Below are 72,089 nucleotides of genomic sequence, written 5' to 3' on the forward strand. Positions count from 1 at the left end.
AATGAATTAACTAATGTTCAAAGTAGTAATTTGGTAATTGTGCATAGGGAAATTGAGCGGGCTGCAAATAATGGTGTAGGCAGTGAAACAATTAGTGAACAGGGAAGCATTATCGATCGATCGGTCGGCAACAGCTTGCCTCAGAAATTCGAAATGACAGGACACAATCTTGCAAATACTGTAGATTCAGGTTTTGGATTCTCACCGTTTTTTCAAATAAGTCAAGACACATTTTCTGCTTGTCAAACTGTGAATGTTGCCGGTGGAAATGCACTGCCAAATAGCATTGAGGAACATGTTTCAGACACCAGTGCATTGTTATTACAATTAATCCAAAAAATGAGACAAAAGCTTCAAAAGTGAGACACAATGGAACAAAATCTTCGAAAGTTAGACATAATCGAACAAAATTTTCACAAGTTAGACACCACGCTTGAACAAACACGTGAAGATTTAACTACTGTGTTACATAACATTTGCCCGCATCTCGTGGTCGTGCGGTAGCGTTCTCGCTTCCCACGCCCGGGTTCCCGGGTTCGATTCCCGGCGGGGTCAGGGATTTTCTCTGCCTCGTGATGGCTGGGTGTTGTGTGCTGTCCTTAGGTTAGTTAGGTTTAAGTAGTTCTGAGTTCTAGGGGACTTATGACCATAGCAGTTGAGTCCCATAGTGCTCAGAGCCATTTGAACCATTTTACATAACATCGAATCGAAATGTCAAAAAGTCTGTAATGACGTAAAAATACAAATTTGTGAGCATTTCCAACCCATTTTTTCGCGGCATGAAACTGCATTACAGAATCACGAAGCAGCCATAAAAGAAAATGAAAATCACGAGACCTTGTGGGCTAAAATTGACTCAGTTGCATCTACCAATTCGGTTACGAAACTTGCAAAAACTCAGGAAAACTTAAAGGGCACAGTAGATACTCTGAAAATTGGTTCAGAAAGACATATGGAGGAAATTAGTTCATTATCAGAGAAAGTAGTATAACTTTCAGATCAGCTAAATAATTTATCTATGAAGGTAGAGGATAATCTGATTGACACAAGGCCAGTAGTGTTTAATGACACAGAACAGTAAGAATAAATTAGGAAATTCAAACAAAATCAGAATCAAATTAATACGCAACACCAAAGAGAAATCCGGGAGGTACAAGATTAGTTGACACACCCAATACAAGAATTACATATTTCAGAGGACACTCACACTCCAATACGGGAAGAGGGACATAGAAATACGGAACAGCCACAAATCACCTCAGTCGCAATTCTGCGATGAAAGAAATAATAACTGGACACGACAAGGCTATGCTTACAACGCAAATTGTGAACAAAACAGCCACCACCCATATGACAACCACTGGCAGAGCAATAGTTACAGAGGAAGATCGTATTTCCGTAGTAATGAATATGACAGAGACAATCATAGAAACAGACAATATGGCAACCAGAACTATTATTATCACGGAAGAAAGAATAACTTCAGACGCAACGGTCCACCGTGCAGTAATAATTCAGGGAGAAATTCTCCACCACTCAACCAACAAGAAAGAAACTACAGGAACAACCGACATGACGGCAGACGATATAATCATAACGACAGACCTGAATTTCATCAGAACTGGCGGGTTTCAAACAGGGCTGGGCCCTCTCAGCAAGGTGAATTTGTAGAAGTTAGGTCTCCTAATCCCAATAACGATGCACGCCAACAATGAGATAGCAGACAATGACTTGCACCGCAGGCAACCACGTGTGCCGGCTGCCTCAGAGAAAAATAACATAGACGCTAACCTTGAGAAAAATTTGAGCATTCTTTACTGATGTACCATATACCACATGATAAATCCGTTGAAGCTGGAGCTCTGCATACTAGGACGAGTAAAGGCTTGCACCACATTTCACATGTAAAACCGTTTATTGAAAGATAATCTGCTTTTTAACTTTGTTTTTGCCATAAAACTTTCACTTCACATTACTAGTATGCTTTGTCACACTTAGAAACTGTTAACATGCAACAATGTTTTAAAGTTAACTACCCAGTCAAGAACCTGGGCAACTTATTTAGACAGTAATTACGAATGCATTGTTATAGTGAACAGACGACACAGTGTTGTTGTGTGTGTGTACATTCTTGCTTGTTAGTTGCACGATTACGTAACGACTATAAGGCTTACATACTTAGAACATATACCAGTACTGCTAATGACATTGTAATGTAAAATTTTGGTTTACTTGAATATACATTATGGATTTAAAGTACTTTCTGAGAGATACCAGATGACACAGTAGTTAGTTTATTTGACAGCTACACGATTATATCACGACGCTACTAATGCGTAACACAATTTACATTGTTGTTTTTGCGGTGTATCTGTTTTATATCTGCACTGTTTTTCTGAATTCTTCTGGAAAGTAAAACATGTTTTAGTAGTAACTTTTGTGGTACAGCTACAATGAGACACCTTTCCCATAGGACAACAATTCGTTACAGTGTAGTACTTTCTTGATCACGGTACTGTACGTAATAACTACGATACCTATATGCATAGCATTTCGCTTTTCTTTATTACAAGGTAAGTACATTGACTTCCATAGAACTTTGCTTACGGACGACGATAATTACGACACTTGGCACATTTTTTACCCTTAAATAATGACAGAGATTATGTTACAAGACGCACAGTTTAGCGCTGCAGTACATGTATTTGGGCGATTAATTTTGTACTTAAAACATTTATTTTTAAAGTTTTTTGAATTACAGAGTTACAAAGGTTTTCGTGATACATTTCATTCCATTGCTGTAATCTGTAACATCTGAGGGTATAATTACATTAATCCTCAGGGGGGTACATGCTTACTTTGTGTACCATGTGTTTGGCAGGCATAAGGAGCCCTAGCTAATATGGTATTTGCTTATACAACTTTACACATTGGTACCATATTTCTCTAACACATAAATTACACAGCTATCTGATCATTTAACTGAGCGAGACAAACATTTGTCTTACTACATCAGTGACACATCTTTACATAATTACACAGTTGGATAACTACACACTTATGAAATTGTATTTTGTCTGTACTTTGTGAACCCTTCATATTTTTTTGGAACCATTGTGATACTATGAGACCTTTGAATGACTTATTTGTTATGGGATCATGATTTTTAAAGTACATTTTAGGTAGATGACACTATTTAAATGAGCAGAGAGTCTTTTTTAGGTTTTAAATGTATTGCAGAAAGCTACTGCGTTTTTGAGATTTGACTGAGGTAGTATGATGTTATTATTACGACAACGATGTGTATTAAGCTGCTGAGGTATGTTTATGATCAAAAAGCTGATGCTATATGAGGAATTTGATTATGCTATGTATCTGTTATGATGAAATATTGAAGAAGTGTCGACGAATATGTATATGTGTAATAAGGTAAGGAATAATGAATAGAAGTTACGGACTCTGGTTTGTGGAAAAGGATGTTGGAAACCAAGAATAGTACTTTAAGAGTTATGACTTGTGTGTCCATGCGTGAATGTATCACAACACTGCTATTCATAAGATTTCGTTTCTACGCATTTCTACTGTAATTTTTCCATCTGTGAATTTTTTTTAAAATGAGACTGTCACTGTAACGCAAACTGCTGTCATAAATATTGCGGTAAGAAAGCTAAGTGACCTTGACATAATGCGTTGTGGGTATCCAGCTGTGCCAGCCGCCTGGAGAAACAGCCATTAGGTATAAAAAAAAGAAAGGGGTCATTATCCTTGCTACTGACATTTCTTTGTAGAAAGCATCGCAAATACGACACGCTCAAACTTGAAAACATATGATTACACTGTGGAGCTCTTAATTTATGATATTTACTAAAATGCCTAATGAAATGATGAGAAACATTTTACATCTATTGTCTTTCTAGTTGAGAGATTGCTCATTTTGTTTACATCTACATTTATACTCCGCAAGCCACCCAACGGTGTGTGGCGGAGGGAATATCTAGTTATCTAATATCTAGTTTCTAGCTGCACTGCAGCATTGGTTAAAATAAAATTTAACAGATGTACTAATATAGTTATTTTATGCCTACAAATCCAGTAAATAATAATTTAATGATCTACTTTCAAGAAAACAAGGGAACATAAATAGACATTTCGCTTCACAAGAATTGCATAAATAATTTTTTTACAAATTGGTAACGTGCTAGAGTAAGTTCTCGTGATGCATCGCTCTAGTGTTAAGATGTGACATAGGTATTAAACATGGCCATTTTTACTGTAATATATTTTCTGCTTGAGCTTTGTTATGTTTAGGTGTAAGTTATTGCATTTGCTGCTGCTGTTTGCCAGGCATAGTTCTACTGAATTTTACATTATATTAAGCTAGTTTTACTACTGATTTATTTTACTTGTTGCTGTTCATTGCCTCATATTAGTTGTATTTGTTTTGCTAATTTATATATATTGCTGCTTGCTTTGCTAATTTGCATATTTTGTTATTGCTGTATGTGTTAATTGTTTTGTACTGCTGCATTGCGTCATCCCTTAGTTTAGTATCTGAGCTCAGTAGATTTAAGTTAGCTTAAGAGGGGGTAGACTATATAAGAGAGTGAGTTGTGAGGAATTGGAAGAAATCCATTGACAAGGTAAAAAAAAATTGAAATAAGAGGAAACATCTATGAAATAAAGTTTTGGTTTGGACTGCAGTACCAAATGTCACACTGAAAACAAACCCTGACCTGTCCTTTGTGTTATTCCACTTTGTGTCTGTGTACCTCGTGTATTTGTGTTCTTCCTGTCTTTATGTGTCTATCTGATAAGACTTACCTTGTAGAATTTTTCTAATACTCAGCTACATTCACTATGATGAGGAATACTGTTATCCTCAAACATAATTTGCATTTATAATATGTTATTTACTTTGTAAAGATGTTTAGACATTATTTAGTCTGTTTTGTTTTAATGCTCACGTGTGAAGTTGATGAGTCGAAAGTTATTCTGACCTTTTATGTATTTACTTACGTCATAATTCCTGTAACACTGATGTATATGTTATTTCGATTCTTTTGTAAAGCCCGCATTACCACAAATTATATCTGTATTGTTATGTTCTTTAATGATGTATTTTCTACCATTGTAATTGTATTCTTATGTTGTAAATTTATAATTGTATAGACACCAGTTCTTCAAAGTAAGTTACATTACACTGCACACATTTCTGTTGGTCATAGTATATGCACAATAGATGAGAAGTTGGGAGTGTAGTGTTTGCACGTGCGTTGATAATTGAGCAAGGGATTGGTTAATAGCATTGCTGGTTCTAAGGACAATTCCAAAAACTTTGTGAGTGCACAAGTAGTGGTTTATGGACTTGCGATATTGTCTGCAAGACTCTTCGATGGTGATTGTGCACCTGCACAGTCGCAACAGATGGCTGCTGGCTGTCTCTACAAGGACTGCAGTGGGTCTGCATCTCTGGTAGCCCACCAATACCACAATCTCTACCTGGACTACAGTGGGTCTACTCTGTGATGACCTACCTACCGACATTCTTCAAAACTTCGACTGACTCTGCTATGGGTTTCCTCTGTTGTGGCCCATTACCTGTCTGCATGTCAAGAGTCAGCACTGTCTTTCCTTTGGAAGGACAACACTACTTTTTCAAGACTGCATGGAGATCCACTGCTTCTGTGTGCATTTTTTTTACTAATGAGACAGTGTGAAACAAATTGTAATTACTATTGTGACAAATGATCAGGACTGTCTTTACGGACTGTAAGAAAATTTTAGTTTTTGACCAACAGTGTATCAATAAGTGTGTGCATTTGATACCTTTGTTATTGTAATTATGAAAATTTTTTTCAAATTTATATTGGCCACTGCCCAAAACAATTTATCAATTTTTGTGGGCAGCATGGGGGCTATGTAAGTAGGCTGTTTAGGTTTTTTTATTGGTAACGCCACGTAGCGCTCTGTATGAAAATCACTGGCTGTGCAGTGTGCAGTCTGTGGCTGGTTTGCATTGTTGTTTGCTAGTGTAGTGTTGGGCAGCTGGATGTGAACAGCTGAACAGCGCGTAGCGTTGCGCAGTTGGAGGTGAGCCGTCAGCAGAGGTGCATGTGGGGAGAGAGATGGTGGAGTTTTGAGAGCGGATTATCTGGACAGAGACAGTAAATTTGCAAGACCGGATGTCATGAGATATATATATATATATATATATATATATATATAATGACTTTGGAACACTATTAAGGTGAATACACTGTTTGTTCTCTATCAAAATCTTTCATTTGCTAACTATGCCTGTCAGTAGTTAGTGCCTTCAGTAGTTTGAATCTTTTATTTAGCTGGCAGTAGTGGCACTCGCTGTATTGCAGTAGTTCGAGTAACGAAGATTTTTGTGAGGTAAGTGATTCATGAAAGGTATAGGTTATTGTTAGTCAGGGCCATTCTTTTGTAGATGTTTAGACATTATTTATTCTGTTTTGTTTTAACGCTCACGTGTGAAGTTTATGTTTCTGACTTTTTATGTATTTAATTATGTCATAATTCCTGTAACACTGATCTATGTGTTATTTCGATTCTTTTGTAAAGCCCTCATTACCACAAATGTTCTGTATTGTTATGTTCTTTAATGATGTATTTTCTACCTTTGTAATTGTATTCTTATGTTGTAAATTTATAATTGTATAGACACCAGTTCTTCAAAGTAAGTTACATTTCACTGCACACGTTTCTGTTGGTCATAGTATATGCACAATAGATGAGAAGTTGGGACTGTTAGTGTTAGCACGTGTGTTGATAATTGAGCAAGGGACTGATTAACAGTAGTGATGGTTCTAAGGACAATTCCAAAAACTTTGTGAGTGCTCAAGTAGTGGTTTATGGACTTGCGATATTGTCTGCAAGACTCTTCGATGGTGATTGTGCACCTGCACAGGCGCAACAGATGGCTGCTGGCCGTCTCTACAAGGACTGCAATTTGTCTGCACCTCTGGTAGCCCACCAATACCACAATCTCTACCAGGACTACAGTGGGTCAGTCAGATTGCGTTGCGCTAAAAATATTGTGTGTCAGTTTAGTGATGACCAGAATAAGCAAAGAGAGTAATGTCTGAGTACGTTCAGTTTTGCTCAGCTGTTTAAAAAGCAAATAACGTAACAGGTTTCCCAGCACAGTAATTCATAAATTTTTCTAAGGGGACGTTTCAACGTGATCGCTGGCAACAGTCGTCACGAGAATGTACGGTCGCAACAAGACCAGGCTCTTGGCCACGTGACGCCACCGAGAGGGAAGACCATCGCGTGCTGCAAATGGCTCTGGCGCATTGTACTGTACTGCACCTGCAACCGCAGTTGGCTCCACGAACTGTTTAAAATCGACTATGTCAATGACATCTCCGAGCCATAAGTTCTATAACGTGCATTTCACTGTCCTCAAACCACTACCGCTTTCGATTTGGGGATGTCGAGGCGGAGCCTATTGTAGGGAAGAGTGGAGGTTGGTGGTGTTTTCTGATTAAATCTGGATCTGTCTCAGTGCCAGTGATGGCCGTGTATTGCTTAGAAGGAAGTCAGTTGAGGGCCTGCAATCAGCCTGTCTGTGTGTCAGATACACGGGTCTACACGCCTGGAGTTACGGTACGGGGTGCGATTTCGTGTGACAGCAGGAGCACTCTCGTGTTTATCCCACTTATCCTGACTACTAATTTATACGTCAGTCTGGTGATTCGACCTGTTGTGCTGTCATTCACGAACAGCATTGCAGGGGGTGTTTTGCAACAGTATAACGCTCGCCCATATAACCGCTGTTGTAACACAACATGCTCTATAGAGTGTCGACATCTCGAATCGAGCACATATGGGACATCATAGGACAACTCCAACGTCATCCACAACCAGCATTAACTGTCCTGGTATTGACCGAGCAACCATTGCACAAACTGCCATACGGCACCTGCACAATACAATGCACGTACATCTGCATGCACATTCTGGCGCTTATATCGTTTGTTAATGTACCAGTGTTTCTCATTTGCAATTGCTAACCTCGCGCTTATATTTACTTGTGATCTTAACGTTAGTCACTTGAGTATGTTACCTAGTCAAACGTAATCCCGAAATTTCAATATCCTAAATTAATTATTTTTCAGTGCTGTAATTTTTTCCTGTCAGTGTATATGAGGCACAAAAGACTAAAGGTGTTGGCAAAAATCTCGAAAAGTTTTTGATCGAATAACTTCACGTTCTTGCACAATGCTTTAACCGCTTAACATAAAATCCCGAGTATACTCGTCTTTTTAATTCTGACGAAATAATAAAACGCCGAGTATACTCGGGCTTATCATTTCCGACTGGCACACGTTTTAAAAGGCCGAATTTACTCATTCAATCACACGTTTTGGCAGTTGCTTGATATTTTCGGTAGATGCCACTGTGGTGTGTTCCTCTGAAGTGTATATTTCTGGCAAGAGATGTCTCTGAATCAGGCAGTTGTACTAACGGTCACTCTACAATCTGTTGTTGCAGTTTGCCTAGTATTTCCTCACGTTTTATGAAAATGGAGAGCGAAGAAGAGTTTGGTATTGACTTTAGTGGGTCTGAGAGTTCTGAAGATAGCTATGAAGAGAGTTCGGAAGAAGGAAGCGATGAATCAGTTTCTTCTGAGTGTGACATTGCGAGCGCCAGAGTGTGGTACGAGAAGGATCCATCCAAGCCACTGCCACCTGCTCCACCACGTTTTCCTTTTACAGGTAAACCTCATATTAATTGTGAACCCTGTATTGAAGATGTCTTGCATTATTTTAGACAGGTCATTGATGACGGATACATGCAAATTTTGGTTACCAAGACCAACAAATATGCAACACAAACAAACGTTCTTGCATGGAAGCCAACAACAATTGATGAGATGTACATATTTGTTGCTGTAATATTGTTGCAAAGCATTGTGAATAAATCCACATATCAGATGTACCGGACAAAAAGAGCTACATTAGCCACACCAATTTTTAGAGACGTTCTACCATTCAAGAGGTTTGGCAATTTGAAGAAGAACTTACAACTTTCGGACAATGCAACATATAACGCAGAAAGCCATCCACAACCCTAACTGAATAAAGTGTGGCCTATTGTGAGCTACCTGTCGGCTAAATGTAGAAACAGCTGTGTTGCACAAGGAGATGTCACCGTAGGTGAAAGCCTGCTGTTGTATAAAGGGCGACTGGGATGGATCCAGTATTTGCCGCTCAAGAGAGCTAGGTTTGGCATAAAAACATTCATGTTGTGTGAGTCACAAACTGGATATGTTATTTATTTGGCAAGGGCACTACATTTAAGGGAGAATACAAGGATCTGCCAATGTCGTCACAAATTGTAATGACACTAATGCAACCCTTGCTAAATATGGGATACTGCTTGACTCTAAATAATTATTATAGTTCTCCCCAGCTTGCTGACCTGACCTTCTGCTAACAAAAAGAACAGATATGTATGTCACCGTGCGTCCTACAAGAAAAGAAATGCCGCCTTCTTTCCGGACCAAGAAACTGAAGATAGGGGAGGTTGCAGCGTTCCAGCGAGGTAAACTGACTGCACTGAAATGGGAAGATAAGAGAGACGTCTGCATGCTGTTCACTATCCACAATGCAGAAATACAAACACGGAAAGTAAGAAACAAATATATTGCCAAACCAGTGGCTGTATTTGCTTATAATGACACAAGAGGGGGGGGTGGATAAAGTTGATCAGCACATCGCAAAAAATCTATTGCCACGCAAGAGAGGTAAAAAGTATTACAAGAAGATATTTTTTTCATCTATTGTAATTAGCAGAATGGAATGCCTTTGTCCTATATAAAAAACATGGAGGAAATCTCACTGCCCTTGACTTCCGCGTGGCTGTCGCTGAACAGCTCATTGCCAAACATCAGGGGGAGGAATGTTCAGCCAAAGCAGCGGGCCGCCTGTCAGCAAAATCAACCCCAACGCGACTTGTTGGACGTCATTCTCCAGCTACGATTCCTCCGACCGAGAGGAAGCAGAATCGAATAAGAACGTGTAGGATGTACAGTAGTGTGCGTGATGCCAGAGGGAATAGACACAGAGGGAATCAAGATACATGTGTAAAGACTGTGGTGTAGCCTTGTGTATTGATCCTAGCTTCAGGGTATTTCACACAGCCACAAACAAATAAACAATGGCTCTAAATTTTAATGATTAGTGTTGCTGTTCACGTTTAGTGCTTCGATGCACAGAATTACTGTAATTTTAAAAAGAAAAAAAAAGGATAAGCCTATCACGACCATACTAGTGATTTTAAACCAGGAGCTATTTAGAGATGAAAATGTCCATTGTTAACCACCTAAAAAATAATTTCATTGTTACTGTCATTATTGTGCTTCACTGAATATTTCATTTTGGTAATAAAAAATTAGTTGAAAAAAGAACCATCATATTGTAAATAATACACATGTTAAGAGGTTAATAAGTTAGACGTAGGTTAGGTATTTTCTTAAACAAAACTGTGCAGGTTTTATATTGAGACAAACTGCGAGAAAAAAAATGCTGTGGTATGCTGTGCTGTTAAAACGTGTGGCTTAGTTTTCTTTCTCCCATCAATTTTAAATACGATATCGTTTCACTGAACCCTTACAGTAACAAGAAGGTGGCTAGGGAGGGGGGGAAGGGTGTACCTTGTGCCTTCCTTTTGTAAATATTGTAATTTACACTGATATTTTAAAATTCTGATAAAACAGTTATTGTTTTTATTACTTTCTTTAAGAAATTTTATAAACATTCAGTTTTTTTTTCAGCTGAACTTAACCCTTCAATTTAATTTTAATTGCAGTCGTCATGAAGTGTACCTCCTTAGTAGTAGATGTGATTTGACAAAGAACGTCTTATTCCTTAAATTATAACTTTTCGGCAGTATAGACCTCTGAGCACGGAAATTCTCTGTTTGGGTAGCAACAATAATCTCAACGATGATTCATTTCTATTTGGTTTGTGATTGTTTCTTTTTCCTTCTTATTCAGTGCCGCTTTGTCCAGTGTTAGTGACAACTGTGACTGAAAATGTACCGTCGCTCTCTTACTGAGAGAGAAGATGCTAAACATCTACTTCTTCTCCAACACACACCACGGACTCTAGAAGACATAGAACTTTTGCATAAGGAAAGTAAGGTTACAGGTGAGGCCTGCTCGAAGAATAGAGATTTTTAAATATTTTATCCACAGAGATAGGTAACTTTTAATTGAACAGGTGCAACTCAAAAACAGAAATTTTCTAGATTGCTTCAGACCTCTACTTTCGGTAAAGTTGCAGAGAACTGGTTCGATCTTCCATCTTATAGGGTATGTCATTTTCCTCGCCTTTTAATGCTACTTGAGGACGACACACACACCCATGCCCGAGGGAAGACTTGAGCCTCCGACGAGGGGAGCCGCGCGGACCGTGACAAGACGCCTGAGAGCGCACGGATACCCCGTGCGTCACTTTGTTACGATGTAAATATTTCTAGTGGTTTGATGTTCACAGTTTTTCAGATATGTTACATCTGACAGTTACACGCGTTTTACCATCTTCTCCCTCCTCCCCCCCCCCCCCCCAAACTACTATCTCCTTCCACTCTCTTTTCCTTCCCTCTCTCTGCCACTACCCCTCTCCTCTTTCACCCTATTCCTCACCGCCCCCATGCCCTGCCCTGGTTCCTTTTGCTGTTATTACTAGTATTTGCGCTACTTGCAGTTTAACGCAATTTGTTTTTACCACAATGACCTTTTAATAGATGCTCACTTATTATTTGTTGCAAGTTTATTAATTTTAAGTATGTCACAGATAAAAATGATCTACTTTTTAATCTCATGACTTTAATTTTAATCTTTGAAGCAAGTTTTGCGTGATAGAGTTTCATTCACTATCGCGCATCCTTCTTGGAGTCACGACCGACTGGGGTCGAGCCTAGGCTTGCTCTGCGCACCTACGTCGCGCATTCTGCGACAGCCAATGAGTGTTCTGTAATGTTCTGAGCGCTCTGCTCTGAATTCCGTAGCTAACGCGAGCATTAAACGTGATCGTAGTTGAGTTGTTTAGTGAATTTACGTTTCATTTGTTGCGAGTTGTTATCGCTGATGGTGGTGGTAACTGATAAATTCTGCATAAGCTAGCGAGAGATATAATCTGCAAGATATACGCTCCCTTCATGCGGAAGGCACGCGCATGCGCATACCGCAACTGTCGCTTGGAATCGTCCACCACGCCGAACCGATATCGTTCGTGGATGGGACTATAGTGCCCTCTGGTGCCAAAAGCTTTCCTTAGCGCAAGCGTTGCTTACGTGACGGTATTGCACTAACTGTACATTGGTGAGGAAATAAGTTACGGGAACAAACATTTGTTATAAAGGTGAGATTTTATATTTGACTGACGGGTTTCGTCTATATTTTAACTTTGTCAGAAAATGAATTCCACTAAGTCTGAATAAGTTTTTGTATTCATAACGAGATATGATTGTATGTGTATATAAACGTTATGAGAACAACCATTTGTCCGCCCGCCAGTGCTCGCCACCCGCCGGTGCTCGCTGCTACTGCCGCCGCCGCCGCCGCCCAGTGCTCGTCGCCCCCCCCCCCCTCCCCGTTTTAGTTCCTTTTATACTTCGGCGACTCCTGTCGCCCGTGGGCACTGCCTGCAATCATGGACATCCCAACTGCCACCATCATCTACACCTCCCCTTCACCTGCCCACACTGTAACATCATGGAGTGCTTCCTCTGGGATTAACCCGTCTCATCCACATCCCCTACTCACAGTCTCCTCCCCATCTATCTCCTCCTCATCAATGTATCCCCACCTGTATGTCACTCCTTCCCCTGCCCCTGGCCATGCTCCTGCTCCTGCTCCTGCTGCTGCTCCTGCCCCTACCCCTGCTCCCGCCCCCTCCCACACCTGTCGCTGAGACGACCCTTCCCCCTGTAACTACCCCTGCTTCCCCTGCCCGAGTCACCACCCGCCACGCCACAGTGGCCACCACAGAGCGCCCCACCCTCTCATCCGGTGCTACTGCCTCACAGGAGGCCCTGCCTCCCACCATCTCTGCATCCATCCAGTCCCTCATCCCTCCTCCCAGGCAAAACCCGCAAAAAAATCTTCCAAATGGCCCAGTGGCGACCTGTCCTCTACTCCCTCATCCAAAGAGCAGCTGCCCACCCCACCTTCCTCTGACCCTGCTATGTATACCATCCCACCTCCCTTCTCTCCAGCCCCCTCCCTGTATACCTTGCTCCTAGCAAACCCTGATCCTAAATTCCTGGATGCCAGCAACCTCACCCTTGAAATCCGGAAGTACATCCCCAGTGCACCCATCACCCAACTTATCCCTCACAGAGACTCTGTTCTCATAAAGTCTCCCTCTCCCTCTTTCCATACTGATCTCCTCTGCCACCTTCCCTGCATCACCTTAGGGCACCATGCATCCCTCACCCAATCCCTTACATCCTTCTCTCCTTGTCAGTTCCAACCCCCTCATTGTCCACTGAACCTCATCGCCATTATCACAAAACTCAGCTCTGTGGTCACAGAGGCTGAGGTGTTGGCAGAACTGAATGCCCACCCCGTCCTGAAGTCCGCTCGGCCCACCATATTTACAACTCCTCTGGCCCTATTTTCCTCATGCATATATTTAAAGTCCAACTCTTCCATCGACCACCTCCTCACGAAGGAAGCCCTGATTTTCAACCGCTGCCACCCTGTTGACCCATCCTGTTCCCCTCCTCAATCCTACCGCTGCCAGTGCTGTTTCCTGTACAAAGACCACCTCACCCAAAACTGCAAGAACTCCCCCCCACCTGCCCCCATTGTAAAGCCTCCTTAAACAGTGTCCCAACCTCGCCTCCCCCGTTCCTGCAACACCTGCAATGAATCTCAACCCCCCTATTCCTCCAAATGCAAAGCCAAACCCCCTCCCACTAACCCTGAACTCACTGTCCCCATTCGCCCCATCGACCCACCCATCCATCTGGTTCCTCACCATCGTCCTGCAGAACATCCACCCCTTCCAGCGCCCCCACACACTCCAGCAGATTTCCCTTGCCGCCCACTCTGTTTTCCACTTCAACACCTATGGCACCTACTCCCACAACCAGGCCAACCTTACCTTCACCCACCGTGACACCCTAGTTTAAGCTCATCTCTCCCCTTCCCGCATCCTTCCCACCTCCAACCTCCTGGCGAGTCAACAGTATCATCTCCCTGCAAACAAATACCTCTTCATGCGTACCCTCTCCCAGTACCAGGTTGACTCCTTCATCCCTTATGAGAGCTTCCTCCAACCCCACCATGTTGTCCATACCTCCCCCTATCTCCTTCACCGCACTGACAGTCCCCTTCCCGTAGCCTGAGGTGGGGTTGCTATAGGCCACCTCAAGCATCTCCCTGTCCGGCCACAACCCCTCCTCAATGACCTGACTGAGCACCTTCTCCTCAGCCTATTTTTTTCCCTCCCTCACAATCACCTGTGCCACTATCTATATCCACCGAATAGCTCCTCTCCCCTTTGATTTCATTTCCCATGTTGACCATACCTCCTCCACCTATGTGATCGCCGCTGACCTCAACATCCACACCCCTGACCCTGCCACCCTTTGGTGGTGGCATCAGTTCCTTGCCACCCTCCATGGTAACCTTGTTCCTCTCCCACAGCACAATTGTCCTGAAAGTAACTCCACCCCCAATGTTATCCTCGCTTCCCCCAACCTCCTTGGTCATATCACCATTGATGTCCTTGATCCTGTTGGTAGCGACCATCTCCCTGTCCTTCTCACCATCTCCTCTACCCATCCCACCCCTACAGCCACCCATCCAGCTGCCCCTCCAGAGTCTGTCCATGAATACTGCCTTGCCAATTGGGGTGCCTACCATGAATCCATTGCCTTACAGGTTGAAATTCACCCCCTCACCATTCACCAACCTGCTGACATCACCCAATCCTCTTCCTTCCTTCAGAAGACCATCACTGATGCTGTGGAAGCTCATGTCCCTAACAAACGCATCCACCCTCGCCAACCTACACTTCCTCCAGAGGCCGTCCTTCTTCTGCATGAATCCCGCAGGATTTACCGCTCTTTCCCCCACACCCGTGACTGGGATACACTCACCCACCACTGGCAATTACAGTGACACATCCAGAACCTCCTTACAGCAAAGAAACGCTGGGACTAGCGCCAGACATGCACATGCCTCAACTCCACCCTCCCTGTCAACACCTCCAAGTACTGGTCAGCCATCCCACCTTGCATTACCCCATCCTCCATGACAATCAACCCTTTCCTGACAAACTCAGTAAGGCCAACCATTTTGCTTCCCACCTCTCCACAGTCTTCTCAATTCCTGAAGATCCCCATTTTGATTACTCCCTCTTCCCCACCATCCTTGACCACCACTCGCCCCTAGTTTCCAGTACTTGGATCGGTTACCCCCCTGAGACATCAACACTCCTATCACCGCACTAGACATCACACTCGTCCTCCACTCCAAACGCAACACCACCCTTGGCCATGATGGCATCACCTACCGCCACCTCAAGGAATCCCCTCCATCCTTCCTGTCTGTCCTTGCTACCCTGCACATGTCCTCCCCTCCACTGGATTTTACCCTGACCTGTGGAAGACTTCCTGTGTTCTGCAGTTCCCTAAACCTAACAAACCTCCCTCTGATACCTCTTCCTATCGTCCCATCTGCCTCACCTCCATGTTCAGTAAGGTCTTCGAGGCCATCCTCTCTCACCATATTCACTGCCACCTTAACCAGCACCACCTCCTTCCCCTTACCCAATGTGACTTCCAGCCTTCCTTCTCCGCCGACGACCAGCTCCTCAACTTTACTAATCTTCTTTCCCTCCAACTTAACTCCTGTCGCTCCGCTATCTTGGTTTCCCTTGATCTCCAGAACGCCTATGACTATGTCTGGCACCGTGGGCTCCTCTTCAAACTCCAGACCTATGCTCTCCCCATCAACATCGTCCATCTTGTTGCGTCCTTCCTCTCCCATCGTCTCTCCTATGTGACTATCCACAATTCCAACTCCCGTACTTTCTATCCCTGTGCTGGCATGCCCCAAGGTTCTGTCCTTTCCCCTCTTCTCTATCTCCTGTACACTGCTGATATGTCCAAACCTCCCCCAACTGTTCATCTTCTCCAGTTTGCTGATGACACCGCCTTCCTAGCCCTTTATCCTACCCTTCAACGGTACCAATGTACCCTCCAAACCCTACCTTGACCAATTCACCGCTTGGTGCAACCAGTGGTTCCTCCGTATCAACTCCTCCAAGACCCAGGCCATCATCATAGGCTGCACCACCTGCTCCTTCCGCCTCCATGATTTCTACCTCACCATTTATGGCCGTCCTATCCACCTCACTCCTACCCTCAAACACCTTGGCCTCACCCTTGACCGCCACCTCACCTGGACTCTCCATCTCCTTACCATCCAAAACAAAGCTCACAACCGTCTCCACCTCCTGAAACTCCTGTCAGGCCATACATGGGGTCTGCACCCTTCCACTATCCTTCACACCTACAAATCCTTGATCCACCCCATCCTTTGTTATGCCAGTGTAGGTTGGATTTCCGGCCCTCCTTGGTTCTATAAAGCCCTCCAAATCCTTGAACGCCATGCACTCTGCCTCTCCTTCCACTACTGCCTTCCGTCACCCACATGCATCCTCTATGACCTCATCCCCTTCCCCCACCCTCTCTTTTTCCTTGAACACATCTGCATACTATATATTGTCCGCCGCTTTGATCCCCCTCACCCCCTTGTGTCTCCCTTCCTGTCCACCCCCAACCAGTAGCTGTGTCTCAGCCGTTGTGTCCCATCCTCTCTCCATCTCCACACCCTCCATCTCCTTTCCCAACGCAACTTCCACCATCTACCCCTCCCAGATGATGAACTTTGCCCTGATATCTACCCTTCCTACCAACTCTAACACCATCTTCCTGCCTCCTCCTCGGGGCTCACTCTCCTCCTCCTCCCTTCTCCTGAGCGGCTTCCCCCTCCTACTCCCCCTCCCTCTCTTGTGTTCCCTTTCAGTGTCTCTTCACTCCTTCCTGACGTCTTTTCCCTCTTTATCTCCTACCCCATGTGTGTCTCCTGCCTCATAGTGTAGCTGCTGACGCTCCTTCTCTCTTCATCCCGCTGCTTCCCCTGCTGTCCCTTGCTCTCTCCTCCTTTTCCATCCTCTCTGACCTTTCCCTCGGCAGGTCCCACCTGGCAGTTTTATTCTTCGTCGTGTGTGCTCCAAGTATGTTTTAAGTGTGTTGTTCTGGAGTGTTTTTTATACTGTGGCCGACTTTTAACCTGTGCATGTGCATTCAGTGTCTTCTTAGTGCTTTAAGAATCGCCAACTGTGTTTTTTAACTTTATGGTGACTTTTTTAACTGTCACCCATGAACGTCTCCATGTCAGTGTATTTTTACCTCCTTTACTCTGTTTTATGTGCCCCTTTTTTCGCCTTATATATGTAACATTTTATTCTTGTTTTAGTTGTCATGTCACTCGGCTGAAGAGCGGCGGATTGTGCCACTGCCAGCCCTCCCCTGCCCATATGGGGCATGGGAATGAAATCACAATAAAGAAAAAGAAAACCATTTGTTACGAATGTGGGATTTTATATTTGACTGACGGGTTTCGTCTATAATTTAACTTTGTCAGAAAATGGATTCCACTAAGTCTGAATAAGTTTTTGTATTCATAACGAGATATGATTGTACGTGTATATAAACGTTGAAACGAGGGTAAACGCGTTTCAATAAACTTTCCAATCTGCAATTGATAGACTGTTTACAATTTCTATAAGAAGGCAATAACTTACATTGTATTTGGAACAAACAGCACTGTCTTTTTGTTAAATGAAACAAGTTTACTATTCCTAGTCACTGTTTAAACAATGACTGGTAACAGTAAACTTATTTCATTCAATGTCAATAACAGTCTCGGTAAAGCCTAACCTAAGATGTTCGCTTTTAAACTGTCTTTTTGATTTTCTTGGACGAATAATGTTGAATCTGTCCAGTTACATTGCTTTACTGCTGAAATGTACTGATTTTTATGTGCTAAATATTGCAGAAATAGAAACCTTATTGTGTAAAATTACAACAACACAGATCAAAGCACATATTTTATAATGCAATAAAAATCTGCAGCAGCACTAGAAGACACGAAAAAATTTAACACTGTTTCTGTTGCAATTACACTAAACATCTACAGTGGTTATTACATTTCCTGAAGTCAGTCAACATATTTTGCCAAACAGACATGCAGATCTGCTATTAACTTGGTACTTACTCATACAAGTTCAGTTTTTTAGCTGGGATGTATTGTCTAATGCCAAGTAGGGGTTTCTTTTTGGCACTTTACAGGCAAAATTTTATCACACAAACTGGACAAACCTATAATGTTATCTAGCAACAGATTACATTTCCCAGTACCTCTCGGCTTCTTTGCAGTGCTTTGACAAATGCACGATTCGTTGATGTTATGACTTTTTCTTCCCCTCACTGTAGTAAGTTTGTCGGATGAAATATATAGCCTAACGTACTTATTTGTTTAATGAGCCTGTGTGGTCTAGTGTGTTAAGATCCAGAAAATCCTCTGGCTCCATCTTGCACAGAAGGAATCGGTTGTCCCTGAGGTAAGCAACGACTGGAATCCAGTTTTCTGGATGAAAGGAGACTTTCTTCCTCTTTGCAAGGGCAAAATCTCTATAACATGATAGGAAAATATCCCCTGTAACAGGGAATTTCCGTTCTATAGCAGTGAAATACTTACGGATGATGAGATTTTCGAATAACGTCGTAAAATTTTGAACATCTGTCACAAAATCAGCAGTGTTTAGGATTACACTGAAATGAAAATCATATGAGAAATAAGAATTACTAACAGTACTTTCCAGTGTTGCTGCTTTTCTCTGAATGGTGTCCTTACTTTTCTCTAAGGCAATATAGAAACAGTTTGAGACATTGTGCAAAAATGCAGTAAACGTTTGGGGTGCAAAAAAATGGTTCAAATGGCTCTAACCACTATGGGACTTAACATCTGAGGTCATCAGTCCGCTAAGCTTAGAACTACTTAAACCTAACCAACCCTTAGGACATCACACACACCCATGCCTGTGGCAGGATTAGAGCCTGCGACCATAGCAGCAGCGCTGTTCCGAACTGAAGCGCCTAGAACCGCTCGGTCACAACGGCCGGCCTTTGTGGTGCATGTTCTCCTCTTTCATCACTTCGAATGTGCCATATTTCTTCTCCATTTCAATCATAACGGATGTACCTAATATACACTACTGGCTATTAAAATTGCTACACCAAGAAGAAATGCAGGTGATAAACGGATATTCATTGGACAAATATATTATACTAGAACTGAATGTGCTTAGATTTTTCACGCAGTTTGGGTGCATAAGTCCTGAGAAATCAGTTCAAGACAAACAACCACCTCTGACCGTTATAACGGCCGTGATACGCCTGGGTATTGAGTCAAACAGAGCTTGGATGTCGTTTACAGGTACAGCAGCCCATGCAGCTTCAACACGATACCACAGTTCATCAAGAGTAGTGATTGGCATATTGTGACGGGCCAGTTGCTCGGCCACCATTGACCAGACGTTTTCAGTTGGTGAGAGATCTGGAGAATGTGCTGGCCAGTCCATCAGTCGAACATTTTCTGTATCCAGAAAGGCCCGTACAGGACCCGCAACATTCGGTCGTACATTATCCAGCTGAAATGTAGGATTTTGCAGGGATCGAATGAAGGGTAAAGCCACGGGTCGTAACACATCTGAAATGTAACGTCCACTGGACAAAGTGCCGTCAATGCGAACAAGAGATGCCGCCCGGGATTAGCCATGCGGTCTGGGGCGCTACAGTCATTTAATATGCGGCTGGTCCCGGCGGTGGTTCGAGTCCTCCCTCGGGCATGTTTGTCCTTAGGATAATTTAGGTTAAGTAGTGTGTAAGCTTAGGGACTGATGACCTTAGTAGTTAAGTCCCATAAGATTTCACACACATTTTTTTTCGAACAAGAGACGACAGAGACGTGTAAGCAACGTCACCTCATACCATCACGCCGGGTGATACGCTAGTATGGCGATGACAAATACACGCTTCCAATGTCGTCAAACACGGATGCGACCATCATGTTGCTATAAACAGAACCTGGATTCATCCGAAAAAATGACGTTTTGCCATTCGTGCACCCAGGTTCGTCGTTGAGTACACCATCGCTGGCGCTTCTGTCTGTGATGCAGCGTCAAGGGTAACCGCAGCCATGGTCTCCAAGCTGATAGTCCATGCTGCTGCAAATGTCGTCGAACTGTTCGTGCAGATGGTTGTTGTCTTGTAAACGTCTCCATGTGTGGACTCAGGGATCGTGACGTGGCTGCACGATCCGTAACAGCCATGCGGATAAGATGCCTCTCTTCTCGACTGCTAGTGATACGAGGCCGTTGGGATCCTGCATGGCGTTCCGTATTACCCTTCTGAACCCACCGATTCCATATTCTGCTAACAGTCATTGGATCTCGACCAACGCGAGCAGCAATGTCGCGAAACGATAACTCGCATTCGCGATAGGCTACAATCCGACCTTTATCAAAGTCGGAAACGAGATGGTACGTATTTCTCCTCCTTACACGAGGCATCACAACAACGTTTCACCAGGCAACGCCGGTCAACTGCTGTTTGTGTATGAGAAATCGGTTGGAAACTTTCCTCATGTCAGCACGTTGTAGGTGTCGCCACCGGCGCCAATCTTGTGTGAATGGTGTGAAAAGCTAATCATTTGCTTCTCACAGCATCTTCTTCCTGTCGGTTAAATTTGGCGCCTGTAGCACGTCATCTTCGTGGTGTAGAAATTGTAATGGCCAGTAGTGTATTCTTCGCTGCTCAACACAAGTTTCAGATGAGGACGACTTATTTTGATCCATTCGTAGCACGACTCTCCAGCGTCCGTCGCAGCGCCGCTTCACTGTCAGTTGCTGAGGTCTCGTCCACGCCACTCTATTTCTGTGCGTGGTGCGCCTTAGAGAACCGCGATTTGAGGCCGACCGAAGAACGATTCTACTGCTGCCAACTTGCATTTTGCGTAAGGTTCACGAAGGTGGGATGTGGTAAATTAGGCCTCTTACGGAAGATTTTAGACGGTCGTTTTTCCGTCGTTCTGCCTGCTATTGGAACAGGAAAGAAAACGACTCGGAGTGGTATTTAGTATCTTGCGCCATTCACCTTACGGTGGCTTGCAGAGTATGTATGTAGATGTAGAAACTGAACTTGTAGAACTTGTCCTTTTCACAAGAAACCATCGTAGCCCTTGCCATTAGGAATACGATCCATTGTCTTACCATTGTGGCACTTCACTCAATAATGCCGGATACGATGGCCACGACAGTATCACTGAGTGATCGCAATACGCAGGCTCCACGATCGATCCTTATGGACCACGAAATGCTGAACGAAGGCTGCGTCGTCCTTTGTCTAAGGAGACAAATTTTGGGGAATGGAGGTCCCACAGTGTAAACGTACAATCTTTCCTGTTAATTACTTTTAACACTGCTTTCTTTTTCTAGTTTTTTTCACTACGTTAAAATCGATGCCTTTTTAGTTCTAAGGTAATGAAAAAAGGAAAAGTAAAACAAAAAGAAAAAAGAAAAAAGTAAAACAAAATATTTTGAAGTTAATAGCAGCTGTGGGTGTTGTGCCTTCATTCACACTTCAGACTTCCGCCTCTAACCAGCCATGTACTAGAAGTTTATTATAATGTGTTTTCTAATTACAGTTTTAAATGGTTACATTCAATTTATGTGAGCTGCATTGTGTTTCAGGAAGTATAAAAATAACTCAAAAAGCTGGGTTCTTCGAAAAGGGTAAACTGTTCCAGAGTGAAACATGGTCATGAAGCACGGAACAAATAATCCCTTCAAATACAGAAGTGCAGCACTGGAGAAAATTGTGAAAATACTGTGCTTAATAGCCTGTGTGTTTCATTATTACTTTATTACACACCAATAATCAGTAAGTGAATTAAATTAGGAAGAAGTATTATCAAGAAAGAAAAGTTGAGAACATTTTGAAACAGAAGCTATTGGCAACCAATACAAATCTCCATTTTTAAGTTAGGCAAAGTTATTAAGACATTACATAAACTTAGTTACCCCCTCTAATGACGTCTTTGTCGACTGAACGTTAAACACTAATCTCTTCCTCCTCCTCCTAAACTAATTTCATTTGCAAGTATCAAGCGTTTCATGACGTAAGTCAATCTTCCGTTTCAAGGTAAAAGGAACACTATGGCTTAACCGTCCACATGCGATACACGAAGTTTTAAAAATATAGGGAATTTTACTCAACTTAATGCACCGTAGCAAGCATTAACAACATCCTTCAAATAGCTTAAATATATTAAAAAGTACTTAAAAATATATAACTCTTGATATCTACAAACGCCACATGAAACAGCCGCATGTCTCACAACAACAAAAGCTATGATCTGGTAGCCCTGTCCGACAATTTGAACAGCCCGCCAGAAGGCATGGACGTTGACGACAGGCAACGCCGCTAGGCACCGCCCCTACAACCTACGAGTACTGCTGTTGCCACACAGAGTTGTGCGCGGGCCGCACCTGCCGCGCCAGCCTATCGGTACTCACCCCGGGGGCCGTACAATGCCGGCAGCGCAAGTGGTCAGATGTCAGTCGTGTTCCGACTGCGCTCTTCCTCATCGCACACATCGTTGTTGGTTCTTGATCAGGCTACGTCTAGGCCCTCGATCTGGTTTACTCTTAGGACTTGTTTACTGCCGTATCCGTTCATGCCTGTTGTCCTCGTTGTTGCCCACAGCTGTCTTTCTGTGGGGTTTGGCGACGCCGTCGGCCGGTCCACCTGCGTCTCCCTATCATGCCGGATTCCAGTTACTAAAATTGTCGACGAGGAAAAAGGTTACAGGTGCATTGTGGACGCGAAACTCGTGCAGCTTGTGGAACAGCAACAGCAGTTCCAGCATCAAATGGACCTCAGAAGATTCAGCTGCTGTCGGACAGATAACAGGCACAAGATGGTAGAGCACTTGCCCGCGAAAGGCAAATGTCCCTACTTCGAGTCTCGGTCCGGCACACAGTTTTAATCTACCAGGAAGTTTCATATCAGCGCACACTCCGCTGCAGAACGAAAATCTCATTCAGAGAACAGGCACAAGGTTTACAACCTGTCCCGACTGTAGTCACCTCTCAGACAGAGTCCCGCCCACTCGCATTTCCTCCGTTTAACGATACGGGGAAGATCGGTACACGTATTTGCAGCAGCTGAAACACCATTTCGCAGCTTTTCGGGTTTCTAATCACTTTCTCCAACGGTCGCTCTTCCTTTCTGGGGCTTCCCCAGAGACATTTTTCTCAATAAGTTGGCCTCCCTCTCAAACCCGATTGCACTCACTTTCGAGGAAATGTATTCGTTGCTGTTCACAGTAGTTCCACGCGGTCACATCGCACCTCGAGTTTCATCAGTACCACAAGCAAGCGGGCCAGTCCTATCGATCATGGGTGACACATTTTCAAGGTGCAAAACCTCATATGCCAATTCCCTGATTCGTGACTTAGTGGTTCAGTTGGCTCCAGATCCAGAAGCAGCCCTGAGCTCGACAATCTCTCTTCGTATGACATACTGAACATCGCGCACTCTTTTGTGATCGCGCAGACTGCGAATGAACGTCTTACGACCCGCTTCCTGATCGCTGCGTTTCATCCAGCGCCGCGGGGTCGGAATTTTCACCAGTCTTCTGACCAACGGCGGCGTTGTGATTCGTCACTTTTGGAAGTGCCAATGGCCTCTGAGGAGCCAGTCCATCCGCGTCGGCACAACCAGCGGTGTCTGATTTCTTGACCTGACTGTTTTCTGATGCACCAACGGGCACTGCCCGGATCGTTTGGCGGGCTACACTCGTTGAGGCAAGGATGGACATCTCCGAACTGCCTGCAGTAAGCCGTCAGGTCAGTCTAACCCCACTCCTAACTTGCCTCATGGAATGGTACATGAGCTTTAGGCCATCTTCACCAGGGCAAACTTTGCACCCCCAGGTTGTCCATTGATCTCACGATTGCTCGCCAGCACTTTCGTTTCCAAGTCGACAGGGAAACGACGGTTTCCCTGGTCAATCTCCTGACTTACGCTCGTCTGGCTTCCCGGAGTTGTAACCGCCCTCTCGCAGGTTGGTTGCATATGGTGATAGCTCTATTCCGCTCAGAGGTCAGTTCACCACTAGGGCCACCTGCAATATGGTTAAACGGCCGCTAACGCTGTATGTTGTCACCAGTCATTCCGCTGGAAACGTTTTTGTCGTGGATGTTTTCGGGTCCTCCATCACGGACGAAGTTCAGCTCATATCAGACACGACCCACTTCCAGGAACTTGGTGACCTTTGTGCCTGGTTCGTGTCTCTATTTGAGCCTGGCTTCGGGTGCGCTACTGATTTTGAAGCACAGATGCGGTGCCACGTTTCTGTCGTGCACGTCCTCCTCCAGTCTCTTTATGGACGGCCGTTAAGCTCTAACTCTATAGCCCTCACGACGCTGGGGTCGTAGAACCGGTCAAAACTAGTGCTTTGGCCACACTCTGGCCGTAGTCCAGAAGCCAACTTGTTCCCTCCGGCTTTGTGGAGATTTTAAGTCGACGATCAGTGCCCAAGTTCTGGTGGAAACTTACCCCATACTACGTCAGGAAGTCGTGCTCTTAAAGCTTGTTGGAGGTGAATGTTTTTCTAAAATAGACCTTGCTGATGCTAACTTACAGATTACACTAGATGAGGAATCGCAACGCGTTGTTATCATCAATACACATTTTGGCGTATACACACGCAAACGTTTGCCGTTTGCGATCTATTCTGCTCCAGCGATCTTCCAGAGATACCTGGAACTGTTCAAAATGTTCATCCAGTCTTGTACCAATTACCTGGATAGCTTAACAGTTACGGGTAGTATGCGCCAAGACCATCTGCATAATCTTCGTCCCCTCTTTACTACGAGTACATTGCTTGGCGCAAGGCTCAAGTGCTACATGCACAAATGCCAGTTTTTCCAGGAACAAGTGCACTTGCGGCAACTTGCGCACCAAAGACAGGATTCAGCCCACTGACCGTTATGTTTCCGTCCGCCGCTCGTGGTCTCGCGGTAGCGTTCTCGCTTCCCGAGCACGGGGTCCCGGGTTCGATTCCCGGCGGGGTCAGGGATTTTCACCTGCCTCGAGATGACTGGGTGTTTGTGTTGTCCTCATCATTTCATCATCATCCAGGAAAGTGGCGAAATTGGACTGAGCAAAAGATTGGGTAATTGTACGGGCGATGATAACCACGCAGTTGAGCGCCCCACAAACCAAACATCATCCGTTATGTTTCTGCTATTGACTGTCTCCCATGTCCCCAAAACCTCCAGTATTGCAAGCTTTTTAGGGGAAAGTGAATTATTCCTTCTGCAGACAGCATACGTCATGCATCCCGTCAACCAGTTGAGGAAGAAAGGCGTTCCGTTTCAAACTTTGGTGGCCTGTGAGCAGGTCTTAACACAGCTGAGGAGCATGTTACGTTCTGCACCTTGCCTTGCCCCCTTTCCCCATCACGCCCACTTGTTTTACCTGCGGACGCTTCTCCCTATGGCACTGCTACAAAGCTGGCACACCGTAATGGTGACGGTACCAGCCTATCGCCTGTGTATCCAAACCACTAACGCCCGCCCAACACAATTACTCCCAGATCGAGAAAGAGGCGTTGTCGATCATCTTTGCCGTGAAGAAATTTGGGTCCCGGTTCACACTCGCTACAGATAATATATAAACCGTTCGTAGCAGTCTTTGAGCCGCACTCTCTGCTTTCAGAGCAAACGGTCTATAGGCTCCAGCGCTGGGGTCTTTTCCTTAGCTACTACAATTACACCACCAAGTACTGCACAACACACAAATGCTGTTGCCCTCTCAGGTCTACCATCAGGACCAGACCCAGCGTTTGACCAACTGGAGCTACCATGTTTTCAAATCGATATGGAACGACAACACGCCTTGGATGGGTTTCCCAGTCCCACTACTAGCTTGCCGGCGGGCACGCGCCGTGACCCCATCTTGCGGAATGTCGCATACTATGTCCCCCATGGGTGTCCCACTTATTTTTAGAAGTTATTTGCTCCCAAACTCCGGGCCATGGGCTCGTCTATCTCATCATTTGTCCGTCGTCTACTATTGCTTCTGCAGGATGCGTAGGTGGGTACCCATCGATCCGTAATCCTGAGTGACTTACGCACTGACGTCGTGAAACTCCTCCATCATTGGCTCTGTGGTACGTCTCGGATGAGAGCTCTGGCCAGGTGACATGTCCACTGGCTTGGACTGAACAAGGAGGTGAAGGCTATGGTGTGGTGCTGTTACGCCTGTGCTCAACACCAGGCTGCTCTACCCCAGTCTTTCGCCACCTGGCCTACTTCCCGTCACCATTGGGATCATATTCATCTAGATTTTGCTTCCTCCTTCCTTGGCTCGACGAGGTTTATTGTCGTGGACACGTATTCAAACCACGTGGCCACAATGTCGTCCACCACCACAGTGGCCACACTCAATGCCCTTCTGCTGATTCTCGCCATTGAAGGACTTCCTTACATCATTGTCACTGACAGTGGGCCCCAATTCACTTCTATGGCCTTTAAATAGTTCCACAGCGCTAATGGCATCAAACATCTGAGTCGCCCTCCGTATCACCCTTCCTCCAATGGCGAAGTGGAGCGGACGGTGCGCACATTTAAGCAATAAATGTTGAGGGCCATAGGGAAATCCACCACAACAGCGCCACTTGCAAAGTTCCTGAGGAACTACAGGTCCACACTTGTCCATGACCACTGTTCAGCCAAACTTCTGCATGTCCGACAGCCATCTCCTGGCAAGGAACCCCAGACCTGACACACTGGACGATACCCTCCTGGTTCGGGTGTTTGGATACGTTCCTATGGGGCAAAACCATCGTGGATGCCAGCTACAGTGTGTGGCCACGCGGTTCTAGGCGCTACAGTCTGGATCTGCGTGACCGCTACGGTCGCAGCTTCGAATCCTGCCTCGGGCATGGATGTGTGTGACGTCCTTAGGTTAGTTAGGTTTAAGTAGTTCTAAGCTCTAGGGGACTGATGACCTCAGATGTTAAGTCCCATAGTGCTTAGAGCCATTTGAACTATTTTGGTGGCACCTTGTAGCAACTGATAGCTGAGAGGATGGGAGCGTCGGCAAATGAACCAACTCTGTACCCTTCTCCAGTGTATCCCTCCAGCAGTGGATCACCCTGACTTATTGTCCCTGCCCTCACACGTCCCTCCGCATCGTGAGTACTATTTGCGCTGCAGAACGTTGTCGGCAGCTTCCGTAGGAAAGGATATGGAGGTCGAGAAATCAACTCTGCCTCCATATGATGTGCAGTCATCCATCATACTGCACTTACCCAGTGCAGCTCCGAGTGCCCCATGTTCCTTCTCCCAGTAGTGGCTTCCACTGACGGAGCTGCACCTGTTCATCTCCCTAAACATCTGCCAAGGCGCTTCCGGCTCTATGCACCCATTTCAGGGGAGAGGTTTCTGGTACCCCTGTCCGAAAATTTGGACAGCCAACCAAAAGGCATAGACGTAGACGACAGGCAGCGCCGGTAGCAACTGTGTCGCCCCTTCCCTCCTTCTTCACTCGCCGGGAGGAGACGCAACTCGTAACGATGTTATCCCCAAACGGTATGACGTGGAGCAGCACCTGTAACTCTCATAAGAACGAAACTCCTCGCGTGGTTTTGAAATATTCTGTTATCTGTCCGCAACAATCTTCTCAGCTTGTGCGAACTGGTAGACTGCAATCGTGTATTTTTATTTTTATGCCCGGTTAGCTCCGTGGTGAAATAAAATCTTGATTCTTGATTTCATCATTACGGTCGTTTTTCACATCATACATAGCGAGGATGAAATTTTGCTGTCTACTGTTCCGTTGCTACGTCAACTTATTAACAACGGTCCGACGTAACTCCAAAGATAAGTTCGAGTAAATGTTCTTTTTAATACGCTGTAATACTGGTTTAAACTAATCGCTTTTCACTGTCCATTATTCATCTACTCACTTAGTCACTTAAAATGTTTAAAGAGTCAGTCAACTTGCATTAATACACGTTGTATTGTCCGTTTAATGAGTTAGGCGACACTGAAGATTTGTCTTTTGACTCAGATATAATCGTCCTTTCTGTAATTCATTGTTTGTCCCTACAACACACGCGCACCGATATGTCATTCAAGATTAACCTCTGTTCAGTTCAGTAATCGTGACGCTGACGACAAATTTTGACTAATCGGCGTACTTGTTTTTCTTCATGTCTTCATTTTATTGTGTCCTACTCAAGACTACAAATTGCTGTTCTGTCGTTGATCCATTGCTCTCAAAGTTGAACCAGTACGAAGGCGAAGTCCGATAAACCAATATCACTCAATTGAAGTGTAACACTCGTATTACTATACTATTACTATTAACTTTCTTCTTTCGAATGACTGAGCAATACTTCAATCTCTGTCTCACGGATTATCACACCTCCAAAACTGAACCAATCTAATAGCGTTTGCAACCAGATAACTATCGCAAAAATACTTTAGAGCGACTCAAGAGCAACCAACCAACTGAACATTTACATATCCGAGTTGCATTGTAGTCGCATTGAATTTCCTTTTAGTTGCGGCTACAACTGTCTTTCATGGTAAATGTTATCTTTGACTGAATTACTTTCTTGGATTTAACCTTCGTTCATATGATTTTGAATTTATTCTGTAGATGTTTGATAAAGAATCTATGATAATCCTTTCCTTTTATCTCCCCTTTTTGTATGCTAATTCTCAGTATTTGAATGATATAGGTGTTAATCAGAATATTACCAGTGTAGATTAATTCGACAATAGTTGCCGTCACTGTCAAGATGACTCACTTCCGTTCTTTAAGTTTCCACAAAGTTTGTTAATTGGCGTTTTCTTTCCTTGGGGCGTTACACAACGCCTCTACAACCTGCGAGCACTGCTGTCGCCGCCAGAGCGCTTTGCGTGGGCCATGCCTGGCGCGCCAACCTATCGACACTCATGGAGGCCTATAAAGCCGCCAATTCAGGAGCTCGGAAGTCAGTCATGTTCCGATTAAGCTCTCATGTTGTTTATCATATCTACGTTGTTGGTTCCTGATCTCACTAGGTCTACGCTCTCGATCGTCTTTACTCTTCGGACTTGTATACTGCCAACTGGCTGTTGTGTTGCCTTCGTTGTTGTTCACAGCCGTATTTCTGTGGGGTTTGGCGACTCACCGTCAACACCCTCGGCCAGTCGGCCTGCGTCTCCCGATCGTGCCGGATTTCGGTTACTAGAACAGAAAATGGAGGAAACTTCTTACGTCGGTTTCTAGTGCGCATTCCTTCATGTGATTCTAAAATCTGTCACCAGATTGAAACACCGACGAGGAAACATGTTTTCCTAGGTACAGTGGCCTCTAGGTACAAAAGTCTTCACTCCTGTAAAAAGTTGCCTAAAGAGAGGGCAAAGCAGTGTTCGAAGTTAAGTGTTATTAAGTTAAAACCTTTCATTGTGTTAACAGAAGCACCATCGACGACTGGATAACAAGCACCATCTCCTTAGTTGTGCAATATTTACAACGAACCAGATACGACGATAAACAGGGGTGCGGACAGAATCGTAGCATATTTTACTGCAAGGGGGATTCTGGAGAGGGGGCGGGGGCGGCAATGGACGCACTTGCATCCACCTCATCCACCTCCTCCAGAAAGCCCAAGTGTGTGTGTGTGTGTGTGTGTGTGAGTGTGTGTGTGAGAGAGAGAGAGAGATATAGAGATAGAGGCAGACAGAGAAAGAGAAACAGAATTTCGGCATAATCACAATTTTTACTTACGGACAGCATGTCATTGTCTGTTTACAAAAATTCAAAAAGCCTGGGATTAACGGAACGTGTCACTTCTTGTGTTATGCCATTATTTCATTGCTTCTCGTTTCTTTTTTTGCCAGAATCTAAGAATAAAGTAGAACAAGACGTGACGTCGTTTAATGTTTCATCATTGCGTAGCAATACAAGTGAAGAAAAATCATGTGCATTACAAAACATTTGCAAATTTCTAGTGTTGCACTCAGGCTCACACATTCATACATTTTCGGTAAATACTTGATCTCCCTGGTTTCTCTTCCTAGTTAGTAAGAAATAGCACTGCCACCAGTTACTATTAACAGCTTTATTTGAAGCTACGCATTTAGATTTTCCTTCACCGTCAGATTTGTTACAGCCAGAACATGGGCTGTTCTATGCGCCTTGACTTCTCGCCAAACACCTTTTGTTGGCACATAGTACCGTGTGTCCTGTTTGGAATTTTTATCAAGAATCAGTATATTTTAGTCAGGATACAATGCTGCACTTCTTGTTGAAAGGCACAATGAGTGATCTATAGCATACTATTGTTATAAATGTGAAACTAATCCTGTCCGTCACCTTTTCACGACTGAACCACTGAATCGAATTTGATGAAGTTTGGTATGGGGATAGCTTGAACCGTGAGGAAGAACATATGCTGCTCAAAACAATTAAATCAATAGACAGAAGTGATAATGGTAAATAACAGTGAAACAAGATATCAAAATGTTTGTTGGGAATGCACTCTTTTACAATACGTTGCGCAGCTGATCAGAGCTATGTCAAATTGGAAGGTACGAAACGGTAGATCTCAAGTGCGGGAGAACATATGATTACGTTTTATGCTTCACCCATAGTCACAATGTTTATCTTTTGATTGCACCTGGCGCAGCGAATCCGAAAGACATAACAAAAATGATGATTGTGGATGAACCCTAATAGATAAACGTGTTCTCCCGGAATTCTTTGTAGTTATTTCCGATATCCATGTTTTAGTATGACATAAAAGTATGTACCACATATTAATTTGGCAGCGTGTTGCTGCTGGCAAACTTTTTACTGCATGCATCAGCTTACCTTTAAAAAGCTGAACAAACTTCCATGAAACATACGTCACGACAAGTCTAATTAAACTAGCCTCCAAGCAAATGAAAAATATGCATTGAAATCGACTCTTTCGTGTCGAAGCTGATTGGTGCGACGGGTCAGCTGAGGGACGACTCACATTGCTACACTTATTCAGCTTAACAATACCAATGATACCTGAACGAAACGATGGGTAAAACCTAATTTAATATGTAACTATTACTAATCGATAGAGAACTTCCGGATACGTTTACATGTGGCACTCTGTTTATGTAGTGACGTACGCTATGTTTTGTGTAGATCAACAGACCCAGTTGTCAGACATAGTCTGTAGAATAGTACTACCATTCACATACTATTTATCGATCATTTTTTAAATGAAATCTCATTAAAACTCCATACAACTCAGCTACAGAGAATCTCTCATCTATAAAAAATTCTCTCGCAAAATTTTAGTAATAAAATTATAGAGCATTTTTAAGTGCTGAACCATACAAAGACGATCTCCCTTGCTTTGTAGCTTTGAAGGGAGAGGTACAAATCTGAAAATAAATGGACGATAATATGAACGTGCCTCCAGTAGAGGTCTATAAAAAAGCAACGGTGCTGCCAAATTAGCATCTTGTGTCAATTCTTGTGCACATTTCCTATAAGAACCAGCAGGATGACAGAAGATAGTATAAATGGAATGGCACTAGTGCATATCCACACGATATTGCATCAACGATGAACTCTGACGAACTGTTGTATGTCTCTTGTAGGAAACACAAGAGGAAACTTTCGTTGCATCAGATGTAGTAATGACTATGATAAAATTATCACTTTAATAAAGTTATATTTCTATGTGCTTATGACTAATAAAATTAATTTCTAATATGTAATATATGGTAGTTATACATGGTGATTCAGCTACCCATATCTATTGGTTTTATGCTGCCTGAAATACCTTCAAAAATCACGCAGATGATTTTTATATTTTCTCGCTTGGTACGGGCAAGTATTTTTCCCACAGAAAAAATGAACTGGACCTTTTTGTAGGAAATTTGATGTTGTTAAATTTTGTACGGGGGTACGTTTTCGCTGGGGGCAAAGGTTTTCGAGTTATTGAAGAAAAACGTGTTTTAAGGTCCCTTTCGTACGTTTTTCCTGTATAATTTGAAAACTACCGGCGAAAAAGTATCCCAATACAAGACTACACTACATTAAATTTACTTAAAAAATATCCTGTTATCCTGTTCATTTTTTCTGTAGGAGTAATAGTTTGCGTATAGCAAGGGAGAGAATATGAAAATTTGCGCGTGCTATTTGTAGGCGTTGTGTGTTGCATGAAACCCATGGGTAGGGGCAACTATGTTTCGTGTACCTGTTTTGAATCTAGACTGACATGACCTATAAAGATATGCTCCCCTCGTAAGCCTTGTCTCCTCCCCCCACCCCCAAGAAAAATTCGCTAACCACCCCTGCTTTACTGCCATAACCATTATTCGTTCAATCGCTAATTGCGATTGTTCTAAATTCTTGCTTGGAGTTGCTGTCTACTTAATCATGTGAGAAATAAACGTTGACTGCTTTCTTGTTATTCTCGGTGCTTCGAATCATGGAAACTATGCATCAAAATCACAATTCGCCTACAATAATTGCGTTCTTGAGCACTGTCAATCCAGTTAGCCTCAACATTCAGTTAACATGTATCTTTGACAACTTGATCCACCTATATCTTGAGGGTCAGCCAACCAGAGGTGGTCTTTCGGGCCTTATCAACATCAGACGTTAGGTCCGTGAGTGTTGAAGATGCAGGTTATTCGTTTTGCCGATTAGAATGTTAAATGTTGGGCAACTATATGATGATGAGTTGACAGAAACTTGGGCCACACTGTTCAGAATGTGAGTCTGCTTTTCGGCTTGTGGGGGGGGGGGGGGGGGGGGAGGAAAACATAGTTTCAACATTTACTGGTTTCTCCAAGGTTGTAAACTATATCTACTGACTGAGCCCATAAAGCATCCTCGGTGAATATGGGGTACCAAAGAAGCTAGGAGACATGGTGAAAGAATATGGAGCAGGGAAAAAAGTCAAATAACAGCGACTCTGGCATTCGCACAACTTTGTGACAAGATGGTGCTATTTCTCAACTACTGTGTGACACAGTATTGGAAAAGTGACCTGAGAAAAAAACAAAAGTAGAAATAGTTCCGAGGCAACGCTGACTGTAGATTAATGCTGAGGAGACAGAAGAAACGAGCTTTTCTATTGAAGGAGCTCAGAATACATTACCGCCAAGTTGTGGATGCGGCTGAATAGGAAGGGTAACTGAGATACATGGAGAGTTGCTTCAAGAACGACAGCAATTTAAAGGTGTGGAACAGGAAATGACCATTAATCCGATCAGGACATCACTTCAATATGAAACAAACTGTTAACTAAAAATGTAGACCAAGGCCTCTGGTCCAGTGAGAAACGTGAATCCTGGAAAGTGAGAACAACGTACACCAGTGTTTTAGGCAATAGTTTCTGCTCCTCATGACATACATGCAATATCTAGAAAATATTGAGTTACGTTATTTTCACTCTGATTCCTGCTGCATTTGACGCTCAGGCTGTTGCTAGCATCCGGAGAAGGAAAGAAAGATGCGGAACAAGGAACGAGAGAAAAGGAATCGAAGAGCTGTGAACAACAGCAGTAGCAGACGCCGTACGCCTGGAGTCGGCATGGGCGGAGTGCGAGACGCCACTGTTTGAGTCCCCTCCCCTCCCCACGCCTCTCGCCGCTGCCGACCATAAAATCTGAGCGGCTCGCCGACGAGCCTTGCAGATATCATCAAAGGAGTTACAGCCGGCCGGATTTACGATCCGCGCCCGGTCATGCTGCAATTGTTGTCGTAATGGTGGCGGCCGCGGGGACGAGGGAGGGGGTGCCGGGACTGTGCCGCCGACGCCGCTGTAGCGACGCGACTCTCGCAGTCGCCAGTGGCATGTCTCGTCTTAGAAGGGCGACCGGCTCTCTCCACGTTCTGTTTAAAGCTACTTCATCTCTGCGTAGATAACAGTTGCACCATCTGAGGATTCTTGTCCGCCTTGAGACACTTTCAAGCTAGTAAAATTAAAGTGTAAGTCTTTATGAAAACTTGCTGGCTTAGATGAACGCACAGGGGGTAGTGTGCGCGACAGGGTGATGAACCGTGCCCGGATCGAACTCAGGCGGGGGATTAACAACCGTCGGACTGTTAACAGCGGCTAGTCTGAGCATGGTTTTTAGGAGGTTTTCCAATCTTGTTTTGGAAAATTCAGGGCGGTTCCCCAAAATACGATACAGAAACAGCTAAAATAAGTTATCAAACAGAACAAAGTATACATGATTCACAGAGAGATGGTTTTCGTCCCTTAGGTTAAGAAATGACGATGGTGACGATAGGGAGAGCAGTCGGCCACAAAGATAATATATAAAAATAAATTTGTCAAATAATGTAAAACAGCACACACCTTGCGACGGGATAAACGGTAAAAGGGATGTAGATCTCGTACTGAGACAGAAGGAAAACGAGGGAAAAACGGTAGTCCGACCTGCATACACATACGTGATGTGGCGTACAGGGTGAGCAGCAATCTGAGGTTGTTTACTGATGATGCTGTACTGTGCCAAAAGATGTCGAAGGTGAGAGACTGTAGGATGAAACGAGATGACTTAGACAAAATTTCTAATTTGTATGATTAGCTGGCTGTAAATGGAGAAAAATGTTAGCTAAGGCGGATGAGTGGGAGAAACAAATCCGTAAAGTTACGATACAGCAGTATTTGTGTCTTAATCGACAGTCATCTGGTTTAAATATCTTTTCGGAACGAAGCAAACCGATCTGAAATGGAACAAGCATATGAAGACTGTAATGGGGAAGGCGACAGTCGACTTCGAGTTTATTGGGAGAATTTTAGCTGGCTGCTAGATTTGTTACTAGTACGTTCTAACAACAGGCAAGTGTTACGGAGATGCTTTGGGAACTCAATTGGGAATCGCAGAAGAGAAGGCGATGTTCTCTTCGAAGAATGCTATTGAAAAAAACTTAGAGAACTGGTTTCTGAAACTGGCTTGAGAACGATACTACTGCCGCTAGCATACATATCACGGTATGTGAGAAATTAGGGCTCACCATGACGCATATAGAAAGTTGTTTTTCCCGCGCTCTATCTGCGAGTGGAACAGTACGGGAAACGACTAGTAATGGTAGAGGGTACCCTCTGCCACGCACCGTACGGTGGCTTGCGGAATAATGTTGTGGTTAAAAGTCGATGAGGAATTAAAGAACTGCGAAGAAGTAGACAAATTAAACGTACTGAAGAAAAAATTTAAGCATTCGGCACAATGGTCCCAAAAAGATAAAATAAAAATATGTCCATTCCACCCATGTTCCGACCAACATTTTCTAGAGGTTTCCTTCCGTTGTGTGGTAAATGCCTTCCTGTCGGTCTGTCTGCTACCCCATCTCCTGTTTGCTGTTATCTGGCTGAGAAGAACTGATATCTACAGTGTGTTGGATGTGAAGCAGTTCATCCTACTTTATGGTAGAGATGGCTCGTTAAAAAAAGATATTTTTAAGACAAATTCTAGCAGTACGGAACTCCACCTTCCGCTATCGATTTCCTTGGACCTTCAATAAAAGGCCCACGAGGAGCCCGAGTTCTAGGGGTCACTGCCAAATTGTGTAAGAAATAAAAGGTGTGGACAAAAAATACGTTTGATATTGTACAGGATAGGTACAATATCTTAATGGAGGTGTCTAAGTATTCTCAATGTCTTCTGTTCATCGCCGTGGGGTTCTCCACTTGCAATAGAACTTGGAACATTTCCTAACCAATGCAAGGTTGCTTGCACAGAAGACTTGCCAGTGATGACAGCTGCTAAAAGATTACTTATAGCCACATAGTTTGCGTCTTCCTGTTCCTGGGTCCAGAATATAGTTCATCCAAGTATCTGTTGTTTTTTCGTTGACGAACAGACATTTCTGTTGGAGTTATAATGACGTAAATGATGCGAGGAGATCTGTTCTCTTTGCATTTCCTCACGACTGACGTTTTCAACAGGAAAGTATGCTGGAAACGAGAACTTCTAATTTAAGAACTGATTAGGCCGAAAAATATACAAATAAGGACCATGATCATCGCAGCTGTCGTTCACGACGACGTCTCCAGTTATCTATATTCGGAGATTCCTGGTTAATATTTTGTGGTTGCCAGTTCGGATTATTTCCGGGGAATTGCTGATTATTCTGACTATTTTGGTTGTCGTTATTTTGATTCGTGGTTAGCATCGGGTTGAATCTTCCTCATTAGGTTTATTTTTCGCCCAGCAAGAACTGCACTGCATTGGCATTCAATCTTTGGCCGCCGTTCAGCTGTTTGTTTTGCTGAGCTTGGAAGCCTGAGCTCTGCTGCGCTCTAGTATTATTGTTGCCGCTCGATCTTGGGTGATATGCGAAGTTCTCGTTTACACTAGTCGACGACCCATTCCCATGATTTCTTTCGTTTAATAGGTCGATGGTGTCGACGACAGAGAAGAAGTCTTCGACATTGTCTTCGGGAGCATACATGAGTTTTTCACGTATCTCGACCGGTAACTTTGTATTAATAATCTTCAAAATATCAACCTGAGGGACTAGAGTCTCCCAATGCCTACTTTCATAAGTACTTCTCAATGTACCGACGCAAGTTCTGGATTATAGACCTCTTTCTTCAGTCGTTCTTGAATTCCCTTAGACCAATACCTACTCAAGAATGCTCGCTCAGAATCCTAGTATGTGTTACAGGTTTCCATAATATCCGTGCACCGTAACGTAGTTAGCGACAAAAGAAATCTTTCGCGCATCAGTCCACGCACGGAGCAAAACACCTCTGAAACTGCGAATGTAAACGAAAGGGTTAACAGTTTTCTTCTTCGGACGGAAGGCTTGGAACTGCCGGTGCTTTAGGAGCTTCTCTTCCATCAACATTTGGGCGTATACATTGTTGGATGGTATATTGCCATAAATAGGGTCAGACACCACATGTGAACTTTTTGTTGAAGGCGTCGGGCTACTCAACACTGACGCCAAATTCATCATATTTTGCTTCCGTTCGTCGGAAAATGTGACATGTGTGTCAGAGCCACTCGCTCTTATTTTCTTTATTGACTTGGGACATTCTTCAGTCGATTTGGTTGTATTGTTTTTCCCCTTCGAGAACTCTTCCCCAAATCGTTGGGTTAACTCATCACAATCAATCAGGATCCTTGTGAACATTTTGCACAGTTTGTTGCAGCTGTTCATTAACACATTGTGTCACCCTCTCCTCTATAAATACAACACAATCTGATTTAACAAGTTCCAATTTGGACACACCAGAATCTACGGTTGCGGTAACATCTTTTCCCTCGATTTGGATTTTAGAGATTTCCTCAGGAACTTTCCTGGGACAGCTTAAGATTTGCCATTTTCGTAGCAAGATCGCTTTGCTGAATGCTTAAATGACCCACTTCGCCTTTCAAATCCTCAAAATCCTGTTTGGTCGGCAGTCTCTCAACCATACCAATAATATCTTGCATAGTTAGCCTGATATTTGCTAGTTCAGTTACTAGTGCCTTCTGCTGCTTAACAAGACTGTCTTGTTTAGCAGAGAGTCTTGCCTGTTCTACTGAGACAGTATGAACTATAGTGGAAATATCGTCTTGTGCTGAAATTGATTCTTGTGCTACAGATTGCACTTTAGCGGACATCGATCGTTGATTTGCAGTAAACGTATGCCCCGGTTCGGATATACTAAGTAAAAGATCTTTAATCTTAAACTTCTCAGTCCTAGCTGTGGTCATTACAGGTACTGAAATGTCAGTGGAAGGGACCTCCACAACTGACTGAATATTATCCGTTGTATTCTGCTCCCGTTCCATTATTGACTGGACGCGTGACCCAACGATAAATCAGTAAACAAAAAAAAAATCTTCACACGACCCAAGTAGTATCAGAATACATACACAAAATTAGTACAAATCTACACATGAATTTTTTTAAACTTACCTCAATAAGTAATAGAAGTAGGAAGACTCCACAGAAAAGACAGTATTAGATACCAGACGGGTAAACGTGCTGTTGCTTGCCTGCGGCCTGGACCTTCGGGTGATCTGTTGAGATGAACCGTACGTACAGCATCAGTCTGCCAACCTCTCTCCCCCCGTTGTGGTCACGAACAAGGACAGGGTATGCAACACAGAAACACACGTTATAGTGCACTTCTTACCAATAGCATACATACATCGATATGATGCAAAATCCTAACAAATTCCGCAAGTTTGCTAGCAGTCCTGTCAACTGGTCGTCACTCCATAATGATTTGCTACCTCGCAAAGAAAAATTAATTAACTTAACCTTTAAGTCTAATACAGATAAGACAGGTACAGGTATTCTCCTTTGAGTTTTTGCCTAGATGCATAGATTTTAAAATACACTCCTGGAAATGGAAAAAAGAACACATTGACACCGGTGTGTCAGACCCACCATACTTGCTCCGGACGCTGCGAGAGGGCTGTACAAGCAATGATCACACGCACGGCACAGCGGACACACCAGGAACCGCGGTGTTGGCCGTCGAATGGCGCTAGCTGTGCAGCATTTGTGCACCGCCGCCGTCAGTGTCAGCCAGTTTGCCGTGGCATACGGAGCTCCATCGCAGTCTTTAACACTGGTAGCATGCCGCGACAGCGTGGACATGAACCGTATGTGCAGTTGACGGACTTTGAGCGAGGGCGTATAGTGGGCATGCGGGAGGCCGGGTGGACGTACCGCCGAATTGCTCAACACGTGGGGCGTGAGGTCTCCACAGTACATCGATGTTGTCGCCAGTGGTCGGCGGAAGGTGCACGTGCCCGTCGACCTGGGACCGGACCGCAGCGACGCACGGATGCACGCCAAGACCGTAGGATCCTACGCAGTGCCGTAGGGGACCGCACCGCCACTTCCCAGCAAATTAGGGACACTGTTGCTTCTGGGGTATCGGCGAGGACCATTCGCAACCGTCTCCATGAAGCTGGGCTACGGTCCCGCACACCGTTAGGCCGTCTTCCGCTCACGCCCCAACATGGTGCAGCCCGCCTCCAGTGGTGTCGCGACAGGCGTGAATGGAGGGACGAATGGAGACGTGGTGTCTTCAGCGATGAGAGTCGCTTCTGCCTTGGCGCCAATGATGGTCGTATGCGTGTTTGGCGCCGTGCAGGTGAGCGCCACAATCAGGACTGCATACGACCGAGGCACACAGGGCCAACACCCGGCATCATGGTGTGGGGAGCGATCTCCTACACTGGCCGTACACCACTGGTGATCGTCGAGGGGACACTGAATAGTGCACGGTACATCCAAACCGTCATCGAACCCATCGTTCTACCATTCCTAGACCGGCAAGGGAACTTGTTGTTCCAACAGGACAATGCACGTCCGCATGTATCCCGTGCCACCCAACGTACTCTAGAAGGTGTAAGTCAACTACCCTGGCCAGCAAGATCTCCGGATCTGTCCCCCATTGAGCATGTTTGGGACTGGATGAAGCGTAGTCTCACGCGGTCTGCACGTCCAGCACGAACGCTGGTCCAACTGAGGCGCCAGGTGGAAATGGCATGGCAAGCCGTTCCACAGGACTACATCCAGCATCTCTACGATCGTCTCCATGGGAGAATAGCAGCCTGCATTGCTGCGAAAGGTGGATATACACTGTACTAGTGCCGACATTGTGCATGCTCTGTTGCCTGTGTCTATGTGCCTGTGGTTCTGTCAGTGTGATCATGTGATGTCTCTGACCCCAGCAATGTGTCAATAAAGTTTCCCCTTCCTGGGACAATGAATTCACGGTGTTCTTATTTCAATTTCCAGGAGTGTATTTTACCGGTCTAATATAAAAATCTGTAAAAAATTTTGACTATAGGTAAAATATGTTTTCTTCTTGGCTGCTGTAAGGAGCCGGCTACTAAGGCCGAGTGGTTCCAGGCGCTTCAGTCGAACCGCGCGACCGCTACGGTCGCAGGTTCAAATCCTGTCTCGGGCATGGATGTGTGTGATGTCCTTAGGTTAGTTAGGTTTAAGTAGTTCAAAGTTCTAGGGGACTCATGACCTCAGATGTTAAGTCCCATAGTGCTCAGAGCCATTTGAACCATTTTTGCTGTAAGGAGAGAACTGGTTAGGTACAGGATGAGTTGGCGGTCACAGGTTTCAGTTTCTCAGGTTCTCAGAGAACGCCAGGCAAAGTCGGGGAAAACTGCTACAATTCGCGACGAAAACTCCGTCTCTCATAGCAGCTAAAGTACTACGAGTTGCCGCTAATATTTTCTCGAAACACTTTCAGAATGAGAAGATCGGACGAGAATGGCAATATGATATCTTCTTACTAACAAACTGGTCGCTTGGGTAACGTCTTTAACACACAAGCTGACGGCGAAATATTTCGCGTCGTTCGGACTGTGATGGTAGCAGATTCGCCCATTGTTCTTAAATTTACAAATACATCACTCTGCACTCGATTGCTAAACACACTAATCGTTTTATGAAGGTCCGGGGATCCAACATCGAATAAAAGTTCGTAGATGATACTTACCTTCCTTTTTCACTAAGTAAATTTTTTGATAGTATCTCCTCTTCACTTCAAATTACGTCTATATGAAATCTTATCTGACCCCGAAAAAAGACAATGTCCAATCGGCATTCCTTATCTCAGACAATTACAAAAAGCATAGATGGTTCAAATGGCTCTGAGTACTATGGGACTTAACATCTATGGTCATAAGTCCCCTAGAACTCTGAACTACTTAAACCTAACTAACCGAAGGACATCACACACATCCATGCCCGAGGCAGGATTCGAACCTGCGACCGTAGCAGTCGCGCGGCTCCGGACTGAGCGCCTAGAACCGCTAGACCACCGCGGCCGGCAAAAGCATAGATGCTCTTTTTTCACAGCAAAGAGCGTTGTCGCCTCAATTACTGTAGCGCATCATCGCTGGTACTCGCAGCCGGAATATTACAATAATATTATATTATGTAGGGACATTACATCGGCCGAAATACACTATCATTAAAGACGTTAACCGCAGATGCATAGACTGCTCGAATTATTCTTGTGATTGAAGGTGCAGGTGTAACTAAGTTATTGCGGAAGTTCAGTCAGTGTATGTATCACTAAGAAGTGTCCTCGCTTTACTTTCATCTCTGAATGGCCTAATGTATAAACGAAGTTATAGTGATGCACGTAACATGCATGCAATTTGGTTAGGAGCAGTCTGAGAAACTTGTAAGGGGGTTTCAGGGTAGGTTGTGCTGAGAAATAATTGTTAAGAAAAAAAAATTAAATACGCTCCGCCGTTTCTGTTAATCAACAGAGAAGCTAGCCAATCAGGCTCATCCGCGCGCAAATTGAACGGCCCTCCAAAGATGTCGCCAAATGTGTTCGGTTCCTAAAACTGAAAAAGAAAGCGTTAAAAATGTTGGATATGGGACGGTAGTAAGGATCGAATCTGAGCCAAAGTTGGAGCAATCTTAGTGCGCTATCATCTACTCTTCAAGAACAACTAACACTATCTGCGTCTGGCAGGTCGCTTGAATCTGCGCGCGCAACGTCTCCCGTTTGGCTGAGTTCAATGCTGATTAACTCTGAAACGCCGCAGGGTATCGAATTTTTTTCCTAACAATTCTTTCTCAGCACAGCCTGCGCTGCGCTGCAATATCCTTGCAAGCTTTTAAGAATGGTTCTGACAGCCCTGTATATACATCTGTAACACATACTCAGGCGTTTCTATGACTTACACCCTACTTTGTTGAAAACACAAGTACGTAGCACATATTGCCTTCGAATCAAAGAAGAACTAATTTGTTTCATCTTCTCCGGAGACATGGGCCATTGCTTTGACGGAAGTACTGGAAACTAAAGAAAATCGTGCAACCATTCATTTTTCTCCTGTTGTTTACGTCGACCACTTACACGTCTGAAGGTTGTACAGATCTTAAAACCGTACGTTTCCTGTTTACTAGCTTAAACAGTTTTGTTGAAAACGAGGGGCCAGTTAGCCTGCATTTAGGAGGCCCAACATACTCGATCGCATCACATCACTTACCTGCTAGCTTATGAATAGTCCTTGCTAGTGCCTAACCTGCTATATGTATAATCAACTGTTCCTCAAATGCACCAGTCTTTACTTAGCCGCACCCAAACGGTTACTGTTTCCTAATAGTCCATTACATCCCTACTTAATTCTACGATCACCATCAAAGTAACCATTCGTTTATTTGTCCTTCCCAGATCGATCGATGATTCCATCTAGTAGCGGTTTCGTTTGAATTTCGCACGAGAAAGTAAAAAATATCATCATGCAAGTATGTTTTAATGAAAGATCAGAAGTGTTCGATCTAGGTATCAAATTTTAAATAAATATATAGTTGGTTCACTGATCTTTTGGAATCATAAAAAGCCCTGTTTAATTCGTTTAAGTTGTCCGGCCCGGGTCTGAGTACTTTCTGCTGAGACGAGACCGTTGCCGACGAAGCTGATCTGCAGTTTGCAGACATTGGCATCACGTGGATGTGGATGACAAGGGAGTCGCGGAAAAGTGGGTGAAGAAAAGCCAATCGATAGAATATATTTGAATCGCACGAGGAAAGCGAGAACAGGTCCTTAATGTCGAGTGAGAGCACTAAAACGTCGAAATACTTTCTACGAAATCCAGTATCGCGAAATAGATATAACATTATTAATTAATGAAAGTCACTACGAGTGCAGTAGGGAACTGCTCTACCGTAATTAGATTATAACAACATTTTTTACGTATAATGAAAACGTTCTCAGTTGGCTACATGTTCTATACATCATCTGAAAATTTTTACTATCTAAGTTATGTGGAACGAGTCAGTTTACAGGATGTGTATTCATGATTAATGGTAACATAAATGAACATAGGTTGCTTTTTAAAGAAAAAAGAACAAGGAAACAGGCTACCAGTTGTAAAACTGAAATTCGTCCATGGAATACAAGGAGTCGTCCAGAAGAACACCAAAAAAGTATATACACTGATGAGTCAAACTTAATGGCCACCTGCTTAATAGTTTGTCTGTCCGTCTTTGGAACAAAATACATGACAGATTCTGCGTATCACGGACCCGACACCTTGTTGCTAGATTTGTGGAGGCATGTGGCATTAAATGTCTGTGCCCAGGTCATGTACACTCCTGGAAATTGAAATAAGAACACCGTGAATTCATTGTCCCAGGAAGGGGAAACTTTATTGACACATTCCTGGGGTCAGATACATCACATGATCACACTGACAGAACCACAGGCACATAGACACAGGCAACAGAGCATGCACAATGTCGGCACTAGTACAGTGTATATCCACTTTTCGCAGCAATGCAGGCTGCTATTCTCCCATGGAGACGATCGTAGAGATGCTGGATGTAGTCCTGTGGAACGGCTTGCCATGCCATTTCCACCTGGCGCCTCAGTTGGACCAGCGTTCGTGCTGGACGTGCAGACCGCGTGAGACGACGCTTCATCCAGTCCCAAACATGCTCAATGGGGACAGATCCGGAGATCTTGCTGGCCAGGGTAGTTGACTTACACCTTCTAGAGCACGTTGGGTGGCACGGGATACATGCGGACGTGCATTGTCCTGTTGGAACAGCAAGTTCCCTTGCCGGTCTAGGAATGGTAGAACGATGGGTTCGATGACGGTTTGGATGTACCGTGCACTATTCAGTGTCCCCTCGACGATCACCAGTGGTGTACGGCCAGTGTAGGAGATCGCTCCCCACACCATGATGCCGGGTGTTGGCCCTGTGTGCCTCGGTCGTATGCAGTCCTGATTGTGGCGCTCACCTGCACGGCGCCAAACTCGCATACGACCATCATTGGCGCCAAGGCAGAAGCGACTCTCATCGCTGAAGACGACACGTCTCCATTCGTCCCTCCATTCACGCCTGTCGCGACACCACTGGAGGCGGGCTGCACGATGTTGGGGCGTGAGCGGAAGACGGCCTAACGGTGTGCGGGACCGTAGCCCAGCTTCATGGAGACGGTCGCGAATGGTCCTCGCCGATACCCCAGGAGCAACAGTGTCCCTAATTTGCTGGGAAGTGGCGGTGCGGTCCCCTACGGCACTGCGTAGGATCCTACGGTCTTGGCGTGCATCCGTGCGTCGCTGCGGTCCGGTCCCAGGTCGACGGGCACGTGCACCTTCCGCCGACCACTGGCGACAACATCGATGTACTGTGGAGACCTCACGCCCCACGTGTTGAGCAATTCGGCGGTACGTCCACCCGGCCTCGCGCATGCCCACTATACGCCCTCGCTCAAAGTCCGTCAACTGCACATACGGTTCACGTCCACGCTGTCGCGGCATGCTACCAGTGTTAAAGACTGCGATGGAGCTCCGTATGCCACGGCAAACTGGCTGACACTGACGGCGGCGGTGCACAAATGCTGCGCAGCTAGCGCCATTCGACGGCCAACACCGCGGTTCCTGGTGTGTCCGCTGTGCCGTGCGTGTGATCATTGCTTGTACAGCCCTCTCGCAGTGTCCGGAGCAAGTATGGTGGGTCTGACACACCGGTGTCAATGTGTTCTTTTTTCCATTTCCAGGAGTGTAATTCGCGTAAGTAACGGTCCGCTGACTTGGATACGTGATGATGGTATCTGATAGCGACCTACATAGGATTTACATCAGGCGAATTTGGTCACCGAGGCATCAATTTGAGTTCACTACCATGCTCCTCAAACCTATGTAGCATGGTTTTGGCTCCGTCTCACCGATAATTATACTATCAAAAGACGACATCGCCGTCGGGGAAAACATCAATCACGAAGGGATGCAGGCGATTCGCAGCTGTCATTGTGCCTTCGATTACTATCACAGGTCTCACGCAAGCGCAGGCGGCTGTCTCCCATACTACACTACTGGTCCCACCAGCCTGCGACCTCGACGCGCTGCACGTTTCGAGCCAGCGTTCACCTCGACGACGGCGTCTGTAGAGAAGACCATCGACCTAGTGTAGCAAAAATGTGTTTCATCAGAAGAGCCGTCCTGTTTTCATTGATCGACGGTTGAATCCCGATGGCCCCGTGCCAACTGCAAGCATAACTGTCAGTGTCTTTGTGTCGACATGTGAATACGTACGGGTGGTATGCAGATGACCAGCCTCCGAACCCCACGTTCTGTGAAGAGTCGTGGATGTCCAACCATTTAGCACCTAGTGGTAGTTTCAGTGTCCTATCTCTTTCAGTAGATTCTCACGACAGCAGCACGTGAACATTTAACCAGCTTCGCCGTTTTCTAGATACTCGTTCACTGGCTTTGTGTAATAATAATCTTACCTTTGACAAAGTCGCTTATCTTAGTGGATATCCCAATTTGCAGTCCAATCTTCGGTAGTGTGATCCCCATCAGTCTGTGCTGCACTTACATACTTTTCAAAGCCCGTCACGTGTCCGCAACGTCACCAGGCGACATCTAATCTCGCGGTGGGAGTGCTCATAATGTTTTGGCTCATCAGTGCAATATTCCTGGGAACTAATGACATTATCACTATTTCTATATATGTCACTTACCTAACGTTGGACTCAGGTACAAATTTTCTCACTAATTCAATATTATTTAGTTATGAACTTCCTTTGCGTAAGTTATGAATTAAATATCAGGTTGTATAGAGATAACATGAAACGATTTACAGCCGCTTATTAAATACGTACCAAACTGCAATGTTGTAACAAAGTAAAGACTTCAGGAAACAGTAGAAATCTGTTACTGAGAAGTGACTGTATTGCAGCACGCAAATAAGTCAAAGTTGTTTTAATTGTATTTGTCAAAGTAGAAGTACATTTAATGGGGCTAAGTTACGATAATTTGAGTAAAATCATTCTGGGTTTAGACCTTGTCATAAAACACAAACGAATAAATGAGGACATTTCGACCGACTTTGCAGCAGTCGTCTTCAGTGAAACTAACTTCTGGATTCTGTTGATGGTGTTCACCTACACTCCTGGAAATTGAAATAAGAACACCGTGAATCCATTGTCCCAGGAAGGGGAAACTTTATTGACACATTGCTGGGGTCAGATATATCACATGATCACACTGACAGAACCACAGGCACATAGACACAGGCAACAGAGCATGCACAATGTCGGCACTAGTACAGTGTATATCCACCTTTCGCAGCAATGCAGGCTGCTATTCTCCCATGGAGACGATCGTAGAGATGCTGGATGTAATCCTGTGGAACGGCTTGCCATGCCATTTCCACCTGGCGCCTCAGTTTGACCAGCGTTCGTGCTGGACGTGCAGACCGCGTGAGACGACGCTTCATCCAGTCCCAAACATGCTCAATGGGGGACAGATCCGGAGATCTTGCTGGCCAGGGTAGTTGACTTACACCTTCTAGAGCACGTTGGGTGGCACGGGATACATGCGGACGTGCATTGTCCTGTTGGAACAGCAAGTTCCCTTGCCGGTCTAGGAATGGTAGAACGATGGGTTCGATGACGGTTTGGATGTACCGTGCACTATTCAGTGTCCCCTCGACCATCACCAGTGGTGTACGGCCAGTGTAGGAGATCGCTCCCCACACCATGATGCCGGGTGTTGGCCCTGTGTGTGCCTCGGTCGTATGCAGTCCTGATTGTGGCGCTCACCTGCACGGCGCCAAACACGCATACGACCATCATTGGCACCAAGGCAGAAGCGACCCTCATCGCTGAAGACGACACGTCTCCATTCGTCCCTCCATTCACGCCTGTCGCGACACCACTGGAGGCGGGCTGCACGATGTTGGGGCGTGAGCGGAAGACGGCCTAACGGTGTGCGGGACCGTAGCCCAGCTTCATGGAGACGGTTGCGAATGGTCCTCGCCGATACCCCAGGAGCAACAGTGTCCCTAATTTGCTGGGAAGTGGCAGTGCGGTCCCCTACGGTACTGCGTAGGATCCTACGGTCTTGGCGTGCATCCGTGCGTCGCTGCGGTCCGGTCCCAGGTCGACGGGCACGTGCACCTTCCGCCGACCACTGGCGACAACATCGATGTACTGTGGAGACCTCATGCCCCACGTGTTGAGCAATTCGGCGGTACGTCCACCCGGCCTCCCGCATGCCCACTATACGCCCTCGCTCAAAGTCCGTCAACTGCACATACGGTTCACGTCCACGCTGTCGCGGCATGCTACCAGTGTTAAAGACTGCGATGGAGCTCCGTATGCCACGGCAAACTGGCTGACACTGACGGCGGCGGTGCACAAATGCTGCGCAGCTAGCGCCATTCGACGGCCAACACCGCGGTTCCTGGTGTGTCCGCTGTGCTGTGCGTGTGATCATTGCTTGTACAGCCCTCTCGCAGTGTCCGGAGCAAGTATGGTGGGTCTGAAACACCGGTGTCAATGTGTTCTTTTTTCCATTTCCAGGAGTGTATGTACTGACTTACTTCGCTTGTCAGATGGCTTCCGACTTCAATTTCTGGGATGCCACTGAAGAATTCGAAGTAAAGGCAGCTGTGGAGGGGTGGCTGTATGGTAGGCTACTGCTGCCTGTGTTACTCTGGCAGGTGACTGGTCGGCAATAGTGAGTCGACAGATTGTACCCTGGGGTTGTGTTTCCCTCGTGGCCTAATACCGAACATGATTTTATTCAAACTGACATAGGCCGTGGAAGCCTACGAAATTATAATTTCCATAGCGCATAATTACAATGATTAAAATGAGCCGGCCAGGGTGGCCGACCGGTTCTCTCTGGAACCGAGAGGCCGCTATGGTCGCAGGTTCGAATGCTGCCTCGGGCATGGATGTGTGTGATGTCCTTAGGTTAGTTAGGTTTAAGTAGTTCTAAGTTCTAGGGGACTGATGACCTCAGAGGTTAAGTCCCATAGTGCTCAGAGCCATTTGAACCATTTTTGATTAAAATAAATGTTGGTTGTTGCTTTATTGTCAATACTGGACATAATAAGAATCAGGAGTGATTGTTCTGTCAGGTACAGTAAAAATAAAACAAAAATAACGAACAGAAACATAGTTCCAACTGATAAACACAAGGAAACCAACCCCAACGTTGCAAAAGATGCCACTGCAAACACTATACTTTCTTCTCACTGCAATCCTGTTTAACACATTATTTAAGAACCAACTGACCCTCTTGTTATTTGGAGATACTTCGATATGGGGCTAGGCATACTCCTTACCATATTGTCCCATTTCTTCACATCGCCCTCTATGATGCCCGGAAAGGTCTCTGGTGGGACAGGACGATTGCAGACCTCTCATTTTAGCGCGGTCCATGCATTTTCAGTGCATATGTGATGTGGAGAATACGGAGGTCATTACAACCGACTGTTTCTATGTTCCACTAGGAAGGGTTTCACAAGATTGTGACGCTGAAGGAGCGTATTGTTGTCAGCGTGAATCCCGGCTTCAATATATTCACCAAATGGAGCCACAATGCGTGCAAGAACCTCGTCCCGATACTTCACACCAGTGATCCTCCCATTATTTCCACAAGGGATGGCTTGTTGCCATGCATGATTCCACCTCAAAACATGAGTGAACCGCCTTGGTAAGGTTGGCCGTCTAGGATACAGTTAGGATGTAAAGATTGTCCTCGTTGCCTCCACACACGGATGTCAGTATTATCACTGTGGAAACAAATACGGTGTCATCAGGAAAGAGCCTTGTGCCCAATTGCTGCTTAGTCCATAAAGAGAGATTTCGTGCCCATGCAACACGAGGCCCTCTCCGACCCCGATTTAGAGGAGGGGCCTTGAGAGGTCTTCTGGCATGTAATCTCAGCTAATGGTGCACATGTCGTACCGTTTGTGTTTAATTTGCTTGTTGTTATACGCAGATATCGGTCCTGCACACCTATTGTTTTCCTCCCGTGGTCACTTTTGAGACGAATGTCAAGTACTCCAGTCTCGAGAAATTGCTCCAGACTAAAATGAGACATCATTTTGGCTTCCCTGCGCCGTCCACTTCACATTACCTGCCCCATTATAGTGGCTGTACGGAGTCTCTTGTCTTACGTTATTGTTGTCCGAATCATTCTGAATCATCAACTCTTGTAATGACACACAGCACAAGTACTGCATTGTTTACAGGTGACACGGGTGCCATAGACCCTACATAATGCGGCCTCACGGTAGATACATGAACTGTTTCAGTAGAATTACATTACATACAAACAAATGTATTGATATACATAGTAACGTATTTGTGAATCACAACGTTCAGTATTAAAGTTTAGACATTATGTAACATTTATTTTACCCACCGAAGTTAATTCATAAGTGATAATATTTTAATTACTGTTTTCTATCTATTCTTTATCATGAGAAAGAAAACTGGCGTTCTACGGAGCGGGGCGTGGAATGTCAGATCCCTTAATCGGGCAGGCAGTTTAGAAAATTTAAAAAGGAAAATGGATTAGTTAAAGTTATATATAGTGGGAATTAGTGAAGTTCGGTGGCAGGAGGAACAAGACTTCTGGTCAGGTGTATACAGGGTTATAAATACAAAATCAGATAGGGGTAATGCAGGAGTAGGTTTAACAATGAATAAAAAATAGGAGTGCGGGTAAGCTACAACAAACAGCATAGTGAACGCATTATTGTGGCCAAAATAGACACGAAGCCCACGCCTACTACAGTAGTACAAGTTTGTATGCCAACTAGCTCTGCAGATGATGAAGAAATTGAAGAAATCTATGATGACATGAAAGAAATTATTCAGGTAGTGAAGGGAGACGAAAATTTAATAGTCATGGGTGACTGGAATTTGACAGTAGGAAAAGGAAGAGAAGAAAACGTAGTAGGTGAATATGGATTGGGGCTACGAAATGAAAGAGGAAGCCGCCTGGTAGAATTTAGCACAAGGCATAACTTAATCATAGCTAACACTTGGTTCAAGAATCATGAAAGAAGGTTATATACATGGAAGAAGCCTGGAGATACTGACAGGTTTCAGATAGATTATATAATGCTAAGACAGAGACATAGGAACCAGATTTTAGATTGTAAGACGTTTCCAGGGGCAGATGTGGACTCTGACAAAGATCTATTGGTTATGAACTGTAGATTAAAACTGAAGAAACTGCAAAAAGGTGGGAATTTAAGGAGATGGGACCTGGATAAACTGACTAAACCAGAGGTTGTACAGAGTTTCAGGGAGAGCATAAGTGAACAATTGACAGGAATGGGGGAAAGAAATACAGTAGAAGAAGAATGGGTAGCTTTGAGGGATGAAGTAGTGAAGGCAGTAGGTAAAAAGACGAGGGCTGGTAGAAATCCTTGGGTAACAGAAGATATATTGAATTTAAAAATATAAAAATGCAAAAATGAGATCAACAGGAAGTGCAAAATGGCTAAGCAGGGATGGCTAGAGGACAAATGTAAGGATGTAGAGGCTTATGGCACTAGGGGTAAGATAGATATTGCCTACAGGAATATTAAAGAGACCTTTGGAGAAAAGAGAACCACTTGCATGAATATCAAGAGCTCAGATGGAAACCCAGTTCTAAGCAAAGAAGGGAAAGCAGAAAGGTGGAAGGAGTATATAGAGGGTCTATACAAGGGTGATGTACTTGAGGACAATATTATGGAAGTGGAAAAGGAAGTAGATAAAGATGAAATGGGAGATCCGATACTGCGTGAAGAGTTTGATAGAGCAGTGAAAGACCTAAGTCGAGACAAGGCCCCGGGAGTCGACAAAATTCCATTAGAACTACTGACGGCCTTGGGTGAGCCAGTCCTGACAATACTCTACCATCTGGCGAGCAAGATGTATGAGACAGGCGAAATTCCCTCAGACTTCAAGAAGGATATAATAAATCCAATCCCAAAGAAAGCACGTGTTGACAGATGTGAAAATTACCGATCAATCAGTTTAATAAGCCACAGCTGCAAAATACTAACGCGAATTCTTTGCAGACGAATGGAAAAACTAGTAGAAGCCGACCTCGGGGAAGATCAGTTTGGATTCCGTAGAAATATTGGAACACGTGAGGCAATATTGACCCTATGACTTATCTTAGAAAATAGATTAAGGAAAGACAAACCTACGTTTCTAGCATTTGTAGACTTAGAGAAAGCTTTTGGCAATGTTGACTGAAATACTCTCTTTCAAATTCTGAAGGTGGCAGGGGTAAAATACAGGGAGCGAAAGGCTATTTATAACTTGTACAGGAACCAGATGGCAGTTATAAGAGTCGAGGGGCATGAAGGGGAAGCAGTGGTTGGGAAGGGAGTGAGACAGGGTTGTAGCTTCTCCCCTATGTTATTCAATCTGTATATTGAGCAAGCAGTGAAGGAAACAAAAGAAAAATTCGGAGTAGGTATTAAAATCCATGGAGAAGAAATAAAAACTTTGAGGTTTGCCGATGACATTGTAATTCTGTCAGAGACAGTAAAGGACTTGGAAGAGCAGTTGAAGGGAATGGATAGTGTCTTGAAAGGTGGGTATAAGATGAACATCAACAAAAGCTAAACGAGGATAATGGAATGTAGTCAGATTAAGTCGGGTGATGCTGTGGGAATTAGATTAGGAAATGAGACACTTAAAGTAGTAAAGGAGTTTTGCTATTTGGAGAGCAAAATAACTGATGATGGTCGAAGTAGAGAGGGTATAAAATGTAGACTGGCAATGGCAAGGAAAGCTTTTATGAAGAAGAGAAAGTTGTTAACATCGAGTATAGATATAAGTGTCAGGAAGTCATTTCTGAAAGTGTTTGTATAGAGTGTAGCCATGTATGGAAGTGAAACATGGACGATAAATAGTTTGTACAAGAAGAGAATAGAAGCTTTCGAAATGTGGTGCTACAGAAGAATGCTGAAGATTTGATGGGTAGATCATATAACGAATGAGGAGGCATTGAATAGGATTGGGGAGAAGAGAAGTTTGTGGCACAACTTGACTAGGAGAAGGGATCGGTTGGTAGGACATGTTCTGAGGCATCAAGGGATCACCAATTTAGTATTGGAGGGCAGCGTGGAGGGTAAAAATCGTAGAGGGAGACCAAGAGATGAATACACTAAGCAGATTCAAAAGGATGTAGGTTGCAGTAGGTACTGGGAGATGAAGAAGCTTGCACAGGATAGAGTAGCATGAAGAGCTGCATCAAACGAGTCTCAGGACTGAAGACCACAACAACAACAACAACAACATGTGACCGAGACAGATTCGTTTGTATGAGTGGCAGAATACATTCACTGGAAGGCAATTGACGATTATGACCAGGCAGCTAATGACAGGCTAGTATATCTGTGTAGTTAGTTTGGAACTTGTTGTTAATAGTAGGAATACGAATTTGGGGTGGTAATGGAAAATACTGACAATCACGACAACGTGCAAGATTGTTGTTGGGTTCGCGTCTATGAATGGGATCAAGCAGGATCGCTCAGGTTCTCTTTTGCTGGTTTTCTGGCGCAGCCAACACGCAACGTCTACGTCCTGAAGCCAGTGGCGACCACAAGAGGCCTCCTGTTGTACGTCATGTTGACTAGTCTTGTACTGACTCCCAGAGGAGTAGAGAGCGAGGTGTTGCCGTCCGCGAGATGTGAATTATTTCCACGATTTACGCGAATGGCGAACCGTCGTCATGCCGTCTGCAGTTGAGCGTCGCTATGCTACCTCCTACAGGGCAAGTAAAGTCCACACGTTCCACTGCCGCTTCTCATTGCTCGCATTTCTCTCCATCTTTCGACGCTGACCTGTGGTGCCTTGAAAAATGTCAGCAGATATTCGTAGTGTTACTTTTTTTATCGATATCTTTTGTTAACCAATGAAACATGATAAGCAATACTAATGGACTGTTTTCCTCCGAATTCAGTTGGAAGTTGCTTGTTTAATTTTCCTCCAGTTTAAGTTGGAAGTTGTTTGCTTAACAGCGACTTCCAATTTTCAATGCCATTGTCACTTCAATGATTTTGGATAGCATTATTGACAACACAGCGATCTATGTTGAAATTTAAAAGAAAATCGCAATTGATATTTTAGTTTAATGATAACCGGTTTCAGTCTTGGCGATCAGCACCACATGTTTCCTTAGGTGGTGTGCAGAGACGTCGAACAGATCACGAAGATGACGTTTGATTTCTGAGGCGCTCAACAGCGGGGTCATCAGCACCCGCACAAAGTCCCAAGTTTCACACAGCCCAATTTTTGTGCACAGTCCAGTCTAACCACTGTCACGAATGATAATGATGATGATGAAATTATCAGAACAACACAAACACCCAGACGTCGCTTTCGAAATGTGGCGCTATAGAAGAAACCTGATTATAAGAAGGGTAGATCGAATAGCAGATGAGGGGGTACTGAATCGAATTGGGAGAAAAAGGAATTTATGGCAAAACTTGACCAAAAGAAGGGATCATATGATAAGGCACACCATTAGGTGTCACAAAATTGTCAATTTGATTGTGGAAGGTAGTGGGGGGGGGGGGGAGGAAATGGGGAGAGGCAAAAATTTTAGAGCGAGTCAATGCTTGAATACAGTAAGCGGGTTAAAGGGAAGAAGGTTTCGACAGCCATACAGAGATGATGAGACTTGCACAGGACAGACTAGCAAGAAGAGCTGCCTCGAAAATAACAGAAAGTAGTGAGTGGCTGAAGTTAAACAAAACCGCACTTCTTTTAGAGATAATTTACTTTATTAACGCCCCAAAACTGTAACTACAGATTAAAGAATGAGGGAAGCGCACAATATGGTACAGGACTGTGACCAGTATACCGGTGTATGAAACAAGTACCGTCACAGCATCTCACATTAAAAAGTAAAGTACATGTCACGTGAAGAATTAATTACACTACTATGCAAGATGTCTTCCGCGTTTACTGCTGCTTACGGAGAGTATATTCGAAAACGAGTTTCTCAGTAACGTTTGCACTAGGGGCAAATCGGTAACCTTGCACCGAAAATATCAAAGTCGATCTTCAGTTCGGTGATGTTACCGCTAATGTGTCCTGGGTCGAATCAGGGATTCGTCTTTATTACCAAACATTGAAAAGGTAAAACAATTACCTTCGTATACTAAGGAAGAAGTCTGTATACGCTGAATGAAAACTGAGTGAGAAAAGGCCTCGATTGGGAAAAGGCCTTGATTTCGATAGAAATAGATCGTCTTTCCACGGGACAATGCAATTTCTCAGAAATATGGCTTTGAAAACCTAGTGGTTCAAACCACGAATCATTAGGAAAATCCTCCTCGTTCACCAGATTTTACACGATCTATCGTCCACCTACAGACATTCGTGACTGGAAAACCTTTGATAGCAATAAAGAAGTCTTATTAGGTTGTAATCCGCAGCTTCCATAGAAAAGTATTATGTACTGTGAAAAGTGAGCGTCAAATAATGAACAAATGGTTATTCGCACTGAGCTGATAAGTCCGCAACATGTTAACAGCAGTTGTTTGGTGGTATTTACAAAGTGCAGCCGAAGTCCACCGACAAAATTTAAGTCAATGTTTTCTCAATACTTTGGAACCAGGGGCTCTTTATCTCCGGTGGCTCGTTACAGGGTAATAATGTAGTTATGATTCATTATTGCCAAACCTGTCTAACACTCACTCTCCAAAACTGGGTTTCTGGAATACTTTTGACAGAGAATGTCTGCCGTTCTACTGTAACACGGATGGATTCATTTTGTCGTACGCGCTTATGTTCCGCTAAGAAAAGAAGGAAGGAAGGGAGATTTGGATTTAACGTACACTGTCTATGGTGTGGTCATTGGAGATGGAGCACAGGCTCGGATTACCAAAGGATTGGGAAGGAAATCAGTCAGGCCCTATTCAGAGGAACCACTCAAGGTTACCCAAGGTCCGCAAGGAAGGTATTCCATTCAGGCCAATTGTTTGCGCTATTGGTCCTCCTACCTACAGCCTGGTCAAATATTTAACGAAGTTGATGACTATGATAGCTGGTCGCTGTGAACGTCATATTAAAAACTCTCAGATGTTCGTTGAGAAAATCAAACAGATTAGAGTTGGTCCAGACGATATTTTAGCCACCCTTTATGTGGTCTTACTGTTTACAAAAGTTCTTGTTGGCAGAGCTTTTTCATCCTGAAACGCGTAAGCTATTCCGACATGTTATGATGACCACCTACATCTTGTATGGCGGTAATTTTTATGATATAGCAGACGGAACGGATGCGTATTCTCCGTTGTCTCCAGCAGTGGCCAACATTTGTAGTGTTATATTCTGAGGAACATGCATTAAATTTGGCTATGCGTCGTCCATCTTCATTTTATTGTTATGCTGGCCTCACGTTTATGGTCTGGCCATACGGTGCAGAAGCTGTTCAGCACTTCTATGAACATATGAATAGTACGCTCCCAAACATCCAGTTCACTGTCGACGCAGAAAGAAAGAAGGTTGCCATTTTTAGATATTTGGTACATCTAAAGTCGGATGGATGTCTCGGCCACGTAGTGTAACGCAAGAAAACCAAAGCTGATTTATATCTTATTGGCCAGTGTTTTCACCATCCATTCCAAAAGGCAACAGTTTCCAATACACGGGAACACAGAGCATAAACTGCTTCTGACGTGGACCACTTGCATTCCGAATTTAATCATCTGAAGTACGTGTTCCGAAAGCACTCCAAGAAAGGGAAATGTGCAAATGTTGAACATTCACGTGATGAGCCACCGGCTTCATTCCTTTCCTTTTAGGGCGCTACACCCAGGAAAATAGGGAGAGTCCTGGGAAGATGAGGTATCAGATGTGTCCTCCGACCTCTTATGAATATAAAGCATATACTGCGCCCTGTTAAGGACAGTCTCGGCCTCAGCATTCCTGGGATTTATAACACCCCTTATGAGTGGGAAAGCAGTTATAGCGGTCTGTCCGTCCGTACCGTTTCAGATCGCCGTGTCGAACATCAACGGCATTTTAAAAACCAGAACTGAAGAAATCCTTAGTTGCTGAGCACGGGCTCACAAACAAACACAAAATATTGTTTGACGAAACAAAAGTTTTGTCCCAGGCTTCTATGTACTGGGATTCTGTAATTAAAGGGGACGTAGAAATAAGAATATGCCAGAAGAACTTCAACCGTGTCATTGGATATAATCCTGGTAGTTCATGTATGCGAGCTCTAGAACCATAGAAGAGCCAGAGATATTCATCTCAATGTTTATGCTACGAAGGGAGTGATGGCGCCACAAGCACGGACGTTCACATCATCTGCTACAGCTGCCTGAGGGGTATATAAGGCCACCAAAGCAACAGTTTTGACAATTCGAGGGTTGGAACTTCTCAGGTCCGAGTCGAGGAATAACACAGCCTAAGTTAGACTCAGGGTGTATCGTCGATTTGGACAGCAATTGCTGTCGTCTTTTCGTCCGCTGCACGCCGGCACTGCTGCTCGCCTCCCGGTCTTCGCCGACCAGAGTTCGCTGCCGCCATCTCCCGGTGCTCGCTGCCGCCCAGTGCTCGCCGCCGCCTCCCGTTTCAGTTCCTTTCGTACTTGGGCGACTCCTGTCTCCTGTAGGCACTGCCTGCGATCACGGACACCCCCACCACCACCATCACCTACAGCTCCCCTTCACCTGCCCCCACCGAAACATCGCGGAGGGCTTCCTCTGGGATTAACCCATCTCATTCACCTCCCCTACTCACAGTATCCTCTCCTTCTATCTCCTCATACCTGTATCCCACCTGTATGTCGCCCATACCCCTGCCCCTGGCCCTGCTCGTGCTCCTGCTCCTGCTCCCCTTCCCACTCCTATCGCCCACCGAGACGACTTTCCCCCCCTCCTCACCCTCCCCCGGCAACTACCCGTCCCCGCCCCCCGAGTAACCGCCCGCCATGGCACAGTCGCCACCTTTCTTCTTTTATTAGCTGCCATGTCAGTCGGACGAAGAGCGGCGGAATGTGCTGCTGACAGTCCTCCCCTGTCCATATCGGGCAGGGGAATGAAATCACAAAAAAACATAGTTTTTACAGCCAGTTGCTAATGACGAAGAGGATGTGGAGGCAACCGTCGATATCTGGTGGTTTTATGCTGAACTGACGTGTCAAGGAGTTCGAGAATGTTTTATACAACATACCCCGTATTTACGGGAGGGATTTCGGAAAACCGCGAAAAACCTAAATCTGGATAGCCAGAAGGGGACTTGGACCATCGTCCTCACAAATGCGAGCCGAATGTTATTCGGTAGCTGCAGAAGTATTATACTTTGGTGCAGTAGCCGTCTCTGCGGAAACAGTTAAACATAGCGCCAATGACCCGGTCTTCCATCTCAGTCGGTAAACCCTTACAAGAAGTGCGTATAGGCCACTCTTTTCCAATAAACCTATCGATTCTGAATTGTACCCCTTTTTATGTACAGTTAACAATGCCGAAAAACAAACGCGGGATGGAAGCTAACAGTACTTCTGCAAGGTTGGGAATGAAATATGAAATTGGCATTACTGTTGTCAGCAACAAGTAGCGTGAATGAATTGATCCAGTTTGTGCCCAGGCAAGCCACAAAGCGCTTGCTGCAGACATTTGCTGAACGAATGAATTCGGATGCTGTGTCAAGTGTCGTAGCTACAGACTGCTTAAGACAGTGAACTAGTAACAAACAGGGCAATTTCTTGCAGAGATGAAGAGGCTTGCACAGGGTACAGTAGAATGGAGAGCTGCAATAACAACATAAAGAAATGAGTGGCTGAACTCAAACAAAGCTGCACTTGTTTGCGAGACGCTTTACTTGAAGAATGTCCCAAAACTGTAACCGCAGATTAAAGAATGAAGAAAGTGTGGCGATGGTTTTCTGGTTAACTAAGTACGTCAGGGTCATTTAAGGAGTCTCGGCAACCGCAGAAGGATAGGTTATAAGAATTTCCAGGATCGCAGAATGTAAAGTACTCTAGGAAAGCATTGTGAACTGAAAGTAGACCACTTGGAATTTTTTGAGCTCCGAATCAAGTCTTCGATTGTCCTTGCTGTGATGGGCTTCCCTGATGCAGGCTGTATGAGACCAAAGACAGAAGCTGATACATAGTTAGTTCTCATTAGAAAATTTTACACATTATGAATGAAAAAACACAACAGTACTGGATACCTTTTTTTGATTCATCAGTTTTCTAACTGGTTTGATACGGCCTGTCACTAATTCCTCTCCTATACCAACCACTTAATCTCAATGTGACATTGGCAACCTAAGTCCTCAATTATTTTCTGGGTGTATCCCATTCTCTGTCTTCCTCTACAGCTCCGTCTAGTCCCACGGAACTATTCCCTTACGTCTCAGCATATGTCCTATCATCCGGTCCCTTTATTTTGTCAGTGTTTCCCACATGTTTCTTTTCTCGCCATTTCTGTGAAGAAGCTCCTCATTGAAACTTCGTGGCAGATTAAAACTGTGTGCCGGGTCGAGTCTCGAACTAGGGACCTTTGCCTTTCGCGGGCAAGTGCTCTACCAACTGAGCCACCAAGCAGGTAGCTTCATATCAGTGCACACTCCGCTGCAGAGTGAAAATTTCATTCTGGAAACACTCCCCAGGCTGTGGCTAAGGCATGTCTCCGCAATATCCTTTCTTGCAAGAGCCAAGTATGCAGGAGAGCTTCTGCGAAGTTTGGGACACGAGGTACTGGCGGAATTAAAGCTGTGAGGAAGGGACGTGAGTCGTGCTAGGGTAGCTCAGTTGGATGCCGGCACGGTAGCTCAGCGTGTTCGGTCCGAGGGTTTAACTACCCTCTGTAATAAATAAACTGAGTGAACAGATCAACGAACAACCCGAACGAGTGTCATCGGACGTCCGCCACGAACAAAGTCATCAATCTATATAGAACAAAATGAGATTAAAAAAAACTTGGTAGAGCACTTGCCCGTGAAAGGCAAAGGTCCGAAGTTCGAGTGTCGGCCCGGCACACAGTTTTAATCTGCCAGGAAGTTTCATATCAGCGCACACTCCGCTGTAGAGTGAAAATTTCATTCCGGAAACCTCCTCATTCCTTCCCTTATTTCATCATTCTTCTGCAATACCAAATCTCAAAGGCTTGAGTCTATTCTGTTCCTATTTTAGCACGTCAGTATCTCACTACCCTACAAGTCTGTGCTCCATACATACAGTTCCGTAAATTTCTTCCTCAGAAATAAGTCCTGTGTTTCATACTACCGAAAGTCACCTTCCAAAGGTGCGGCTTATCCCGAATCAAACACATGAAAGGGTTTTAAGTACAGCTCATTCACCATTTTCCAAATTTTATTAGCATTAAAAGAACTATATATCTATACCAAGAGGAAATATTTCTGCGATCAGCAACCTTCACGTTAAACTGCAATGAAAAAGGGAACACGATTTGGAAACCAGCAACAGCTTCAAAATGAAACAGAGCCTTTTATCGAATTATAATTCCATATAGACAACTGGAAATCCTTCATGTCAAATCACAAACAAATGTTATCATCATTTAAGGGCACAAATTGTGAGAATGGTAACGGGTGCAAATAGGTTAAGTACAATTTTCCACAAACTTTGACAAGAACGTTAGAAACGTGCCCTACTAGGCTGACTCGACATTTAAACAACCATGAAATTAAAGCGCAACGGGCTGAATTTCAGAATTCAAAAAATAGCAATATAAAATGTAAGGACTGGGCGCTGGATCTGTACCTACTGCCTCTTCCGAAGTAAGAGTGATTTAAGGTGTGCCGTTGGGGAGTGTCATAGGACCTTTGCTACTGACATTGACCTTGTGGATAACATCGGAAATTCACTGAGGCTTTTTGCGGATGATGCTGTAGTATATCGAGAGGGTGTAACAATGCAAAATTGTACTGAAATACAGGAGGATCTGCAACAAATTGACGCATGGTGCAGAGAATGGCAATTGAATCTCAATGTAGACAAGTGTAATGTGCTGCGAATACATAGAAAGAAAAATCCTTTATCATTTAGCTACAATACAGCACGTCAGCAATTCGAAGCAGTTAATTCCATAAATTATCTGGGAGTAGGCATTAGGAGTGATTTAAAATTGAGTGACCATATAAAATTAATCGTCGGTAAAGCAGATGCCAGACTGAGATTCATTGGAAGAATCCTAAGGAAATGCAGTCAGAAAACAATGGAAGTAGGTTACAGTACACTTGTTCGCTCACTGCTTGAATACTGCTCACTGGTGTGGGATCCGTACCAGATAGGGTTGATAGAAGAGATAAAGAAGATCCAACGGAGAGCAGCGCGCTTCGTTACAGGGTCATTTAGTAATCGCGAAAGCGCTACGGAGATGACAAACTCCAGTGGAAGACTCTACAAGAGAGACGCTCAGTAGCTCGGTACGGATTTTTGTTGAAGTTTCGAGAACATACCTTCACCGAGGAGTCAAGCAGTATATTGCTCCTGTCTACCTATATCTCGCGAAGTGACCATGAGGATAAATCAGAGAGATTAGAGCCCACACAGAGGCATATCGACAATCAATCTTTCCACAAATAATACGAGACTGGAATAGAAAGGAGAACCGATGCAGGTACTCAAGGTACCCTCCGCCACACACCGTCAGGTATCTTGCGGAGTATGGATGTAGATGTAGATGTAGATGTAGAATTAAATTACGGTGCCGTACCTATTCTTAGAATTCAATGAGTGAAGTAAAATTTAGTATTTGACTTTCCCCTTTTTCCTCTTTTTTTTCTTTCGAAGCATCAGGGAACTCCACCCTGCGCAAGAACGGTCACAGTTAACAACGCGCGGCGGGATGTTCAGCAGACATAAATCACGATATATACGCCACGGAATGCACTTTATATGGGTTTCCTCTTCCAAGATTTCGCTGGTAACACCAAACACAATACACAGAGCCCAAGAGGGCGGTGAGCTGACAAATAAGAAATAACTAAAAATAACCTGGCTGCACCTAGGCACCGTGCCAACGAAATCCAGTCAACTGTGACCAAACCAAGCGTGAGGTCCCCAGAGCCAGAGCTCCAGACACAAAACGAAATGGGACTTGGGCGGGCACTGCACTATTAAAACAAGGGGACGAAACTGGCTTAGAATAACTGACCGCTCAGGCCCTTAGAATGAGAAAAACAACAGTAACATAAAAGAGTTACTGGTGTCCAATCATGTAAGTTAGCGAGTGGAGACCTAGTCTGCGCTCTTAGGCCTTTAGAACGAGGAAAACAGCAGTTACACGAAACAGTTAATGGATTTCAATTACATAACTTGGCGAGCGGCGAACTCCTCGGTTGCGATAGTGCAGACGGGCGTGGCGTGTGTAAGCACAGCTGCGTATGCACTGCAGTCCAAGAGTCTCATACGGCGGCGTACCACACTATCCGTGGCGCTGCAACTGCCCGGGCCACCAATGCATGCTCAGCACTGCAGCAGCTACAGCGCTCAGCAAGGAGGGTACAGTTGAGTCAATGTTATAATACACACGCACTGGGTGTCACAAAAAATGGTCGAATAGAAAAATAGATCCAGAAGTACCGCCGAACATGGACTAAGAAACGTAAACAGCCAGAATTTTGCAATTCGACTTGGCTCCTCCCCAATTTACGGAGGCCCCGGGAACAAGACAGGTGAGACAGTGAGACTCTTACACGGGCGGAACAATCACGCTCACTGGTAAAAGTTCGAAGTACGATACCTTTCAGACAAGAAGTGGGTCTCTCGCAGCCAGAACTCACACTAGGTGAACAAGCAATAACGGACTTAATTGCGTGGCCAGGAATCAGCTACCATACGCAACTACATTACCACACGGCAAACTAATCAGTTCCGGAAGAACAGAGTGAGCTCTACACAAAAAAGCCGTTGCAGACACACGAAGTTGCCAGTGCACAAAGTCAGTATGCTTCGCCAGTCACAGTTCAGAGCCGCGTGATCCCCTTGGCACCCAGAGAGGATGACGCCGCCGTCATAGCACCGCTGATCCCAGCTCACTACTATCCGTGCCACTGTCTCGCTTCCCCGATAGCTACACAACCACCACTTTACCTTGAAAACAGCGCACTCTCAAATGGTTCAAATGGCTCTGAGCACTATGCGACTTCACTTCTGAGGTCATCAGTCGCCTAGAACTTAGAACTAATTAAACCTAACTACCCTAAGGACATCACACACATCCATGCCCGAGGCAGGATTCGAACCTGCGACCGTAGCAGTCCCGCGGTTCCGCACTGAGCGCCTAGAACCACTAGACCACCGCGGCCGGCTACAGCGCACTCTACACCGCGGGTACGAACTCTTGCGGTCGAGGCTGGTAAGTTATGAAAGGAAAGGAAGCCGATACGGCTGAACTAGTAGACTCCTGGCTAGGAAGGTCCTTTTTGCTAGTGCTAGTCTGCTACTTATGTCTTCATTGTTCCGTCCGTCATGGATTATTTTTCTACCTAGGTACCAGAATTCCTTCAACTTCGTTGTGGTCACCAGTTCTAATGTTAAGTTTCTCGCTGTTCTCACTTCTGCTACTTCTCATTACTTTCGCCTTTCTTCGATTTACTCTCAATCGATATTCCGTACTCATTACACAGTTCAGTCCATTCAACAGATTCTGTAATTCCTCTTCACTTTCTCTCAGGATAGCAACGTCATCTGCGAATCTTATCATTGATATCCTCTCACCTTGAATTCTAATGTCACCCTTGAACCTTTCTTTTATTTCCGTGCCGGCTGAAGTGGCCGAGCGGTTCTAGGCGCTACACTCTGGAACCGCGCGACTGCTACGGTCGCAGGTTCGAATCCCGCCTCGGGCATGGTTGTGTGTGATGTCCTTAGGTTGGTTAGGTTTAAGTAGTTCTAAGTTCTAGGGGACTGATGACCTCAGCAGTTAACTCCCATAGTGCTCAGAGCCATTTGAACCATTTTTTTAATTTTTTCATTTCTGTGATCGCTTCTTCGATGTGTAGATGGAACAGTAGTGGAGATAGACTATATCCCTGTCTTGCACACTTTTTAATCCGAACACTTCGTTCTTGGTCTTCCAATATTATTGTTCCCTCTTGGTTCTTGTACATATTGCACATTACTCGTATTTTCCTGTAGCTTACCCATACTTTTCTCAGAGTCTGGAAGTTATTACATCATTTTACACTGTCGAACACTTTTCCAGTTGACAAATCAAGTGAAAATGTAGCGATTTTCCTTCAGTCTTGCTTCCATTATCAAATCCAATGGCAGAAATGCCTCTCTGGTGACTTTAACTTTCCTAAAGCCAAAGTGTCCATCGCCTGAAACATCCTCAATTTTCTAGTCAGAAACTTCGATGCATGAGTTGTTAAGCTGATTGTGCCATTATTCTCAACCTTGTCGGCTCTTGCAATCTTCGAAATTGTGTGGATGATGTTCCGAAAGTCAGATGGTATATCGCCAGACTCATACTTTCTACAGACCAACGTGAATAGTCGTTTTGTTGCCACTTACCCCAATGATTTTAAAAATTCTGATGGAATGTTATTGTGGTATCAACGTTCGATACCACACTTGTTAGGGGCTGAAGTTGTCGACCGCCGTCCGTATTAGTAGCGTTGGACCCGCGAGTCGCGAACAGCGCCGTTTGCGCCGCTCCGCGGCTTGTATCAAATTTCTAGCGAGCTCTCGTCAAGTAGTAAAGCAGCATAGCCTTTAGCTGATAGGAAGCAACTTCTAACAAGGCGCTTAGTAGCTTATGGCCTAAGTGAGGACTCAATAGCTATCTGTTTCTAGCTATATGTATGCAGCCAAGAAGCAACCTGTACAACCACTTAAGTACAATATATATTATTTTTTACCAACGACTTCTAATTATTTTAATCGTTGCAGATCCCGACCATGCAGCCAGCACCTTATTCACGTTACTGCCAAACCTGCTGTGATTTATATGTTTTTATTTAGCACTGGCCACCAATCAACATTGGCGACGACTCGTAACAGTTACCAATCCCTTCTGTCTTTCTTGATTTTAAGTCCGTCACAGCTTTTGTCTCTTCCTCGATCACTTCGTCAGACAAGTCTTCCACCTCACTGAGGTTTTCTGTGTACGCTTTCCTCCCAACCCCCCCCCCCTCCCCTTTCTCCACTGTATTCAGCAGTGGGATTTCCAGCACACCCGGAATGTTTCCGCCCTTGCTTTTAATTTCATCGAAGGATGTCTTGACTTTTCTGTATGCTGATTCCGTCCTTCGACGATCATTTCTTTTCTGATTTTTTCACATTTTTCATGCAGCGACTGTGCCTTAGCTTCCCTGTACGACATACAAAGCAAAAGGTGAGTTCGGAATCCCTACCTGACCATGAAATAATCAAACTGAAATTTTCCCGTATTTTCCCTTATCCGGCTTTTCAAAGCATACTGCCTAATCTTGTGATGATCGAACAGATTATTCACTAGTAATAGAACTCAGTCTTTTACTCCTCTCGTTCCTGCTAGCAAACCCGTATTCTCCTGTAATCCTTTCTTCCCGTACAAACTATGACTATTAGATTTTCGTCTCCCCTTTAGTATTTAATTACCCTTTCAGTATCGTCATGTACATTATTTCTCTCTTCATCCTCAGTTTGCGACACTCGCCTGTATACAGGAACTATTGTTGTGGGTGTTAGTTTGCCATCGATCCCGATAAGAGCAAACTCGTCACTGAACTGTTAACAGTAACTCACTTTCTGCCGTACCATGCTATTCATAACGAATCCTACTCCCGTTATACAAATTTCTGCTGCTGTTGACATTACCCTATACACGCCTGACAAGAAATACTTTTTTTCTATTGTTGTGGGTGTTGGTTTGCCATCGATCCCGATAAGCACAAACTCGTCACTGAACTGTTAACAGTAACTCACTTTATGCCATACCATACTATTCATAATGAATCCTACTCCCGTCATACAATTTTCTGCTGTTGTTGATATTATACTACACTAGCCTGACAAGAAATACTTGTCTTCTTTCTATTCCACTTCGCTGACCCTCACTGTGTCTAAATTATAATATATCTAATTTTACAGACCGATTTTTGGATGTTACGCCATCGTCAAGTACAAAGATTAATATTTGTGACCTTGAAGTATTCGCAGTATGCGGGATTTTAAAATTTTGCGATTGCATAGTACATCAGTTGGTTCCGAGGATGACAGCTGTTAATGTTCGACTAAAACGAGAGTGATTATGTATGTAAAAACGGGATGTAAAATAGTTAGATTAAAGTAGTTTTACTTGCCACATTAAAAATATTTTCCTTTGTGTAATTAGTGTTACTTTATTTACGTGTTTAGTCTCATTAGTTGTGTTGTATCTGTTTCTCTTATAACGGATGAAAAACCAACCAACCAGTAGCTCAACAAAAGTTTATTTGAACTCTGACCTAGCTTTCGATAGTTACAAGATTATCTTCTTCAGGAGATTAAAACGCTTAATACACATTATGGTGAAAATGTACGTTAGCATAAAGCTGTCTGGCTTTCTCTTTGTAATATTTTATCTTTCTTCAGTCATCTCCTTGGAACGGATCACCCAATTTTTCTATACATATCACTAATTTTTCCTCTTAGAACAGTTGTTGTTATTTGGATAAAAGTGCACTTACGGTGTTTACGGCTTTTGCTTTGCTTGTTGCAGTTGGTGACTGTTTGTGCGGTGGATGATAGGAAGACGGCGGAACCAATGAGAAAATAGTGTGGGATGCAATGGAATATATAGTGCAGAATGTTGTCATATAAAACAGAATACACCGAAAAATTGAAATTGTACTCTTATTTTCCTGCATAATTACAACCTCGAAAATAGGGACATTTAGGAAATACCGTACAAAGTTTTCGAAACGATTGGTGGGTTGCGCTACATGTCAGCCCAGCCAGCTTGTCTCCAGCCACACTCGTTGGCTTCGACAACTCAAAACAAATTCATCAATGCAGCCTAAGTTACACCTCGGGCTGCGCTACAGATCATCGTGTCACCAAAACCATTTTCTTACAGTCACATTTGTTGGCTTCGTCAACTGACAACCAAACTTGAAACGTCCCCTTAGAAAACTTTATGAATTACTCTGCTGATAAACCTCTTACATTATTTGCTTTTCAGACAGCTGAACAAAGCTGAACGTACTCAAACATTTCGCTCTTTACCTATTATGGTCAACACTAAACTGACACGTAATATTTTTAGCGCAACGCAATCTGACTTTCAATAATCCCTACAAAAGAATGGCCCTGACTAACGTTAACCTATACCTTTCACAAATCACTTACCTCACAAAAATCTTCGTTACTCGAACTACTGCAATACAGCGAGCGCCAATACTGCAGCTAAATAAGAGATTCTAACTACTGAAGGCACTAACTACTGATAGGCATAGTTAGCAAATGAAAGATTTTGATAGAGAACAAGCAATGTATTTGATGTGTTGGCAGATGTGCCAACACCTTGTAGTTAGAGAAGGCCGAAATGCACGCTATAATCTAACGCAGACTGGCGTGAGGTCTGGAACAGGATACGTAATGAATGCTATAAAGAAAAGTACGTAGCTGCTGGAATACTTAACTTTAATCCATCATTTGTATACAGCATTCTTGATGATACAAGTGAGACTCTCTCTAGAAATGGTTAATGGCGCCTTGCTAGGTCGTAGCCATGGACTTAGCTGAAGGCTATTCTAACTGTCTCTCGGCAAATGAGAGAAAGGCTTCGTCATTGTGGTCGCTAGCAAAGTCGTCCGTACAACTGGGACGAGTCCTAGTACGTCTCTCTAGACCTGCCGTGTGGTGGCGCTCGGTCTGCAATTACTGACAGTGGCGACACGCGGGTCCGACATGTACTAATGGACCGCGGCCGATTTAAAGCTACCACCTAGCAAGTGTGGTGTCTGGCGGTGACACCACAGTATTTACCTTAATAGTGTTCAAAAGTGATAATATATATATATATATATATATATATATATATCAGTCCATGATATCCAATATTACAAATTTACTCTTTCTGATGGACACACGTCCAGATCGTCTGCTCTCGAAATTCCGCCATCTCTCTCCCCACTTCCACCACTGCTGGCGGCTCACCTCCAACTGCGCAACGCTACGCACTGTTAACAGCCAACTGCCCAACACTACAATAGCGAATATTACAACAATGCCACCCAGCCACAGACTGCACACAGCACAGCCAGTGATTTTCATACAGTGCGCTACGTGGCGTTACCAATATAGAAACCTAAACAGCCTACTTACAAAGTGCTAGATGTCATCCTTAGCTAGACATCAGGCTATGCCTCAGATCAGTACGTTACCACGGTCAGTTTTCCTTCAGTCACATTCCGGTCTGATCACCAGCTTACAACCAAACTGTAGCACCAGGATACGAAACAACACCCGCAAGAAATCCTGTCACCTTCTGAGAAACTTACAGTACAAGAAATACATACGAAAACGAGTAAACAACTTTATAAGCCATATAGATTCATAAATCGGCGCTATCCATGTCGAAAACGAACGTCATCACTTCGTATTTTCCGCCGAAACAAGTCATTAGGTTCAGGGATTCTCATTGGCTACTACGACCAAAGGAAACGAATTGCTAGCTGCAGCACGGAAAGTCAATGCCGCCGACACCGTAAGTGCACTTTAACCGTAATTTCTCTTATAGTTCAATATTAAATGTGTCACATATTTTACCTGACCTAAATATTTTACATCAATTTTTTCTTTAAATGTTCTCTCTCAGTTTAGTTCGGACGCAACTGAGGTACTCTGTAGTTGCACAGTTTTAAAGTCATTGACCTCACAAAACCTTCACACCCACACATATTTATCACTGTTCCTGACAATGGCGTATTACCCGAAACTGGTTTGTAAAGTACCAAATATCTTCGAATATTACACCACTGCTGTTTGTTTCCCCGTTCCTAATATAATGAAGAGTCGATGCCGGCCGTTCATCTGAAGCTCTCTGGTTGGCTAAAGTGGTCTCCGCAGCGAAAACGACACCGGCGGGCCGGCCTAAGTGTCGGCTACTCCAGTCTGAAAGCGGGCGCCGGCGGCGTGCACGCGGCCCGCCCTGGGGGCTTAGCGCCGGCCGCCGCCCACCGCCGCCCACCGCCGTCTCCTAATCGGTCGGGCCGGGTCCGCGGCACGCAGACCCACCCTCCTCCCTCCACCCTCCGGCCGCAACCAGTGCACCAGCCGCAACACCTGCCGCAGGCGCGGCCCGCTCTGGGTCACGCGGTCACCACACCCGCGTCTTGCGGAAGCGTCTTAAACGCAGGCATTACACGTAACAGGGCGGATCGAGAGGAAAGGTAAATGCTTTGAGGAGTGATAGTATTAGTGATTCCGAACAAAAAACATAATGTAAACATTTGTCCTATCCTTGACTGTTTCCGGGGAAACTAATGACAACATTGGGGAGCAGAACACTTCCAAGCAATAGTAAATAGAACTTGTGATCAAAGGTTTTGTTTAACTGTGTACATTTCCTCACGAAAGACTTTCAGAAAGTCCACCAGCAACTACAACGCATTTTGCAGCTGTTGTATACAGTTGCTGTGTTGCTGATCCGAGCTCATACGTATAGTCCTTTACTTGAGCAAAACGTATGTGAAATACGAGTGAGAAGCTGCTCCTCTGTGCTCACTCAGCACTTGTAGACTTCGCTCTTAAGCCAATCCCATAAAGAGTAGTTTCATGGAGCAATTATCTACATCTACATCTACATCCATACTCCGCAAGCCACCTGACGGTGTGTGGCGGAGGGTACCTTCTGTACCTCTATCGGTTCTCCCTTCTATTCCAGTCTCGTATTGTTCGTCGAAAGAAGGATTGTCGGTATGCCTCTGTGTGGGCTCTAATCTCTCTGATTTTATCCTCATGGTCTCTTCGCGAGATATACGTAGGAGGGAGCAATATACTGCTTGACTCTTCGGTGAAGGTATGTTCTCGAAACTTTGACAAAAGCCCGTACCGAGCTACTGAGCGTCTCTCCTGCAGAGTCTTCCACTGGAGTTTATCTATCATCTCCGTAACGCTTTCGCGATTACTAAATGATCCTGTAACGAAGCGCGCTGCTCTCCGTTGGATCTTCTCTATGTCTTGTATCAACCCTATCTGGTACGGATCCCACACTGCTGAGCAGTATTCAAGCAGTGGGCGAACAAGCGTACTGTAACCTACTTCCTTTGTTTTCGGATTGCATTTCCTTAGGATTTTGAATCTCAGTCTGGCATCTGCTTTACCGACGATCAACATTATATGATCATTCCATTTTAAATCACTCCTAATGCGTACTCCCAGATAATTTATGGTATTAACTGCTTCCAGTTGCTGACCTGCTATTTTGTAGCTAAATGATAAAGGATCTATCTTTCTGTGTATTCGCAGCACATTACACTTGTCTACATTGAGATTCAGTTGCCATTCCCTGCACCATGCGTCAATTCGCTGCAGATCCTCCTGCATTTCAGTACAATTTTCCATTGTTACAACCTCTCGATACACCACAGCATCATCTGCAAAAAGCCTCAGTGGACTTCCGATGTCATCCACCAGGTCATTTATGTATATTGTGAATAGCAACGGTCCCATGACACTCCCCTGCGGCACACCTGAAATTACTCTTACTTCGGAAGACTTCTCTCCATTGAGAATAACATGCTGCGTCCTGTTATCTAGGAACTCCTCAATCCAATCACACAATTGGTCTGATAGTCCATATGCTCTTACTTTGTTCATTAAACGACTGTGGGGAACTGTATCGAGCGCCTTGCGGAAGTCAAGAAACACGGCATCTACCTGTGAACCCGTGTCTATGGCCCTCTGAGTCTCGTGGACGAATAGCGCGAGCTGGGTTTCACATGACCGTCTTTTTCGAAACCCATGCTGATTCCTACAGAGTAGATTTCTAGTCTCCAGAAAAGTCATTATACTCGAACACAATACGTGTTCCAAAATTCTACAACTGATCGACGTTAGAGATATAGGTCTATAGTTCTGCACATCTGTTCGACGTCCCTTCTTGAAAACGGGGATGACCTGTGCCCTTTTCCAATCCTTTGGAACGCTACGCTCTTCTAGAGACCTACGGTACACCGCTGCAAGAAGGGGGGCAAGTTCCTTCGCGTACTCTGTGTAAAATTGAACTGGTATCCCATCAGGTCCAGAGGCCTTTCCTCTTTTGAGCGATTTTAATTGTTTCTCTATCCCTCTGTCGTCTATTTCGATATCTACCATTTTGTCATCTGTGCGACAATCTAGAGAAGGAACTACAGTGCAATCTTCCTCTGTGAAACAACTTTGGAAAAAGACATTTAGTATTTCGGCCTTTAGTCTGTCATCCTCTGTTTCAGTACCATTTTGGTCACAGAGTGTCTGGACATTTTGTTTTGATCCACCTACCGCTTTGACATAAGACCAAAATTTCTTAGGATTTTCTGCCAAGTCAGTACATAGAACTTTACTTTCGAATTCATTGAACGCCTCTCGCATAGCTCTCTTCACACTACATTTCGCTTCGCGTAATTTTTGTTTGTCTGCAAGGCTTTGGCTATGTTTATGTTTGCTGTGAAGTTCCCTTTGCTTCCGCAGCAGTTTTCTAACTCGGTTGTTGTACCACGGTGGCTCTTTTCCATCTCTTACGATCTTGCTTGGCACATACTCATCTAACGCATATTGTACGATGGTTTTGAACTTTGTCCACTGATCCTCAACACTATCAGTACTTAAGACAAAACTTTTGTGTTGAGCCAACAGGTACTCTGAAATCTGCTTTTTGTCACTTTTTCTAAACAGAAAAATCTTCCTACCCTTTTTAATATTCCTATTTACGGCTGAAATCATCGATGCCGTAACCGCTTTATGATCGCTGATTCCCTGTTCTGCGTTAACTTTTTCAAATAGTTCGGGTCTGTTTGTCACCAGAAGGTCTAATATGTTACCGCCACGAGTCGGTTCTCTGTTTAACTGCTCAAGGTAGTTTTCAGATAAAGCACTTAAAAAAATTTCACTGGATTCTTTGTCCCTGCCACCCGTTATGAACGTCTGAGTCTCCCAGTCTATATCCGGCAAATTAAAATCTCCACCCAGAACTATAACATGGTGGGGAAATCTACTCGAAATATTTTCCAAATTATCCTTCAGGTGCTCAGCCACAACAGCTGCTGAGCCAGGGGGCCTATAGAGACATCCAATTACCATGTCTGAGCCTGCTTTAACCGCGACCTTCACCCAAATCATTTCACATTTCGGATCTCCGTCAATTTCCTTCGATACTATTGCACTTCTTATCGCTATAAACACGCCTCCCCCTTCACTGTTCAGCCTGTCTCTGCGGTATACATTCCAATCTGAGTTTAGGATTTCGTTACTGTTTACGTCTGGTTATATAAATGCGTGGAGTCTGTTCTTTCGGGCGTATGGGTGTGAATTAAACACTCGATGAAGTTATCACCATGTATTTGTAATGAACTTGAGCATATGCACTATTGGCAGGTACAAGCATCTACCCAGACCTTAGCGTATTCGCATTTCTGTCTCGGCTTTGAATATGGAGGTTAGCGAACATGATTGTATCTCGAACATTTTGGAAAGCATGACACCCGAAGATCGGCCGCTCTTTGTATTTGCGCGTAAACCCATGAAGGTCAATATACTGGGTAGATGCTTGTACCTGCCTTCATTACTCATACGTGGTGATAACTTCCTCTCTATTGTAAGAGTCGTGAACTGACTTAGGGTCCCCTGATTTCTAAGTATCTCAGAGAACAAATACCTTAACAACTTCTTCTTCAAATGATAAAAGAAGCACAACAGAATGCGATATGTGCAAAGCATGAGCATGAAATTCAAATCGAACAAGTAACCACACCTGTCGAACATGACCTAAGTGACAAACAGGTAACTCTTAAATACTACAAACTTATGATCAGGTTAGGTTCAAATGGTTCAAATGCCTCTGAGCACTATGGAACTTAACATCTGAGGTCATCAGTCCCCTATAACGTAGAACTACTTAAACCTAACTAACCTAAGGACATCACACACATCCGTGCCCGAGGCAGGATTCGAACCTGCGACTGTAGCGGTCGCGCGGTT

The sequence above is a fragment of the Schistocerca cancellata genome, chromosome 1, assembly GCF_023864275.1.
Source record: "Schistocerca cancellata isolate TAMUIC-IGC-003103 chromosome 1, iqSchCanc2.1, whole genome shotgun sequence".
Lineage (NCBI taxonomy): Eukaryota > Metazoa > Arthropoda > Insecta > Orthoptera > Acrididae > Schistocerca > Schistocerca cancellata.